Genomic DNA, 72,089 nt, shown 5'->3' on the forward strand with positions numbered 1-72,089 from the left:
CATGGTACCTTATGTATTCATTGTCCACTATCTTGAGGTCCTGTAGGTCTCCGCTATCTGGGGGTCCTATAGGAGTCCACTATCTTGGGGTCCTGTAGGTCTCCGCTATCTGGGGGTCCTATAGGAGTCCACTATCTTGGGGTCCTGTAGGTCTCCGCTATCTGGGGGTCCTATAACTGCTGTTACTAGAAATCTTGGTGCAAATAGAAGAAACTGTGTAATGTATCTTCTTAGAGAATTCTGCTTCTTTCCTCTATGAGCAGCTTCTGCCTCCCCCTGGACTCGTTATTCGCACTGAAAGACTGCTAAAATCCAAGACGGATTTCCAGATCACTGAGGAATCGGATTACAGCTGTCTCTTAAAGGGAACCTTTAATGTCCACAAATGATAGTAACCTGCAGATATAGGGTTAATCTGCAGGTAAACAGCGCTACAATGCTGCCCGCTATCCTTACTGAAAGTACAGCGACAAGGGGAAAATAAACTTAATGAGTAAGCCTTGTAATGTATAGAAAACAATCAACTTTGTAGTTTATCTTATCAGAAAATGTGCTTCTTTCTCTGTTAACATCGATAAGTCAAAATTGTCAATTCTGATGTAAAATGTGTCCTGTACTCAGGGCAGACAGACTTTCCCATTCCTGAGTACTTACAATTGCTTATTTTGCCTTTCTACCCCAGCTATTTCTCCTTTTCTCTGCTCTATGTAGAAACAGGAAGTCTCTTGTCCCTGCAGAAATAATCACCTCCTGACCCAGCTGCTCCTCCTCCCCCAGGGATTTATGCAGTGACTGATGACTCATGCAGGAAAAATTGACCTCCTGTCTCTACATTGAGCTTAGAAGGATTCAGCTAGTCAGTTTATAATCATGTGATGTCATAGACCTAATGGAAAATAAACGAATTATCTAGGTAGAAAGGCAAAATGAGCAATTGTAAGTAAACAGTGCTGTATAAAATGATGGCTGCAATATATTAAGAGGATGGTAACTTTGATGGGAGGGGGAGGAGAGCCTCTTTAGCTAGTTGGCTCTGGTGATGCCTCTAAGATTGAAATTGGCGGCTCCTAGGAGGAACTCAGTACATTTTCTCCTGGTAACTAGAGTCCAATGGGCCCTGGTGCAAAATTCTGACCTGGACATCCAACTGCATCTTAATCAGATGTATGGATTTGTGACATACATGTTCGCCCTCCATGGAATAATGTCCCCTATCCTGGGCCCCTTCCTGGTATAATGTCTCCCATCCTGGGCTCCTTCCAGTAACAATTTCCCCCATCCTGGACCCCTTCCAGTAATAATATCCCTCATCCTGAGCCCCTTCCAGTAACAATGTCCCCCATCCTGGGCCCCTTCCAGTAACAATGTCCCCCATCCTGGACCCCTTCCAGTAATAATGTTCTTCATCCCAGGCCCATTCCAGTAAAAATGTTCCTCATCCCAGGCCCCTTCCAGTAATAACGTCCCCCATCCTGGGCCCCTTCCAGTAATAATGTCCCCTATCCTGGGCCCCTTCCAGTAACAATGTCCCCCATCCTGGACCCCTTCCAGTAATAATGTTCTTCATCCCAGGCCCATTCCAGTAAAAATGTTCCTCATCCCAGGCCCCTTCCAGTAATAACGTCCCCCATCCTGGGCCCCTTCCAGTAATAATTTCCCCTATCCTGGGCCCCTTCCAGTAACAATGTCCCCCATCCTGGACCCCTTCCAGTAATAATGTTCTTCATCCCAGGCCCATTCCAGTAAAAATGTTCCTCATCCCAGGCCCCTTCCAGTAATAACATCCCCCATCCTGGGCCCCTTCCAGTAATAATGTCCCCTATCCTGGGCCCCTTCCAGTAATAATGTTCCTCATCCCAGGCCCCTTCCAGTAATAATGTTCCTCATCCCAGGCCCCTTCCAGTAATAATGTTCCTCATCCCAGGCCCCTTCCAGTAATAATGTTCCTCATCCCAGGCCCCTTCCAGTAATAATGTCCCCCATCCTGGGCCTCTTCCAGTAATAATGTCCCCCATCCTGGGCCTGTTCCAGTAATAATGTTCCTCATCCCAGGCCCCTTCCAGTAATAATGTTCCTCATCCCAGGCCCCTTCCAGTAATAATGTTCCTCATCCCAGGCCCCTTCCAGTAATAATGTTCCTCATCCCAGGCCCCTTCCAGTAATAATGTCCCCCATCCTGGGCCTCTTCCAGTAATAATGTCCCCCATCCTGGGCCTGTTCCAGTAATAATGTTCCTCATCCCAGGCCCTTTCCAGTAATAATGTTCCTCATCCCAGGCCTCTTCCTGTAATAATGTGCCTCATCCCAGGCCCCTTCCAGTAATAAAGTTCCTTATCCCAGACTCCTTCCAGTAATAATATTCCTCATCCCAGGCCCCTTCCAGTATTAATGTTCCTGATCCCCGGCCCCTTCCAGTAACAATATCCCTTATCATGGGCCCCTTCCAGTAATAATGTTCCCCATCCTGGGCCCGTTCCAGTAATAAAGATTCCAATCCTGGTTTTAATGTCCTCCATCCTTGGCCCCTTCCTGTAATGTTCTCCATTCTGCACTCTCCTCCAACCTATTCCTGATACCAGTGATAACTCACTTACTGAGCACCTTGCTGTCATTTTGATGAAATCATAGTTTTAGCTGTTGCAGATCTAGCAGTCCTCTGACTGCTGAGCTCTGTATAACCCCGCCCACACCACTGATTGGCCGCTTTCTTTCCACATACAGTGTACACAGACAGCTGCCAATCAATGGTGGGGGCGGGGTCAAACAGCTCATGAATATACTTAACTACCTGCATGTTTACTAGTCCTCCAGTGATAATCAGATATTTTATTAAAACTACACTTAGCTGTCAGGTAAGTGACACATCGCTGGAATCAGTGTCTCTGTCTCTACATTATGCTGTTTTCAGATTAGGTGTCAAAATCTGGTGATAAATTCCCGTTAAAGGCGATGTTCTGAAGTGTTTGGTGGTCAAACTTTGACCCAATGTACCTTGTGTGGTCTACCATATTCATTCCATACAGGTAACGCCATGGTTCTCTTTATCCCTGTTTCTTACCTGCTTTAGCGGCAGCTGCCTGACACTGGTTACTTACTACGCCGGCGTTTTATCCCCCGATATCCCTTAATCGTTTTCTAGTCTCTTTTGCTCCACCTAATATGCAATAATGTCATCGTTCTCACATGTATAACCTTACATTTATCCAGATTATATTTCATTTGCCGTTCCTCAGCCCAACCTCTTAATTTCCTTAAATCCTTCCGCAGTACGGAATAATCCTCCCTTGTGTCGGGTACTCCGCCATTTCAGCATCAACATGGAAACTTGATTCTCAAAGCGTCACTGGAACATGCCGCCGTTCTAATTTTCCTTTGCGCTGGTTTTAGTAATCATGTATCAGCACCATGTAACAATGTAGCACTAGTATTCTATTCATACACCGGCAGGCTCAGGATGAGCATTGCAGGGCAAAATAGCTGCGTTCCCACGGTGGACATGGCAGGAAAGGGCCCCTGTGCAAGAAACAATATATGGGCCCTTTACAGCCCAAGAGCTCATAGAAATGCAAAACTGCACCTGCTCTGGAGGTAGAAATGGACCCCCTTACTTCTTGGACCCCTGTGGGGCTGCACATGCTGCACCAATGATATCTCTGCCCCTGCCACATATATTCTACATTTTTTTAGATGCGGGGAAAAAAAACACTATATTGCCGTTCTAGAAAAATGGATGAGATTTATCTAAACCTTCTTCCCATTGCGTTTCGGTGCAATTTTGTAATCCGCAGCGTGTCAATTTTATCATTTTATTTATTATAAATATTTTATTTATTTGCAGATTTATTTATTTTTTTTCCCCCAAAGAATTGAATGAGGGGGAAGAAATTTTGCAACTGAAAAAAAAAAACAAAAAAAAAAACTTTTATGGGTTTTTTTATTTTTGCACACTCAGCGAACTGGAAGATTTCAAAACAAACCGGTTTTATTAAAAACTCAATCTGAAAAAAACAAAAAAAAAAACACAAGTCGCCTAAAATGAGGGAAATGGTGGTGGTGGCGGGGGGAAACATTACTGAAAAATCTGCAGCATCAAAAAAAAGCCCCCAAATCTGCACCGTGGGGACGGCGTTAATTTGAATGGTAGAGGGGGTGAGATAATCATCAGTCACCTGTCTATGATATGACGACCGTGCAAAAAAAAAAAAAAAAAAATACTGCAAAAATACAAAAGTGTCGGCTTCTTCCCATCCGGCAGAGTCGTCATCCTGCCGTCGTGTAACGACCAATCCCTTCTTGCAGAGTCACCATCTGGAGGAGGAGGGGCCGGCACGTGAAGGGTTAACATAAATGGTGCAGTCTCGCCTCCGGTTCACTGGGTCGCGGGTTTTTGCAGATCCTCCTTTTACAAGTGAAATCACCGTGCGTCAGCGAATTTGAATGGATTTGTCAGGCTCGGCGTCCTCCTAATTGTGGATCTTGAGTGTTTCATTGTACGCAGCTCCCTGCACCTGAACAATACAGGGCCGCCGCCGCCGTCACGAGCACATCTCCGCCGCCACGCTGTCCCACCCGAGCCGGGATGTGTAGAAGGCTGCTGTCTAGCGCAGCCCACGTCTACGTGTCTGACTGAGCTCCGTGCGCTGCACCCAGGCAATAAAGGGATTACTGCAGCATTCAGCCTCGTAAAGGAAATTAATCAGGGGAATCATTGGAATAAGGTTTGACCTCCATAGTTGCGTTACGAGGGGAGAAGGCCGAGGAGGATGTCGAGGGACGCAGTGATGCAATGTCCTAATAAACCTGACGGGTCTATGGGACAGGACCACGCCGTCGTTCTGCAGCCTCCATTCCTAATGGCTTCAATCTCTGGGAACGTAGCCCCCTCCGGCCAGATTGTCTTTCCTTCCCATCGAAAATCCAGGACCCCACCACCGCCTATGGACCGCGAATAGACACCCCTCCACTTTCCCAGCCAATGGCTGCAAGATTGTAAATATTCACTGACTGCAAGCAGGGACCAGGGGGGCAGCAGCTGGGACCCCCGTCAGTCCCCTGAGCAATAGTCTGTGTATAGAGAGTCAGGGTCACAATCTCCAGTCTAGTTCATTCCATTGGTGGTGGATGGGGCTGAGGTCCGGGGTCTGTGCAGCCCCTCATGTTCTCACCTCCATGTCTGTATGAAGCCTGGGTACTGGGCACAGTCATGGGTGGCACATAAGGGTCTTCCCCAAACTGTTCCCACAAAGCTGAAGCTACAATTGTCCACAATGTCTTGCGCTGAAGTATTAAGATTTCCCACGACTGGTTCTAAGGGGCCGAGGCCGCCCCCCCAATAACAAGTCCATAGCATTATCCTCCACCATCTGTACAGAGAGCACAATGTAGTCAGGGGATAACGTACACCACTCCATCCAACGCTCGCCATTGTGCATGGTGATGTACGGCTGCATGCAGCTGCTCGGCCATGAAGCTCCCAGCAGGGGCGCAGTGTGTGTGCTCCTGCTAATACCAGCCGAGGTCTGGATTCAGCACTCGGCCCCCCGCTTTATAACATTACGGGGTCTCCACTTTGTGACTGAATTGATGCAGTCCCTTCTACTTCTCAATAATATCCCTGACAGCAGATGGAGGAAGATTCAGCGGGAAGAAATGTCATGAACAGACTTGTTACCCCGGTGGTTCCTATTACACGACTGTGCTAGCATCAGTGAGCTCTGCACCGCCGGCCATTCTGTCACATGATAGTAAAGGCGGACGACATGGTGAGGGGGTCAGATGTTATACACCAGGAGGAAACCGAGGGGCTGGAGATTATACACCAGGAGGGCGAAGGGCCATATGTTATAAACTGGAGGGAAAAACAAGCGTTCGGATGTTATACACTGGGGGTGAGGGGCCGGATGTTACACACTCTGGGTGAGGGGCCGGATGTTACACACTGGGGGTCAGGGGCCGGATGTCATACACTGGGGTGAGGGGCCGGATGTTATACACTGGGGGTCAGAGGCCGGATGTTATACACTGGGGGTGAGGGGCCGGATGTTATACACTGGGGGGGAAACGAGCATTCGGATGTTATACACTGGGGGTGAGGGGCCGGATGTTATACACTGGGGGTGAGCGGCCAGAAGTTATTCACTGGGTATGAGGGGCATGATGTTATACACTGGGAGTGAGGGGCAGGATGTTATACACTGGGGGTGAGGGGCCAGAAGTTATACACTGGGGGTGAGGGGCCGGATGTTATACACTGGGGGGGTGAGGGGCTGGATGTTATACACTGGGAGTCAGAGGCCAGATGTTATACTCTGGGGGGTCAGGGGCTGGATGTTATACACTGGGGGGGTGAGGGGCCAGAAGTTATACACTGGGAGTGAGGGGCAGGATGTTATAAAATGGGAGTGAGGGGCAGGATGTTATACACTGGGGGTCAGGGGCCGGATGTTATACACTGGGAGTCAGAGGCCGGATGTTATACACTGGGGGAAAGATGAGCATTCGGATGTTATACACTGGGGGTGAGGGGCCGGATCTTATACACTGCGGGTGAGAGGCCGGATGTTATACACTGGAGGTGAGAGGCCGGATGTTATACACTGGGGGTGAGGGGCCGGATGTTATACACTGGGGGTGAGGGGCCAGAATTTATACACTGGGAGTGAGGGGCAGGATGTTATACACTGGGGGTGAGGGGCAGGATGTTATATGCTGGGGGTGAGGGGCTGGATGTTATACACTGGGAGGGTGAGGGGCCGGATGTTATACACTGGGAGTCCGGGGTCGGATGTTATACACTGGGGGGGTGAGGGGCCGGATGTTATACACTGGGAGGGAGAGGGGTCGGATGTTACACTGGTGGTGAGGGGCTAGATGCTATACACTGGGGGTGAGGGGCCAGAAGTTATACACTGGGAGTGAGGGGCAGGATGTTATACGCTGGGAGTGAGGGGCAGGATGTTATACACTGGGAGTGAGGGGCAGGATGTTATACGCTGGGGGTGAGGGGCCGGATGTTATACACTGGGGGGGGTTAGGGGCAGGATGTTATACACTGGGAGTCAGGGGCCGGATGTTATACACTGGGGGGGTGAGGGGCCGGATGTTATACACTGGGGGGAGAGGGGTCGGATGTTACACTGGTGGTGAGGGGCTAGATGTTATACACTGGGGGTGAGGGGCCAGAAGTTATACACTGGGGGGTGAGGGGCAGGATGTTATACACTGGGGGGTGAGGGGCCGGATGTTATACACTGGGGGTGAGGGGCCGGATGTTATACACTGGGGGTAATGGGACTGAATAAAACATAAAGTGATTAAGAGGTGCGCCCCCCTGCTTTTCTCCATGTAGTGTTGTATATGCGCCTGGTTATTTCGGCTGCGCCATCTGTAAGTATAGCAATAATTCTTGAATACTGGAGCAAACATCAAATACAAACACAATGATGGAAGCATAAAAGGAATCACAGGGATGTTTATCTGCAGACATGATGGGTCTCAGGGATATTCACATTCCTCTATTAACATCACATTCAGCCCCCTATACACATTAGGCCTGTTTCACACTTGCTTTTTTTTGCAGCGCGTTTTTCCCGCAAAAAAACGCATTGAAAAACGCATACAAAAGCATACAACTGCTGCGTTTTTTTCAAGCATTTTTATGAGCATACATGAAAAAAACGCAGCGTTTTTATGCGTTTGTATGCGTTTTTAGTGCGTTTTTACCGCGTTTGCGTTTTTTCCCAACATTAGGTGGCCCCTCACACTAACCCAAACCATGACTTTACTAACCCTAACCCTGACCCTAACCCTAACCCTGACCCTAACCCTAACCCTTAACCAAACCATACTTAACCCTAACCCTGACCCTAACCCTTAACCAAACCATACTTAACCCTAACCCTGACCCTAACCCTGACCCTTAACCAAACCATACTTAACCCTAACCCTGACCCTAACCCTGACCCTTAACCAAACCATACTTAACCCTAACCCTGACCCTAACCCTGACCCTAACCCTGACCCTAACCCTAACCCTGACCTTAACCCTAACCCTTAACCAAACCATACTTAACCCTAACCCTGACCCTAACCCTGACCCTAACCCTGACCCTAACCCTTAACCAAACCATACTTAACCCTAACCCTGACCCTAACCCTAACCCTGACCCTAACCCTTAACCAAACCATACTTAACCCTAACCCTGACCCTAACCCTAACCCTAACCCTAAACCCCCTTAACTAACCCTAACTTTACCCAAACCCCTAAATTCCATTGTCTAAACTAATTGTAAAAAAAAAAACGCATGTGCAAAAAAACGCATACATAAGCATGCCAATGCGCACATATGCTCACCATAGACTTATAATGGGTGTCTTGCTGTAAAAAAACGCATTGCGCGCGCATGCGTTTTTTTGAGGCAAATCGGACGCACAAAAAATGCAACAAGTTGCATTTTGTGCGCCCGAGCGCATACCGCAAAAAAACGCATGCGCGGTAAAACGCGTACAAACGCATGTGTATGCGCACATAAGCGCATCCCATGCAAAGTATAGGAAAAAAAAACGCATGCGCTATTTAGCGCTAAATTACGGCGAAAAAAAACGCAAATGTGAAACCAGCCTTAGACTGATGGTGGCTGAACCCACCGATAAGGACAAAATCAGCCAACACTCTAATTTGTATGGTGGCCACGGAAAATTGACTGTCGCGGAGCTGAGGACCCAAAATATCTGATTTCTGACTGCCAATTCTTTTGTTTTCCCTGAGATAAGCTGCCGCCACACAGGTCTGGCAGAGGCTTTCTCATAGAGAACACAGGAGAGCCCAGCGGAGTGAGTGCTACTGTGTTTGGGAGAGACCGCCAGGATAGCGGCACTATCAGTCATCTGACAACCATCTAATATATATAGGGAGGGTAGTCAGCACGGCGCATCTATGCATTTTCCTTCAACAACTCCAATAAAGGGAATCTTTCACCATCTATTGATGGCTGCATAAAGAGTTAACTGAGAATTCATAAGTGAGCTTGTTTTAACAGGAAAGTTTACAACTTTTATTTTCTTCTCAGGAAACTTATGACCACAGGAAAGTGGAGCTGAACTTTATGGTCATAAATAAGAAAAACTCAGAGGAAGGAAGAAAAGAGTTATATTTGTATCCTGGCTGAAGGAGCACACTGATAGATTTTCTGTTAACTCATTTGCAGCAACCCAAAGATATAAGAACCCAAAAGCCAGAGAAGGCAACATTTTTAATGAAACACAGTTGCAAAAATTATTTTTAGCCCAAAATACATGCAATTAAATAAAAAAAGCTTTTGAATGTGTTGATATCCTTTAAATTACCTTTATGATTCCAATATGGTAGAGAATAAATGGCACAGTCAATATGCGCCCCATATGTCAACCCCAAAACTTCTCTACCAATACCAGACTCCACTTGTTTGACCATAAGGTAAAGCGCTGCGGAATGTGTTGGCGCTATATAAATAAAGTTATTATTGTTTAGCAACCATACAAGCACTAAGGCTGTGTGCACACGTTGCGGATTCTGCTGCGGATCCGCAATGGATTTGGCCCTGCGGATTCGCAGCAGAACCGCAGACATTGTCCAGTACAATGCAAATCAATGGGATTTAAAAACCGCAGTGCTTACGGTGCGGATTTTTCCGTGCGGATTTGCTGCGGTTTTAAATCCGCAGCATGTCAATTCTTTCTATGGATTCCGCAGCGGTTTGATACCTTTTCAATTGTACAGGTGTCAAAACGCAGGGGCAAACCGCAGGCAAATCTGCAGGTAAAACGCAGGTCATTTTACCTGTGGATTTACCTGCAAATCCGCCCGAAAAAATCCGCAGCTGAATCCGCACTGTGTGCACTCACCCTAAGAAGGCAGCAAACACATTGAGAAGCTAAGTTATATGTGCTCCTGCTCCAGATAATGATTAGTACTTCACTAGATACCAGGGATAGTCTAGTTATTGTACTTGACACCAAGGACTACATAAGTAACCCTATATACCCTAGGGACGTTATAAGGATCCCAGTAGACATCAGAGTTGTTATTAGGATTACGCTAGAATTCAGGGATGTTACAAGGATCCTGTGAGCAGGTTGCGGGACGCAGTGACGGACAGGAGGCAGAGCAAGGGTTAACAGATTTATTATCAAGGGAATACTCCACGCAGGGAGGTAAAGGGTTAAACAGTGGATTAAACAGAATAAATGGCAAAAGATATTGTAAGATGAAGGATAAAGAATAAAGTACAGAAGTTCCTGTGTAGCACTGGTGTCAGAAGTTCCTCAACCTGTAACTCCTGCTGAGAACTCAATACGCCGGCAACGGCTGGCGCTGGTGTCTTTTCCAGGAAGGTCCTGTGGGCAACAATGCCCCGTCTTCTGGCAGCAGCGGTCGGTCTCCGGTACCTTCTGCTGAGCCTAGTCCATATACTACAGTGGCTGACAAGGGTACGGGCCATAGTCCTGTACGTGCCCATCGTGGCTCTGCAAATATACACTGGTGAAGTCAGGGCGCAAGTATCTGGGCAAACATTCACTGGAAACGTCAGGGCACAAGTGTCAGTCGCACATGCGGTCCCTCCTATGGGGCACGTGTACTGTACTCACGGACACTGAGCGTACAGCACCTTTTTCTCTGGTAGTCACCGGCACACTGCACCTCTCTCTGGTAGTCACCGGCACACTGCACCTCTCTCTGGTAATCACCGGGCACACTGCACCTATCTCTGTAGTCACCGGGTAAACTGCACCTCTCTCTGGTAGTCACCGGCACACTGCACCTCTCTCTGGTAGTCACCGGCACACTGCACCTCTCTCTGGTAGTCACCGGGCACACTGCACCTCTCTCTGTAGTCACCGGCACACTGCACCTCTCTCTGGTAGTCACCGGCACACTGCACCTCTCTCTGTAGTCACCGGCACACTGCACCTCTCTCTGGTAGTCACCGGGCACACTGCACCTATCTCTGTAGTCACCGGGTAAACTGCACCTCTCTCTGTAGTCACCGGCACAATGCACCTCTCTCTGTATTCACCGGGTAAACTGCACCTCTCTCTGTAGTCATCGGGCACACTGCACCTCTCTCTGTAGTCATCGGGCACACTGCACCTCTCTCTGTAAGTCACCGGGTACACTGCACCTCTCTCTGTAGTCACCGGGCACACTGCACCTATCTCTGTATTCACCAGGTAAACTGCACCTCTCTCTGCAGTCACCGGCACACTGCACCTCTCTCTGTAGTCACCGGCACAATGCACCTCTCTCTGGTAGTCACCGGGCACACTGCACCTTTCTCTGTAGTCACCGGGCACACTGCACCTCTCTCTGTAGTCACCGGGACAATGCACCTCTCTCTGTAGTCACCGGCACAATGCACCTCTCTCTGGTAGTCACCGGGCACACTGCACCTTTCTCTGTAGTCACCGGGCACACTGCACCTCTCTCTGTAGTCACCGGGACAATGCACCTCTCTCTGTAGTCACCGGGTACACTGCACCTCTCTCTGTAAGTCACCGGGTATACTGCACCTCTCTCTGTAGTCACCAAGTACGCTGCACCTCTCTGTAGTCACCGGCACAATGCACCTCTCTCTGTAGTCACCGGGCACACTGCACCTCTGTCTGTAGTCACCGGCACAATGCACCTCTCTCTGTAGTCAACGGGCACACTGCACCTCTCTCTGTAGTCACCGAGCACACTGCACCTCTCTCTGTAGTCACTGGTCACACTGCACCTCTCTCTGGTAGTTACCGGCACACTTCACCTTTCTCTGGTAGTCACCGGCACACTGCACCTCTCTCTGTAGTCACCGGCACACTGCATCTCTCTCTGCAGTCAACAGGCACAATGCACCTCTCTCTGGTAGTCACCGGCACACTGCACCTCTCTCCGGTAGTCACGGGCACACTGCACCTCTCTGTAGTCACCGGGCACACTGCATCTCTCTGTGTAGTCACCGGGCACACTGCACCTCTCTCTGGCAGTCACCGGCACACTGCACCTCTCTGTAGTCACCGGGCACACTCTGCACCTCTCTCTGTAGTCACCGGCACACTGCACCTCTCTCTGTAGTCACCGGCACACTGCACCTCCCTCTGTAGTCAATGGACACAATGCACCTCTCTCTGGTAGTCACCGGCACACTGCACCTCTCTCTGGTAGTCACTAGCACACTGCACCTCTCTCTGTAGTCACCGTCACACTGCGCACCTCTCTCTTTAGTCACTGGCACACTGCACCTCTCTCTGTAGTCACCGGGCACACTCTGCACCTCTCTCTGTAGTCACCGGGCACACTGCACCTCTCTCTGTAGTCACTGGGCACACTGCACCTTTCTCTGGTAGTCAACGGGCACAATGCACCTCTCTCTGGTAGTCACCGGCACACTGCACCTCTCTCTGTAGTCACCGGGCACACTGCACCACTCTCTGTAGTCACCGGCACACTGCACCTCCCTCTGTAGTCACCGGGCACACTGCACCTCTCTCTGTAGTCACCAGGCACACTGCACCTCTCTCTGTAGTCACCGGGCACACTGCATCTCTCTCTGTAGTCAACGGGCACACTGCACCTCTCTCTGTAGTCACCGGGCACACTGCTGCTCTCTCTGTAGTCACCGGGCACACTGCTCCTCTATCTGTAGTCACCGGCACGCTGCACCACTCTTTGCAGTCACCGGGCACACTGCACCTCTCTCTGTAGTCACCGGGCACACTGCACCTTTCTCTGGTAGTTACCGGCACACTGCACCTTTCTCTGGTAGTCATCGGCACACTGCACCTCTTTCTGTAGTCACCGGTACACTGCACCTCTCTCTGTAGTCAACAGGCACAATGCACCTCTCTCTGGTAGTCACCGGCACACTGCACCTCTCTCCGGTAGTCACCGGCACACTGCACCTCTCTCTGTAGTCACCGGGCACACTGCACCTCTCTCTGGTAGTCACCGGCACACTGCACCTCTCTCTGTAGTCACCGGGCACACTGCACCTCTCTCTGTAGTCACCGGGCACACTGCACCTCTCTCTGGTAGTCACCGGCACACTGCACCTCTCTGTAGTCACCGGGCACACTCTGCACCTCTCTCTGTAGTCACCGGCACACTGCACCTCTCTCTGTAGTCACCGGCACACTGCACCTCTCTGTGTAGTCACCGGCACACTGCACCTCTCTGTGTAGTCAACGGACACAATGCACCTCCCTCTGGTAGTCACTAGCACACTGCACCTCTCTCTGTAGTCACCGTCACACTGCGCACCTCTCTCTTTAGTCACCGGCACACTGCACCTCTCTCTGTAGTCACCGGGCACACTCTGCACCTCTCTCTGTAGTCACCGGGCACACTGCACCTCTCTCTGTAGTCACCGGGCACACTGCACCTCTCTCTGGTAGTCACCGGCACACTGCACTTCTCTCTGTAGTCACCGGGCACACTGCACCTCTCTCTGGTAGTCACCAGCACACTGCACCTCTCTGTAGTCACCGGGCACACTCTGCACCTCTCTCTGTAGTCACCGGCACACTGCACCTCTCTGTGTAGTCACCGGCACACTGCACCTCTCTGTGTAGTCAACGGACACAATGCACCTCTCTCTGGTAGTCACTAGCACACTGCACCTCTCTCTGTAGTCACCGTCACACTGCGCACCTCTCTCTTTAGTCACCGGCACACTGCACCTCTCTCTGTAGTCACCGGGCACACTCTGCACCTCTCTCTGTAGTCACCGAGCACACTGCACCTCTCTCTGTAGTCACCGAAACACTGCACCTCTCTCTGTAGTCACCGGGCACACTGCACCTTTTTCTGGTAGTCAACGGGCACACTGCACCTCTCTCTGGTAGTCATCGGCACTCTGCACCTCTCTCTATAGTCACCGCGCACACTGCACCTCTCTCTGGTAGTCACCAGCACACTGCACCTCTCTCTGTAGTCACCGTCACACTGCACCTCTCTCTGTAGTCACCGGGCACACTGCACCTTTTTCTGGTAGTCAACGGGCAGAATGCACCTCTCTCTGTAGTCACCGGGCACACTGCATCTCTCTCTGTAGTCACCGGGCACACTTTGCACCTCTCTGTAGTCACCGGCACACTGCACCTCTCTCTGTAGTCACCGGGCACACTGCACCTCTCTCTGGTTGTCACCGGCACACTGCACCTCTCTGTAGTCACCAGCACACTGTACCTCTCTCTGTAGTCAACGGGCACACTGCACCTCTCTCTGGTAGTCACCGGCACACTGCACCTCTCTCTGTAGTCACCGGGCACACTGCACCTCTCTCTGTAGTCACCGGGCACACTCTGCACCTCTCTCTGTAGTCACCGGCACACTGCACCTCTGTCTGGTATCTGCTGCTGCTGGCGGGAGATGGTGGACGCTGGACTGCACAATGCTGGTGCTGCCCAGAGGAAGCACTCCTCTGACTGCTGCTGCTTCCCTGGCAGCAGTACCTCTCTGGACTGCTGCAGAACGCTGGGCTCCTTTTCTCTGCTGTGGCCCCTCTGCAGGCGGTGGGGCCTGTCGCAGCACCAGTACTCTCTGGAGAGACGGGGCGCAGCGCTCCTCTCACTGCTCCAAAACTCCCCTGCTTCGCGCGCTTTTCCCTTTTATTTCCCCGCTGCTGAATGCGCGTTTCCTCTGTCTCTTCCCGCCTCCCCGGGTCAAGAGGTTGGTCTGGCTCCTTTCTGCTTCCCCCCGGGAATAGGATATGCAGCCCTGACAGTTCCGGCCCCGGCACATAGGTACCTGCAGCGTGGTCCTCCCCCTTACAATCCCACTAGACATCATGGATTTATCAGTACCCCACTAAACACCAGAGATGTTACAAGGACCCCACTGGACACAGGTATGTCATAAGGATCCCATCAGACACCAGGGATAGTGTAAGTACGCCAGTAGACACTGGGGTCCTGGGTTCAAATCCCACCAAGGACAACATCTGCAAGGAGTTTGTATGTTCTCCTGTGTTTGCGTGGGTTTCCTCCGGGTTCTCCGGTTTCCTCCCACATTCCAAAGACATACTGATAAGGAATTTAGATTGCAAGCCCCATCGGGGACAGTGCCAATAATGTCTGTAAAGCGCTGTTAAATTAATTGCGCTATGTAAATGAGTAAAATAAATAAATAAGAAAGTCGCGAAACAGGTGTTGAGGTATTTGTACTAGAGAGATTATATCACACCATTGATTGTTTTTGGCTAGGGATCATACTTTGTTCAGCTCATATTATGTTCCTATACTAATTTATTATACTTGTATTGCTATTAGTCTGTTGCTGGTACCAGATACAACTAAAGTGGCATGGAAAAGTTTGGGCACCCCTGGTCAAAATTACTGTTATTGTGAACAGTTAAGCAAGTGGAAAATTAAATTATCTCTGGCCTTAAGTTAAAGATGACACATTTCCATTGTATTCTAGGCAAGAATATATATGTATATTTTCATGTTTTACATTTTAAAAATTAAAGAAGGAAAATGGGCTGATGCAATTGTTGTGCACCCTGCATGCTTAGTACCTAGTAGTACCCCCAAGTAGAGTCTTTCAATTCTTGTTTGAGGGATTTTCATCCATTTCTCCTTGGAGAATTCCTCCAGTTCTGTGAGATTCCCGGGTCGTCTTGCTTCCTCTGCTATTTTGAGGTCTAGGTACAGATTTTCAATGATGCTCACATCAGGGGACTGTGAGGGCCATTGTAAATCCTTCTGCTTGCGCCTTTTGAGGTCGTCTATTGTGGATTGTGACGTGTCTTCCTCTTCCTCTTTTCACCTTCAGCTTTAATACACATGGTGTTATGTTTGCATCAAGAATTTGTTGAAATTTCATTGAATCCATTCTTCCCTCTACCCGTGAAATGTTTCCCATGCCATTGGCTGCAACACAACCATAAAGCATGATTGATCCACCCCCATGCTTTATGGTTGGCGATATGTTCTTCTCCTGAAATTCTGTGCCCTTTTATCTCCACACATTCCTTTGATCATTGTGACCACAGAGTTCAATTTTAACCTCATTGGTCCACAGGACTTGTTTGCAGAATGCATCAGGCTTGTTTAGATATTCTGCATACTTCTGATGCTGAATTTTATGGTGAGGACGCAGGAGAGGTTTCTTCTGATGACTCTGACATAAAGGCCATATTTGTGCAGGTGTCTCTAAACAGTAGATCAATGTACCACTAATCCACAGTCTGCTAAATCTTTCTGAAGGTCTTTTGCAGTCAAGCAGGGTTTTGATTCGCCTCTCTAGCAATTCTTTGAGTGGCTCTCACTGAAATTTTGCTTGTTCTTCCAGACCTTATCTTGACCACCATTGTTCCTGTTAACTTCCATTTCTTAATTACATTTCGAAAAGAGGAAATGGAAACTGCTGCTTAGAAGAACCCATGGCTGCTCTTTTTGGTACAAAGTTAGAGGGGGCTAGGTTTTTAGAAAGCTGGGAAATTTGCATCACCTGGCTTTTCCTAACGATGATAGTGATGATAGATGGCTTCATATACGCAACAGGCTAATTAAGGTCTGAAACCTTGGTCAAAGTTATCTGAGCACAACAATCTCCAAGGGTGCCATAACTTTTGCATTGGCCCATTTTCCTTTTTTCAATTTTTAAAATGAAACAAATTACAACATATATATATATATATTTTTCCCCAAAATACAAAGGAAATGTGTCATCTTTAACTGTAGGCCTTTTAGAGATCATTTCATCTTCAACTTTCCTAATTGTTCACAATAACAGTAATTTTGCCCAGGGGTGCCTAAACTTTTACTTGCCGCTGTATATATACGATTTACATCTGGCCTTATCTACAGGTTGTGTCATTTTTTTTCATCTCTTTCGTTTTCCTGTGGGGATTTTTTTGGTCTGCATTGGGGCATTAAGGATTTCTTTGTATTTTTAGATTTATTTTGTGATGAACAATCATGTATTCTATTATATTTTTAGTATATTATGTTTGATTTTTTTTTTTTTAAATCATTTTTATTTACCTTTTGCTTTGATTGTTTTTTGTAGGATTAAATATTACAAGGACCCCACTAGACACCAGGGATATTATAAGGACCCCTCTACATGCCTTGATATTATAAGTATTTTGTTAGACACTATGGATATTATAATTACCCTACTAGCCGCCAGCCATTTGTAAGTATCTCACTTGATATCAGGGATCATATAAGTTCTACACAAGGCACCAGGGACATTATAATGATTTTTTAAAATATCTTTTTAGGTATTTATAAGGGAACGTGACATCGATCCTGGGGTGGCATAATGTTTGGTAGCTGGACCCCTAAACTCTTAATGCCAGGTGCAATAACGTGTCAGAACTACATTGATTTGTTGGTGGAACCAGTGGTTCTGTCATTTATCCAAAGTGTTTTACTAGCAATTTTTCCACATGACACCCCCAGACCACTTGTTGCTGGTGAAACAGTGAGAAGCCTGCACAGTCTGGACCTGCTTCCATGGCTGCAGGGTCTCCAGACTTGTCTCCATTGAGCGCATCGGGGACTTCATTGATCTGTGATTGAAGAAGAGCTGCTAGCAGCGGATCTTGATGCATTGCCTAAGTGCATTCTGCGGCAGAACCTTCCTCAGATGACCATTAAAAACCTCACTTATAGCAGACAATGTAAGAAGAGCGAGGATTTCTACACGTGGCTCTAATGCTCCACACTGAAGAAATTAAAGGGAATCTGTCACCATTTTTTTGGCCTATGAGCTGCCGGCATCGACATCAGGGGCTTATCTTCAGCATTCTGTAATGCTGTAAGCCTCCGATGTAACCTGGAAGATAACAAAAAAGAGTTAGATTATACTCACACCGGCGTCCGTTTCGGTCCGATGGGTGTTGCGGTCCGGTCTGGCGCTTCCCATCTTGCAGCAATGAAGGCCTCTTCATTCCTGCCCGTCATGGCTTTGGCGCAGGCGCACTGCTCTGCCCTGTTGAGGGCAGAGCAGAATACTGCAGTGCGCAGGCGCCGGACCTCTGTTTCGCAAAATTTGTTTCCATGTTGTCGTCCTTTGCAGATCAGTAACATGTCTGTGCATCGTGTGATTTACATGCTCCAAGACTTTTCCTTCTTGTTGAGCCACTTTAATGTTGCAGAGTATATAAGCTGATGGTTTGCAGCGGTATTCTCCAGCTGTTGCATAACTACAATTACCAAGCATGCTCTGGCAACCAAATTTACCATTAAAGGGGTCTTTACGCATAGCGATATCGCTAGCAATATCGCTAAAGCGTCACCGATTTTGTGACGCAGCAGTGATATCACTATGTGTGATACTTACCTCTGACCGGCTCCCCCGCTGGCTATCGCTGATAGCACGAGATCGGCCTGGTCCATTTCTCGTCGTCGGCTTCCTGCTGGCGCCAACGAGCAAGCCATGGACGCAGGCAGAAGACGGACACCCTCGCCGCGTCTGAAAGGTAAGTGCAACCGCCGACCGCTGCTGCATCGCTAGTGAGATCTGCCTGTTTGGCAGCTCACTAGCAACCATTTAAAAAAATATTCAGGATTGAGAGTCCTCAGTAGTTGATACCTTTTAATGGCTAACTGAAAAGATGGTAATACGGTACAAAGATATACATCTTTCCTGTAGCAACCATTTAGTGATGCACCAGCGATCCTGACCGGGTCGTATCGTGGTCGGGATCGCTGGTGCATCGCTAAATGTAAAGGGGCCTTAACTGGAGAGCAAAACAATGGCAATCCAGCTACAGCTCATTTTATTTCAGGCAATGAAGCTTTCTCAAAAAGGATACTCAAGCAATTTAGACATGGATATTCAAAGTAAGTACTGCAGCCTCCACAGGTCCACGAGATCTACATCTCTGGCAAAAATTAAGAGACCACTGCAAAATTTTCAGTTTGTCTGATTTTTCTCTTTATATTTTTGAGTAAAATGTAAATTGCTCTTTTATTCTATAAACTTCTGACAGCATGTCTCCAAATTTCCAAGCAATAAATTTTGTATTTATTTTTAGAAAATGAGAAATGGTCAAAATAACCAAAAAATGCAGTGCTTGCAAACATCAAATAATGCTAAGAAAACAAGTTCAGAATCATTTAGAAACAGCAATGGTAATGTTTTAACTCAGGAAGAGTTCAGAAATCAATATTTTGTGGAATAACCATGATTGTTAATCCCAGCTTTTATGTGTCTTGGCTGCTTTCCACCAGTCTCTCACACTGCTTTTGGGTGACCTTATGCCACTCCTGGTACAACAATGTAAGCAGTTCTTCTTTGTCTGATGGCTTGTGACTATCCTTCTTCATCTTGATTACATTCCAGAGGTTTTCAATGGGGTTCAGGTCTGGAGATTGGGCTGCGAATGACAGGGATTTGATGTGGTGGTCCTTCATCCACACATTGATTGACCTAGCTATGTGGCATGGCGCATTGTCCTGCTGGAAAAAACAGTCCTCAGAGTGGGGGAACATTGCCTGAGCAGAAGGAATCAGCTCTTTTTCCAGGATAACTTTGTATGCGGCTTGATTCATACGTCCTTCACAAAGATTAACCTGCCCAATTCCAGCCTTGCTGAAGCATCCCCAGATCATCACCAATCCTCCACCAAATTTCACAGTGGGTGCAGGATATTGTGGCTTGTATGCCTCTCCAGGTCTCCGTCTAACCATTGCCCTGCTTCTAGGAGATTGCTATGAACTGTTCTTGCCGTGCACTTCACCCCAGCTGCCATTTGCCATTCCTTTTGTAGGTCACTTGATGTCATCCTGCGGTTGCTGAGTGACATTCGAATAAGATGGCGGTCATCCTGGTCAGTGGAGAGTCGTTTTTGCCTTCTGCCGGTCTGTAGCTTTGTTGTCCCCAATTTCTACTGCTTGACCTTGTTGTAATGGACTGCCGTCTTAGAAATTTTAAGGATGGAGGCAACATGACGCTCACTGTATCCCTCTGCTAGTATAGCCAGAATTGAGCCCTTCTTTTCCTCACTCAAGATGTTTCTTTTCAACTCCTTTGACATGGTTAAAAGTTATTTTTTCATTCCTATTACTTTTGGGATATTACTAGCACTTGTTTTGCCATCCAGCTTGTCCTATTGCAGGAGGATTGTGAACACCACAGCAGGGTTTCTTATACTTTCCTTCATTAAATAAGATTTGGTTCAGGTGATCACCTAATCAGAAGCACATGAAGTAGAATGAGGTGCACTCTGGTTGGAATTCAACTGACACTGGAATGGAATGGCTGCCAGACATGTAGAGAAGCTGATTTTTATAAAACTGTGCATTGGTCTCTTAAGTTTTGCCAGAGCTGTATATAGTAATGTATGGCATTTGTATTGTAAAATTTGCTGAAATATACACTTTAAGTTTCTCCAGGATCCAGGTAAGTACCCCAGGACAATGAAATGCAGTCACTGTGGTGTAAGGGAGTGAAGTAAGACGTCCCCTTTACTGTCACCTCCCTTTTGAGAAGTGCTAATGTATATATGTAATTATTCTTGGTACTGCTACACTTATAGTGTATTACCACTGTTTGCTTTATTGGTACTGCCACATCATATATGTATTACCATGCTGTAAGATTGTAATACATTGTATTATATAATGTTCCACATATGTATGTAGAGATAAGGGTAAGCTTTCCTTACGGTTCATTAGAGGAGGGCATTATTAGAATAGAGTTCTTAGACATGGGTAAGTGTAGTTCTGTAGTGGGCCACTAGATGGGGGCATACTAGTGGGCCTTGTTAGATATAGCTGGTAGGAAGTTCATAGAGGGTTAACTGTAGGAGGAGCTGCTATGGGTTAAGCTAGTGTAGGAGATAGGAACAGGTTAGAAGGGCTAAGACGCCCGAAGTGTCCACAAGGGCTCTAGGCCCAGGACGACACAGCAGCTACGAAACGTTCTGTTGGAAGAAAAGTGCACGGGCACAGTCAGATGGGTGCTGGATGAGACCCAAGCACCCCGGGAGTTACGGTGTTCCACGACAGCAAGGAAAGGAGAGAATTATGTGGTCCAAGAGTTGTGCAGGGTGCAGAATATTCAGAATGTGGCAGATCTCAAATAGGGCTGAAGCTTGTAAGTCTGGGGTGAAAAGGATGAACGGGATCCCCTATGTCTTGAGGTCCTACAGAAGTGATGCTGTGGTACCGCCATAATGTGAGTGAGAACAAAGAAAGCAGGAAAGGGAAAGTGCAGGAGGAATGCTGTGTTGACTGTAATGTAACTGATGTGCCCGGGACCATTGAAGAGAAAAGTAAAATCGTTTGTATGGCATCTGAACTGGCTTCTGAGTCCGTTCTTTCTACCCTATGCCCCGAATCCGAGTGTACAGGAGCTGAGCAACACCGCTATGGAATCCCTGACAGTGAACCAGGACCCCAAACAGGTACGCCGGTAGAAGCTGACAATTTTCCTGTGAAAGGAGGCCAGGACACCAAGGTCCTCGTGTCCTCGGCCACGACTACCGTCCTGGCTCCCTCTTACAGTGGTACGAGTAAAGAGCATAACGGAACATGTAATACTGTCCTATAGCGAGGTGTGAGCTGACAGCCAATCAGTGTATGCACGTCCATAATGCAGGTTTTGTTTTGCTAGTGAAATGCCCAAAGTGATTGGTTGCTGAGCAGATCTCACGTGCCGCAGAAGCGGACCATGTGTTGCATTATATGGCGAATGTGGTTTTATGTTACAGCGGCCCAGGGAAGACAATCGTACGCTGATAATATTGTAACCTGAGGATACTGTAACTTGACAGGTCACTGGACAACCCTTCTGAGCTTTTCTTACTCTGAGACACAGTTCTTCTTGTCGGTAGAAGAATATTTCATTCAAGATAACATTAAAAATTTGTTGTGACTTTTGGCTGCACACGGTGAAGGTCGCAGGGATCACACTCTATAAATACCTCTATCTTCCTATCTATGCATAAAGAATACAAGTAAAACTGTAAAATTCCATTCATTGTCCCCAATGTCTGGTCCTGAAACATTAAGATTTTCCTTCAGTGGAATTAAAGGTCTGAGGCCGCCCCCTGATAACAGCCCATAGTATTATCCCCCTCCACCATCTATACAGGGGGCACAAAGCAGTCAGGGGTAACGTCCTCCTGGAATCACCAAACCCAGACCCCCCCATCAGATGACAGAGAAGTGTGATCCGTCACTGCACAGAACACGTCTCCTCCAGAGTCCAGTGGTGGCGGCTTTACACCACTCCATCCGACACTCGGCATTGTGCTTGGTGATGTACGGCTGCATGCAGCTGCTCGGCCATGAAGCTCCCGGCAGGGGCGCAGTGTGTGTGCTGATACAAGAGGAGGTCTGGACTCTGCAGTTATGGGGTCAGCAGAGCGGTGGTGACTTTTCTGTCCTCTGCTCCTCAGCACGTGGTAATCCCGCTTTGTAACGCTACGGGGTCTCCTCTTCATGGCTGAGTTGCTGCGGTTCCTTCCACTTCTCAGTAATATCACTCACAAGTGATGGAGGAAGATTCTGGAGGAAAAAATGTCATGGACGGACTTGTTACTACAATGGCTCTTATTACAGGACCGCGCTGGTATCAGGAGCTCTGCACCGTCGGCCGCTGTGTCACATTGTAGTAAAGGCGGATGGCATAGCGGGGGGCGGGAGGTTATACACCAGGAGGGCGAGGGGCCGGATGTTATACACTGGGGGTGAAGGGCCAGATTTTATACACCAGGGGGAAAACGAGGGTCTGGATGTTATAAACCGTAGGGAAAATGAGCGTCGGATGTTATACACTGCAGGTGAGGTGTCGGATGTTATACAATGGGGGGAAAATGAGGTCCTGGATGTTGTACATTGGGGGCAATGGGACTGAATGAAAAATATACTGAAAGAGGTGCGGCCCCTGCTTTTCTCCATGTAGTGTTGTATATGCGCCTGTTAAAGCGAACCTGTCACCTGTTTTGGCCTATAATATATGGCCACTGCCTTTCAGGGCTTATCTACAGCATTCTGTAAGCCCCAGATCCGACCTGAAAGATAAGAAAAATAAGTTTTATTATACTCACTTCTAGGAGTGTAAAGCCCCCCATACACATTAGACTGATGTTGTCCAAACCCACCAAAAGGGCAGAATCAGCCAAGACTCTAATGTGTACCCTGGCCATGGACAATTGACTGTCGCGGAGCTGAGGTCCAGGAATATCTGATTTCTGACTGCTGATCCTTTTGTTCTTCCTGAGATAAGCTGCCGCCACACAGGTCTGGCAGAGGCTTTCTCACAGAGAACACAGGAGAGCCCAGCGGAGCGAGTGTGCCTCAGCACATGGTGACCCCGCTCTGTAATGTAACAGGGTCTCCACTTCATGACTGAGTTGCGGTTCATTCCACTTCTTAATAATATCACTCACAGGTGATGAGGTAAGATTTAGGAGGATGAAATGTCATGGACGGACTTGGTACCCCAGTGGTTCCTATTACAGGAGCTCGGCCCCACAGGTCGTTTTGGTAGTAAAGGCAGACAGCATGTAGAGGCCGGATATTATACACCGGGGGGGGGGGCAAGGGGCTAGATGTTATATACTGAAGGCAATGGCTCGGATGTTATACACCAGAGGGTGAGGGCTCGGATGTTATACACCGGAGGGCAATGGGGCTGGATGTTATACGCCGAGGGGCTGGATGTTATATAACAGGGGCAATGGGACTGGATGTCAAACACTGGGGGGGGTGTAATGGGGATGGCTGTTATACACAAGGGTGTGAGAGCCTGTATGTTATACACCAGGGGAACAATGGGGATGGATATTATACACTGAGGGGCAATGATGCTGGATCTTATACACGGGGGGGGAGGGCAAGGAGCCGGATGTTATACACCGGGGGGGGGGCAAGGGGCTAGATGTTATATACTGAAGGCAATGGCTCGGATGTTATACACCAGAGGGACAATGGGGCTGGATGTTATACGCCGGGGGGCTGGATGTTATATAACAGGGGCAATGGGGCTGGATGTCAAACACTGGGGGGGTAATGGGGCTGGCTGTTATACACAAGGGTGTGAGAGCCTGTATGTTATACACCGGGGGGAACAATGGGGACGGATATTATACACTGATGGGCAATGGTGCTGGATCTTATACACGGGGGGGAGGGCAAGGAGCCGGATGTTAAATACCTGACGGCAATTGTGCTGGATGTAATACATTGGGGGAAAAGGGGCTGGATATTATACACCATTGGGCTGAATCTTATACACCGGGGGTGAGGGGTCGGATGTTATACCACTTGGGATGAAGGGCTGGATATTATACACTGGGGGGGCGAGGGACCAGATATTATACACCATGGGGCTGGATGTTATCCACTGGGGTGCAAGGTGCTAAATATTATACACCGAGGGCAATGGGGCAAGGATATTATACACCAGGGGGCAATGAGACTGGATGTTATACACTGGGGGTAATGGGTCTGGATGTTATATCCTCGGGGGGCGAGGGATCGGACATTATACGCCATGGGGCTGAATGTTATTCATTGTTGGCCAAGGTGCGGGATGTTATACTACGGGGGTCGAGGGGCTGGATGTTATACACTGGGGGCGATGGGGCAGGGATATTATACACCAGGAGGCAATGAGGCTGGATGTTATACACTGGGGGTAATGGGGCTGGATGTTATACACTGGGGGGCGAGGGATCGGACATTATGTGCCATGGGGCTGGATGTTATGCATTGATGGCCAAGGGGCGGGATGTTATTCTACGGGGGTCGAGGGGCTGGATGTTATACACTGGGGGTGATGGGGCAGGGATATTATACACCAGGGGGCAATGAGGCCAGATGTTATACACTGGGGGTAATGGGGCTGGACGTTATACACTGGGGGGTGAGGGATCGGACATTATGTGCCATGGAGCTGGATGTTATGCATTGATGGCCAAGGGGCGGGATGTTATTCTACGGGGGTCGAGGGGCTGGATGTTATACACTGGGGGTGATGGGAAAGGGATATTATACACCAGGGGGCAATGAGGCCGGATGGTATACACTGGGGGTAATGAGGCTGGATGTTATACACTGGGGTGCAAGGTGCTGAATATTATACACCGAGGGCAATGGGGCAAGGATATTATACACCAGGGGGCAATGAGGCTGGATGTTATACACTGGGGGTAATGGGTCTGGATATTATACACCGGGGGGCAATGAGGCCGGATGTTATACACTGGGGGTAATGGGGCTGGACGTTATACACTGGGGGGTGAGGGATCGGACATTATGTGCCATGGGGCTGGATGTTATGCATTGATGGCCAAGGGGCGGGATGTTATTCTACGGGGGTCGAGGGGCTGGATGTTATACACTGGGGGTGATGGGAAAGGGATATTATACACCAGGGGGCAATGAGGCCGGATGGTATACACTGGGGGTAATGAGGCTGGATGTTATACACTGGGGTGCAAGGTGCTGAATATTATACACCGAGGGCAATGGGGCAAGGATATTATACACCAGGGGGCAATGAGGCTGGATGTTATACACTGGGGGTAATGGGTCTGGATATTATACACCGGGGGGCAATGAGGTCGGATGTTATACACTGGGGGTAATGGGGCCGGATGTTATACACTGGGGGTAATGGGGCCGGATGTTATACCCTGGGGGTAATGGGGCTGGATGTTATACACTGGGGGCGAGGGATCGGACATTATATGCCATGGGGCTGGATGTTATTCATTGATGGCCAAGGGGCGGGATGTTAAACGCCGGGAGACAATGGTACTGAATCAAAGAACAGAATGCAATGAGTAAGACATGTGACCAATACTTTTTCCCATTTAGCATATCTGGTAATATTGCACAGGTCTTACTGATGCAGATTTAGAGGAATTTTATCACATTGTGTTCTCCTCTAATCAAACACACGGTTGGCACATAATCGTAATTGGCAATAAGTCGTGGGAGCAGAAGATCTGCCAGACAGCAATTTATGAAGCTCCTGAGGGAGTTTTGTGGTTTTAAAAAAATAAACTTTAATCATTATGTAATCGAATGTTTTGAAACTTTCTAACAAACTATGTTTCAATCTCTCTCCGTTTTCCGCTTGCTGTTAAGAAATGAAAGCATTCTTGTTTACATCCAGAGGCTTCAGACCTATTACTTATCACAGCTGAGAATTTGTCGCACTTATATCCAATGTAGGCGAAACAGATCAGCAGCAGCACAAATCTCCCTGCTGGGTACATTGTATCAGTGGTGGTAAAATGTGTCCTATTCCTTTGGTAGATTTTCACCCAGACACACGTAGCCAGCAGATTGTCAAGATCCATTTACAAGGAGCAATAATTGCCGTGTCATAAAAATAAAAAAGGAACATGTCCAACAGATCCCCCATGATCTCTTGTTGGACTGCCCAAATCCCCAACAAGCTCCTCTCAGCTGATTTGTGACCCACAACCACATGAAAGTTGAAGTGAACCTTCATGTGTTCATAAATCATGAGAGGAGCTGAGAAATAGGAAGATATAAACTTATAAGCTTTGCAATGGACAAAGGCTTTGACAAAAGCATTAAAAACATTTTGTTCTGTGCCTATTCGTGTTATTCCCTTATACAATATTCATTTTCTGACAAGTGTTATAACTTGTCCAAATGAGCTCACTGACAGGTTCTCCTTGAACTCGTTTGTGCAGCAAGCGATCAATGATGCAACAAAGCGACTTTAGAAGGCAAACGGCACAAAATGGTAACCAATGGCAAAAATGATTAGCCAAAAACGCATGTATTTAGGTAAGAAAATGCTCATGAAGGTGTCAATATCCTTTAAGTATATAAGAAAAAAAAAACGTTAGACCATGCTGGGCAATTTTATAAAAAAAAAAAAAGGCTGGACAACCCCTTTAGCAAAAAGAACAAGGAAAACACAATTACTATATGTGCATTAATGGCTGGTAAAATACAGGTGTCCGTCCTTACCATATAGAGTAATAAGTGCACATATATTGATTGGAAGGATACAAAATACAGACCTATCTGGGATAACACAAAAAACAACATTTTCCTCACACCCTAATAACGCGTTTGTACCCGTGAGTTGACCATATTTCCAGTTACATTGTCTTCACTCTTTTGGTGCTGCGCTTTTCTTCGTTTTCCTCTCTCCTATACTGATTTTCACATACGATCATCTATGAATGTCTCAAGTGGGGTACCACAGGGCTCTGTCCTGGGCCCTGTATTGTTCAACATCTTTATCAACGATTTAGATGAAGGAATTGAGGGTAAACTGATTAAATTTGCTGATGACACAAAGCTAGGAGGGATAGCTAATACTAGAGAAGAGAGAGAGAGGATTCAAAAAGATTTAAATAAACTGGAGAAGTGGGCAGCAACTAACAGAATGGTTTTTAACAGGGAAAAATGCAAAGTACTACATCTGGGCAATAAAAATGAAAAAAGCATATACAGAATGGGAGGAATAGGCCTAAGCAACAGCACATGTGAAAAAGACTTGGGTATACTAATAGATCACAGACTGAATATGAGTCAACAGTGTGATGCAGCAGCAAAAAAAGCAAATGCAATTCTAGGATGTATTAACAGAAGCATACAGTCTAGATCACGTGAAGTCATTATTTCCCTCTACTCCTCTTTGGTCAGACCTCATCTGGAATATTGTGTCCAGTTTTGGGCACCACATTTTAAAAAAGACATCAACAAACTGGAGCAAGTTCAGAAAAGAGCAACCAGAATGGTGACCGGTCTGCAAACCCTGTCTTATGAGGAAAGGTTGCAGGATTTGGGATTGTTTAGTTTGCAAAAGAGAAGACTGAGAGGAGACTTAATAGCTGTCTACAAATATCTAAAGGGCTGTCACATTGTAGAAGGATCAACTTTATTCTCATTTGCACAAGGAAAGACTAGAAGCAATGGGATGAAACTGAATGGGAGGAGACACAGATTAGATATTAGAAAAAACTTTTTGACAGTTAGAGTGATCAATGAGTGGAACAAGCTGCCACGAGAAGTGGTGAGTTCTCCTTCAATGGATGTCTTCAAACAGAGGCTGGACAGACATCTGACTGGGATGATTTAGCGAATCCTGCTTTGAGCAGGGGGTTGGACCAGATGGCCCAGGAGGTCCCTTCCAACTCTACGATTCTATGATTCTATGATCACATTATGTGAGCTGACCACGTATCTAGTTACATTGCCCTCACATCAGTCAGTGTACATTGTACCCTATAGTTTATTTTTTATGTACATACAGTTGTGGCCAAAAGTATTGACACCCCTGCAATTCTGTCAGATAATACTCAGTTTCTTCCTGAAAATGATTGCAAACACAAATTCTTTGGTATTATTATCTTCATTTAATTTGTCTTAAATGAAAAAACACAAAAAGAATTGTCCTAAAGCCAAATTTGATATAATTCCACACCAAATATAAAAAAGAGGGTGGACAAAAGTATTAGCACTGTTCGAAAAATCATGTGATGCTTCTCTAATTTGTGTAATTAACAGCACCTGTAACTTACCTGTGGCACCTAACAGGTGTTGGCAATAACTAAATCACACTTGCAGCCAGTTGACATGGATTAAAGTTGACTCAACCTCTGTCCTGTGTCCTTGTGTGTACCACATTGAGCATGGAGAACAGAAAGAAGACCAAAGAACTGTCTGAGGACTTGAGAAACCAAATTGTGAGGAAGCATGAGCAATCTGAAGGCTACAAGTCCATCTCCAAAGACCTGAATGTTCCTGTGTCTACCGTGCGCAGTGTCATCAAGAAGTGTAAAGCCCATGGCACTGTGGCTAACCTCCCTAGATGTGGACGGAAAAGAAAAATTGACAAGAGATTTCAACGCAAGATTGTGCGGATGTTGGATAAAGAACCTCGACTTAAGGGCATGTCACATGTTATAGCGATATGTGACGTTATAGTGATATTGCTAGCGATATCGCTGTGTCTGATACATACCTACGACCCGCTCCCCCGCTGGTTATCGCTGATCGCGCGAGAACGTCCAGGACAGTTTCTCGTCGTCTGCTTCCTGCGGCGCTTCCTGCTGTGACGACGAGCGACGCGTGGAGCCGGGCGGGAGGACGCAGGATCGCCTGGTGTGACAGGTAAGTAGCGACCCCCGTCCCCAGTGATGTCGCTAGTGAGATCTGCCTGTGTGGCAGCTCACTAGCGACCACTTAGCGATGTACCAGCGATCCTGACCGCGTCATATCGCTGGTCGGGATCGCTGGTACATCGCTAAGTGTGACAGTACCCTAACATCCAAACAAGTTCAAGCTGCCCAGCAGTCCGAGGGTACAACAGTGTCAACCCGTACTATCCGACGGCGTCTGAATGAAAAGGGACTGTATGGTAGGAGACCCAGGAAGACCCCACTTCTTACCCTGAGACATAAAAAAGCCAGGCTGGAGTTTGCCAAAACTTACCTGAAAAAGCCTAAAACATTTTGGAAGAATGTTCTCTGGTCAGATGAGACAAAAGTAGAGCTTTTTGGGCAAAGGCATCAACATAGAGTTTACAGGAGAAAAAAAGAGGCATTCACAGAAAAGAACACGGTCCCTACAGTCAAACATGGCGGAGGTTCCCTGATGTTTTGGGGTTGCTTTGCTGCCTCTGTCACTGGACTGCTTGACCGTGTGCATGGCATTATGAAGTCTGAAGACTACCAATAAATTTTGCAGCATAATGTAGGGCCCAGTGTGAGAAAGCTGGGTCTCCCTCAGAGGTCATGGGTCTTCCAGCAGGACAATGACCCAAAACACACTTCAAAAAGCACTAGAAAATGGTTTGAGAGAAAGCACTGGAGACTTGTAAGGTGGCCAGCAATGAGTCCAGACCTGAATCCCATAGAACACCTGTGGAGAGATCTAAAAATGGCAGTTTGGAGAAGGCACCCTTCTAATATCAGGGACCTGGAGCAGTTTGCCAAAGAAGAATGGTCTAAAATTCCAGCAGAGCATTGTAAGAAACTCATTGATGGTTACCGGAAGCGGTTGGTCGCAGTTATTTGGCTAAAGGTTGTGCAACCAAGTATTAGGCTGAGGGTGCCAATACTTTTGTCTGGCCCATTTTTGGAGTTTTGTGTGAAATGATCAATGTTTTGCTTTTTGCTTCATTCTCTTTTGTGTTTTTTCATTTAAGACAAATTAAATGAAGATAATAATAGCAAAGAATTTGTGTTTGCAATCATTGTCAGGAAGAAACTGAATATTATCTGACAGAATTGCAGGGGTGTCAATACTTTTGGCCGCAACTGTATCTATGGTTATCACATTATATTAGCTGGACCAACAATTCACTTTGGGCATGACTATTACAATTGATGCAAATCTTTTTGCGATATCGACCATAGGTCGATCAGGTTTGTGTTTTTGTAAGCATTATATATGCCCATTTACAGTATATGTATACAGTATTTAATTGGCTACTTTGAAGGTTCTCTGCGCATGTTTTTACCATTCTTTTTATGTAATTTTTTAACTTTTTGTGTGTGCCTGTCTCTTTCAGCCACCACATACCCATTTGTATATTTAAATAAAAAATGTTAATATTTGCACCATACTCTGATGCATTGACCCTTTTTTTTTAAGTCTTGTCTGTTGGTTTTCCAATACAATAATATTAGCCCTAAAGCTGACCATACACAAATTGTGATTCTTTATTCACATAAGAAATTTGGAGGACATACACAGTCAGCGAAACAAATTCACATAATAATAATAATAATAATAATAATAATAATACATTTTATTTCTATAGCGCCGACATATTCCGCAGCACTTTACATTTCGGAGGGGATTTGTACAGACAATAGACATTACAGCATAACAATAATCACATACAGTAGATCATAACAGATACCAAGAGGAATGAGGGCCCTGCTCGCAAGCTTACAGTCTATGAGGAAAGAGGGAGACATGAAAGGTGGGTGGTAACAGTTGCCCTGATTGTATGGACCAGCCATAATGTTAGGTGTGTGACAGTACGGACACAGAGGGCTAATGGATGCAAAAAGCATGTGGGAGAATGATGCGGGGAACCTGGTTATGGTAAAACTCTTGACTGTGCCACACAGGGATAGATTAGGTTAATGTGTTGAGGTGGTAGGCCAGTCTGAATAAATGCGTTTTCAGGACACGCTTAAAATTGTGGGGATTGGGGACTAATCGTATTGACCTGGGAAGTGCATTCCAAAGAATTGGCGCGGCACGTGTAAAGTCTTGGAGACGTGAGTGGGAGGTTCTGACTATTGAGGATGCTAACCTCAGATCATCAGCAGAACGGAGGGCGCGGGTAGGGTGGTATACTGAAACAAGGGAGGAGATGTAGGGTGGTGCTGAGCCATGGAGGGCTTTGTGGGTGAGGGTAATAAGTTTATACTGAATTCTGGAGTGGATGGGTAGCCAGTGTAATGACTGGCATAAGGTAGAGGCATCGGTGTAACGATTGGTGAGGAATATGATCCTGGCTGCAGCATTCAAGACAGATTGGAGAGGGGAGAGTTTGGTAAGAGGGAGACCGATTAGAAGAGAGTTACAATAGTCGAGACGAGAATGAATAAGAGCAACAGTAAGAGTTTTTGCAGAGTCAAAAGTAAGAAAAGGTCGAATTCTAGAAATGTTTTTGAGGTGCAGATGACAAGAGCGAGCCAGTGATCGAATGTGGGGGGCAAAGGAAAGCTCGGAATCAAGTATGACCCCATGACACACATCGACGCGTTTCAGGAGTCTGCGCATCCCTAATCTCATGAATTTGTATCCCTGACTGTGTATGTCCTCCGAATTTCTTATGTGAGTAAAGAGTCACAGTTCGTGGAGCTGGAGTCTCATCATTTTTGCATTTTCTACGCCTTGACAAGGCGCTTCCAGGCTCCGATCACCCTCAAGATGCAGTCACGGTGAGCTGGATTTTATTTTACATAATTTAGTTGTTGGCCGAGCAATGTCACCCATGGTGCCCCCATACAAATGAGACTCACAGTGCCCCTGTAACATTGACAGCCACAACGCCCCCATATCAGTGCCTCCATACCATTGTCAGCCACAACACCCCCATACTGTGCCCCCCAAATCATTGTCAGTCACAATGCTTTCATACAGTGAGCCAATACCATTGTCAGCCACTGTGCCACCATACAGTGTCCCCATACCACTGTCAGCCATAACGCCCCTTAGAGTGCTCCGATACTATTGTCAGCCACGGTGCCCCCATACAGTGCCCCCATACTTTTGTCAGCCACAACGCCTCCATACAATGCTCCCATACCACTGTCAGTCACAATGCCCCAATATAGTTCCCCCATACCATTTTTAGCCACAACACCTCAATACAGTGCTCCCATACCACTGTCAGCCACAACGCCCCCATACAGTGCCCCATATCATTGACAGTCACAAATTCCCCATACTGTGCCCCCATAACATTGTCAGCTACAACACCCCCATACAGTGCCCCTAAAACCATTGTAAGCCACACCACCACCATACACTGCCTCCATACCATTGTCAGCCACGGTGCCCCCATACCATCGTCAGCCACAAATCCTCCATGCAGTGCCTCGCATACCATTGTCAGCCACAAATCCCCCATACAGTGCCCCCATAATATTGTCAGCCAAAACACCCCCATACAGTGCCCTCCAAACCATTGTCAGACACAATGCTTCCATGCAGTGACCCCATAGCATTGTCAGTCATGGTGTCACCATACAGTGCCCTCATACCATTGTCAGCCAAAACACCCCCATGTCAGTGCTCCCATATCATTGTCAGCCACAATCCTCCATACAGTGCCAGCTGCTGTGTCTGCATATGAATACCAGCCATACTGCATAACAGTGCCAACCACCGTGTCTCTGTATGAGTGCGGGCAATACTGCACCCATAACAGTGCCAGCCACCGCATCTTGGTATCAGTGCCGGCCATACTGTACAGTGTGCATAATAGTGCCAGAAGTCGTGTCTGCATATCAGTGCCAGTCACCATGTCTCTGTATCAGTGCCAGCCATACTGCACCCATAACAATGCCTGCAGTCGTGTCTGCATATCAGTGTAGGCCATACTGCGCCCATAACAACGCCATCCACCATTTCTCTATATCACTTGCAGTCATACTGCCCCAATTACAATGCCAGCTCCCGTGCCTGCATATCAATACTAGCCATACTCTCTCAATATCTTCCCTCACGTAATCCCAGGTCCTCCCAAGACTTCCTTCTTTCCTCCTCACCCAATCGTCTCCAAGACTTCTCCCGAATATCCCCCATCCTCTGGAATTCCATGCCCCAACACGTTCGGTTATCCACATTTGGATCCTTCAAACGGAACCTGAAAACCCATCTCTTCAGGAAAGCCTACAGCCTGCAATGACCCCGCTGCCACCTCACCACTACTGGAGCTACTGCAACCCCCGACCTTCTGTCTCCTTCCCCATAATCCTGTAGAATGTAAGCCCGCAAGTGCAGGGTCCTCTCCCCTCTGTACCAGTCTGTCATTGTTAGTTTACTGTAAGTGACATTTGTATTTTGATGTAACCCCGTCTATTGTACAGCACCATGGAATCAATGGTGCTATATAAATAATAATAAAATACTGCACCCATAAGAGTTCCAGCCACCATGGTTCTGTATTGGTGCCAGCCATACTGCACCTAAAAATGCCAACCACCGTGTCTTGGATCAGTGCCAGCCATACTGCACCTAAAAATGCCAACCACCGTGTCTTGGATCAGTGTCAGCCATACTGCGCCCACAATAGTGCCAACCACCGTGTCTTGGATCAGTGCCAGCCATACTGCGCCCACAATAGTGCCAACCACCGTGTCTTGGATCAGTGCCAGCCATACTGTGCCCATAATAGTGCCAACCACCGTGTCTTGGATCAGTGCCAGCCATACTGCGCCCACAATATTGCCAACCACCGTGTCTTGGATCAGTGCCAGCCATACTGCGCCCACAATATTGCCAACCACCGTGTCTTGGATCAGTGCCAGCCATACTGCGCCAATAATATTGCCAACCACCGTGTCTTGGATCAGTGCCAGCCATACTGCGCCCACAATAGTGCCAACCACCGTGTCTTGGATCAGTGCCAGCCATACTGTGCCCATAATAGTGCCAACCACTGTGTTTTGGATCAGTGCCAGCCATACTGCACCCATAATATTGCCAACCACCGTGTCTTGGATCAGTGCCAGCCATACTGCGCCCACAATAGTGCCAACCACCGTGTCTTGGATCAGTGCCAGCCATACTGCGCCCACAATAGTGCCAACCACCGTGTCTTGGACCAGTGCCAGCCATACTGTGCCCATAATAGTGCCAACCACCGCGTCTTGGATCAGTGCCAGCCATACTGCGCCCACAATAGTGCCAACCACCGTGTCTTGGACCAGTGCCAGCCATACTGTGCCCATAATAGTGCCAACCACCGCGTCTTGAATCAGTGCCAGCCATACTGCGCCCACAATAGTGCCAACCACCATGTCTTGGATCAGTACCAGCCATACTGTGCCCATAATAGTGCCAACCACTGTGTCTTGGATCAGTGCCAGCCATACTGTGCCCATAATAGTGCCAACCACTGTGTTTTGGATCAGTGCCAGCCATACTGCACCCATAATATTGCCAACCACCGTGTCTTGGATCAGTGCCAGCCATACTGCACCCATAATATTGCCAACCACCGTGTCTTGGATCAGTGCCAGCCATACTGCGCCCACAATAGTGCCAACCACCGTGTCTTGGATCAGTGCCAGCCATACTGCGCCCACAATAGTGCCAACCACCGTGTCTTGGACCAGTGCCAGCCATACTGTGCCCATAATAGTGCCAACCACCGCGTCTTGGATCAGTGCCAGCCATACTGCACCCACAATAGTGCCAACCACCGTGTCTTGGACCAGTGCCAGCCATACTGTGCCCATAATAGTGCCAACCACCGCGTCTTGGATCAGTGCCAGCCATACTGCGCCCACAATAGTGCCAACCACCATGTCTTGGATCAGTACCAGCCATACTGTGCCCATAATAGTGCCAACCACTGTGTCTTGGATCAGTGCCAGCCATACTGCGCCCATAATATTGCCAACCACCGTGTCTTGGATCAGTGCCAGCCATACTGCGCCCACAATACTGCCAACCACCGTGTCTTTGATCAGTGCCAGCCATACTGCGCCCACAATAGTGCCAACCACCGTGTCTTGGACCAGTGCCAGCCATACTGCGCCCATAATATTGCCAACCACCGTGTCTTGGATCAGTGCCAGCCATACTGCGCCCACAATAGTGCCAACCACCATGTCTTGGATCAGTACCAGCCATACTGTGCCCATAATAGTGCCAACCACCGCGTCTTGGATCAGTGCCAGCCATACTGCGCCCACAATAGTGCCAACCACCGTGTCTTGGACCAGTGCCAGCCATACTGTGCCCATAATAGTGCCAACCACCGCGTCTTGGATCAGTGCCAGCCATACTGCGCCCACAATAGTGCCAACCACCATGTCTTGGATCAGTGCCAGCCATACTGTGCCCATAATAGTGCCAACCACTGTGTCTTGGATCAGTGCCAGCCATACTGCGCCCATAATATTGCCAACCACTGTGTCTTGGATCAGTGCCAGCCATACTGCGCCCATAATATTGCCAACCACCGTGTCTTGGATCAGTGCCAGCCATACTGTGCCCATAATAGTGCCAACCACTGTGTCTTGGATCAGTGCCAGCCATACTGCGCCCATAATAGTGCCAACCACCGTGTCTTGGATCAGTGCCAGCCATACTGCACCCGCAATAGTGCCAACCACCGTGTCTTGGACCAGTGCCAGCCATACTGTGCCCATAATAGTGCCAATCACCGTGTCTTCACGAAACCGTGTTTCGTGATGTTGGTCTACTAGGCATTGCGCCCACCTAGCCAGAATCCTACTCCACACTGATGAGGGGCAACACCCTGAAACAGCTGTCTGTGGATGGATACCTGGCCTTGGTATTTCCCTTGTCGTATCTGTAAACTCGTAAAAAGCTGGATAGTGATTTAAAGGGCCACTTAATATGGTGTAATGGTGGCTTCTGAAAGGAGCCACCCCTTGGCTGGGTCCTTCCCTGGAGGAAGATCTGGCTAGTCCCGTGTTTGAGACTAACAGAATGGTTTTTAACAGGGAGAAATGCAAAGTACTACATCTGGGCAATAAAAATGAAAAAAGCATATATAGAATGGGAGGAATAGGGCTAAGTGACAGCACATGTGAAAAAGACTTGGGTATACTAATAGATCACAGACTGAATATGAGTCAACAGTGTGATGCAGCAGCAAAAAAGGCAAATGCAATTCTAGGATGTATTAACAGAAGCATACAGTCTAGATCACGTGAAGTCATTATTTCCCTCTACTCCTCTTTGGTCAGACCTCATCTGGAATATTGTGTCCAGTTTTGGGCACCACATTTTAAAAAAGACATCAACAAACTGGAGCAAGTTCAGAAAAGAGCGACCAGAATGGTGACCGGTCTGCAAACCCTGTCTTATGAGGAAAGGTTGCAGGATTTGGGAATGTTTAGTTTGCAAAAGAGAAGACTGAGAGGAGACTTAATAGCTGTCTACAAATATCTAAAAGGCTGTCACATTGTAGAAGGATCAACTTTATTCTCATTTGCACAAGGAAAGACTAGAAGCAATGGGATGAAACTGAATGGGAAGAGACACAGATTAGATATTAGAAAAAACTTTTTGACAGTTAGAGTGATCAATGAGTGGAACAGGCTGCCAGTGGTGAGTTCTCCTTCAATGGAAGTCTTCAAACAGAGGCTGGACAGACATCTGACTGGGATGATTTAGCGAATCCTGCTTTGAGCAGGGGGTTGGACCTGATGGCCCAGGAGGTCCCTTCCAACTCTACGATTCTATGATTCTATGATTCTTAAATGAGGCTCCACGGACTTTGTTTGCATACTCGTATTTCCCAGGGAGCATTGCACCTAGGATTTCACTGAGCGCCTTTGCCGGCTGCCGCAGTGTTTTCTTTGACTGGTCTCCCTGAGGTCAGTGATTGTTTTGTGATGTTGGTCTACTAGGCATTGCTCCCACCTAGCCAGAATCCTACTCCACACTGATGAGGGGCAACACCCTGAAACAGCTGTCTGTGGATGGATACCTGGCCTTGGTATTTCCCTTGTCGTATCTGTAAACTCGTAAAGAGCTGGATATTGACTTAAAGGGCCACTTAATATGGTGGTAATGGTGGTTTCCGAAAGGAGCCACCCCTTGGCTGGGTCCTTCCCTGGAGGAAGATCTGGCTAGTCCCGTGTTTAAGACTCTTAAATGAGGCTCCATGGACTTTGTTTGCAACCACCGTGTTGGCACTATTGTGGGTGCCATACTGCGCCCACAATAGTGCCAACCACCATGTCTTGGACCAGTGCCAGCCATACTGTGCCCACAATAGTGCCAACCACCATGTCTTGGACCAGTGCCAGTCATACTGTGCCCATAATTGTGCCAACCACCGTGTCTTGGATCAGTGCCAGCCATACTGCGCCCACAATAGTGCCAACCACCGTGTCTTGGATCAGTGCCAGCCATACTGTGCCCACAATAGTGCCAACCACCATGTCTTGGACCAGTTTCAGCCACACTGTGCCCATGACAACGCCAGCCACCTTGTTTCCATATCAGTGGGGGGCCATACTGCGCCCACAATAGTGCCAACCACCATGTCTTGGACCAGTGCCAGCCATACTGTGCCCACAATAGTGCCAACCACCATGTCTTGGACCAGTGCCAGCCATACTGTGCCCATGACAACGCCAGCCACCTTGTTTCCATATCAGTGGGGGGCCATACTGCGCCCATAACAATGTCATCCCCCCAGTGCCCCCATATTCCCTCCTTCAGACGGCTGTTAGTATTTCGGACTGCCCTACACACTGTATTGTAGGCCGTATAGTGTGGTACACAGGAAATGGCGCAGTGTGTACCGCCATTACAGTACGTGACGGCACGCTCGGCCACACCAATATATACACGAGTTCTGTATCCCACGTACGACCATAAAAACGACGCCAGAAAGTCCTCATCGCTGCCGAGCCCGACACGTTGCTCCCACTAAAATCAGAGGCCGTACTAACGTAAAACTGCGATCGAATCACAGTGACCAAAAGTAACATCCGCCCAAGGAAAAAGCATAAAAAATGGCAGGGGTGGATTTGGGCAGTAAAGTCCTGTCAGCATTGATACTGAACCCACAAAGAGGCGCCATTATTCACCTCAGTAGCCACCACTTTCACTGTAATTCCCCCCATCTCACCGCACAGCGGCCATATTGGACGTCCCTCACATTCCCAGCAATGTCTACGCAGAATTTTACCTCACAAACACATTTCTTATTATTACATGACTGGGATTATTATGACTGCCGCAGATTGGCACCGACTGAATGACTCACATGGAGCTCACACTCCCAGCCCTGCTCGGGGCAGGCCCTGATGAAACTCTCACTACAATACTAGGATATTTTTATTTACATTTTCCACACAGAATCCATCATTCCCCCCTAAACCTGTTTTTTTTTTTTTCCCGCCCACCGCGCGGCTTTTATACACGGGGAGGCCCCCCTGCTGACGTCATCAGACCCCCCCAAGAGTGAGGAAGATGTAAAAAGACAGGGAACCGCCTCTCTTTAACGCCTCGTCCAATCAGAACTCGCTATACTGCCGCACCCTCCGTCACTCACTTTCTCGCTCCCCCTCCCACGCGTCCCATCTCTAGTATTCTTTTCTCCTCCTTTCCCGCCAATCTGGTTCCAGCCAATGGGCGGCGTTTAGAGTAGCTTTCCACCAATAGGACGTCGGCGGTTGATGTGTGTGGGTGTGGCCGAGGGTTGCAGCGTGCGCTTACTGTCGCTCAGTCTGTGTGAGTGTGGCGTGGAGTGCGGACGTGTCTGTGCGGAGCTGCGTGTGTTCGGGGGGCTCGTTAGTCATCTCGTCCTAGCTGCTCCGGCGGCGCGGGGTGTCCGCCCGTATCCCAGCCCGCCCAGGGGGAGGCACGTCCTGCCGGCCGGCTCTGTGTCGTGCGCTGTACGTGGCTCCGCCGCTCCTTTGTGTTGCCGCATTGTGCTCATCCCCTCGTCAGACATAACAAAGACGACGTCGTTGGGAAGGCGCCTGTGTGAGTATACGGGGAGGATGGGGGCAGCGGTCACTGTGAGGGTGGCGGCGGTGGGAGGGCGGCGGCACCGGCGGCGGGGATGGAGGATGCGACCGGTCGGCTGCACGCGGCTGTCGTGATGAGATCGGCCGATGTGGAGGGGGGAGATCCGATTGTGTCTGCGGTGCTGGGGGGAGGGGCTGTCAGTATGGTGGTCTCAGCTGATCGATGGAGGGGATTGCGGGATTTTTAGCTCTTTTTTTATTCTTGCCGCGTGTCTGGCCATTTAAAGGGATGTGTGTTTAAAGGGATGGCTGCAGAAAGGCGACGCTGCAGAGCAGATGGTAGAGGTGGGCCCCAAGGCTGACACTGCTGGGGGGCTCAGGACACCGGTGAGGAGGGGTGGGGGATGATGGCAGAGAGGGCTACCTGGGGTGCTGGTGTGACATTAGGGGGATTACACTGGTGATGAGGGTGCAGCGGAAGGGTGCTGGTGTGACATTAGGGGGGGTGACAGGTGCTGGTGTGAAAGAGGGGAAAGGGGATTACAGTGGGTGATGGGGGTGCAGCACTGACATTAGGGGGAGGGGATTACAGGGGTGATGGGTGTTTTTTGTGACATTAGGGAGGGGATTACAGAGGTGACAAGGGTGTTTTTTGTGAAATTAGGGAGGGGATTACAGAGGTGCAGCAGAGGGGTGCTGGTGTGAAGTTAGGGAGGGAGGGGATTACTGGGGTGACAGAGGTGCTGGTGTGAAATTAGGGAGGGGATTACAGGGGTGACAGAGGTGCTGGTGTGAAACTAGGGGGGACAGGATTACAGTGGGTGACAGAGGTTCATCAGAGGGGTGCTGGTGTGAAATTAGGGAGGGAGGGGATTACAGGGGTGACAGGTGTCAAATGCAAGGGAGGGGCCCGAAGGAGTTTACTCCTGTGACATGAGGGGAGTGCCCCTGGGGGTGATGGTTGGTTTCCCTGGTGGATGCCACAGGGGTGAAGGCTCCGGAGCTGGATGGGGGGTGATGTCTTATTGTGATGCTGATGTGGCGGTGTTAGAAGGCTAAGCATCACCGCTTTTTTTTTTTTTTTTTTAAGGAGGGGGGTAGGGGGTGCATTCTAAGGGAAATCTATAAAATCTTAATCGTATGTGAACAGATTTGGTGGAGACGGTGCGACCGGAATTTTATGTAGCGGAAGGACAAGCTAGACTGGCACGACCTCTAGGCTACCATGGATGCTGGCGAGGTGGGTGAGCGTATGGATGGCAGCAGCTGAACACATTTACTAGACAGACGTGGCGTCTGGCGCTGGGGGTGGCAGCGTTATCTGGGAGGGGGGCACGGCTGGTCTGTATATGGATGATGATTGGTATTGGGTGTTGTGCCCATGTTGACGTTGTGTATGGCGTCCAGTGCAGCGTTTTTTGAGGGGCTTTTAGAACCCTGGTTACGTGCCCCCAGGTACAGGCCGTGCTTGATGGCGTTCTTCCATTGGACAGTAGGGAACTTGCAGATGACTGTGATTCACATGTCACCGGACCCCATGGCTTGCAGTGTAAGAGGGTCTCTGGAGTCTTGGTGTTTCCCACCGTGGGCATTCACTTTCCTGAAGAGAATGGGTTAATGACATTTACTGGTAATGCCTCTGTATGGGGCATGATAGTGCCAGCCCAGCTGGCAGGAATGGGTGCACAGACAGGTCACAAGTCATGACCCATAGCGCAGCTTACACCACACTGGCTGTTCGAAAACTACAACTCCCAGCATTCCCTGAAAAACTGTCAGATGTTAAAAAAGCAGCTGGCGATCACTGATCCGGGCAATAGAGTAATGGGTGCTAGTGGGCATCCACCATGAGTGGATCTATTGTTGGTCACTGGGGGGGTGAGTAGGATCCCGCAGACATGCACAGGAAATTGACATGTTTTGTCATAACTTCTGCCTGGAGACTCCATGGCCTTTAAGGTCGGGTCTGCCGTTCATCTACCGTTTTTGCTGCTGCCGATTCACCATTGACTTTGATAAGGGAGGGGCAGGCCAGGGATGTTGCACATAAACCTACACTTGCCATAGAAGTGTAAGATGATTTCCTGAAGCTTCTTCACGATGGAGTACCGTGACCTGAAGGGCACTTTTGTCTCGGCTGCTGCCTCCTTCTTTTCCTCTCATATGATGGGGCCTTATGCATCGTATACCTAGTCAGAGATGCCAAGGGGAAATGTTCTGGAGACCATTCAATGACCAACCTGCAGCGGACGTTCCCACTCCGAGCTGCGGGAAATGAAGGATTGGATAGAGACTGCATAAGCAAAGCAGCGTGGTGACGGTCTGTACCAGGACACCGGTTCAGCTGTGGATTACGGTGATGTTCCAGTTTATCCTGGTGCTTTCCTGGGGGGGGTAGATACAACCGTAGCACCATTGAGAGGCAAGGCCATGGCTATGACGCTTGACAGCTGCATGCCTCCTTTTTAATCTAATAGGCGCACAAGGTCCTTCCCGACGCAGAAGTGACAGCTGCTGCATCACCCCTTTAACTCTGTTCATCCTGATCTGCCTGCTTCATGTGTCAGGAGTCTTGCATCACGGCTATGCGTTATCCGGCCATCCAATCGGCAGCTGCCATTAATCTGTTGGTCATTTTGGAGACCCAAGAATGAGCTGAATCTGTGGCTACATTAGGGACCTCCTTAAGGGGGGAGTGAAGTGTATTCATTAGGATGGAGGCTTCTGTGATAACCAGTTAAGGCATTACCTTTAAGAAGCCTATTGCTATATCATAGCCATGTGAACCTACAATTCCCAGCATGCCCTGTCATCCCAATAAGCTGGCTCTCCGGTGGTCACCAAACCACTAGTCCCCCCCCCCCCCCCCCCCCCCCGCCTGCTCGGAGTTGGAGGATACTGAGTTCCCAGATCTCCCCTCTGAAGGTCACTCGGGATGTTGACTGAACCACGTCTCGTCTGATGTCCGTGAGCATAATCTTGACATTTTGAGGAGACATAACACGCACCCTATGGATCCGGCGCTGGAGCCAACGAGTGTCTGGAGATAAGCGGTGGCAGATAGGAGCTCTGGCAGCCGTCGTGGATCATCATATTTACTGTGGGGTTAATAATGCGTTGTATCTTTTTAGGTTCCTTCATACAAATGTATCCAGTGTCCCAATTAATGGTTACTGTGTAAGGTGCTGATGGTAATGTCCTCTTCTCATTTCCATAGGGGTGACTGGACGATCTACACAGAGATTCTACAAGCGGCCCGTCGACGTCCGCAGCTCATAGTAAGTGTCTTGTACTCGATGGAAACTGGAAATCATTCAAGGGGCAGTTTCATGTGTATGAAGCAGATGACCCCCTATCATCCAGGCGTCTGGGAAAGGGCCCCATGTACTGATGCTTGATGTTGGCTCTCGGCCAGTGAGCAGCGGCACCTCCGGGTCCTGGACTGGTAGTAATAGGAATCTCTTGAATTTGAGGATGTTGGTTTCAAGCTGTCATACTTCAGATGGTCCACTCACTTCAATGACTTGGTACGGTATTGAACACCCAGTGGTAAGCCCTCGTCCCTTTGCCAGGTTATCGGTGAGGGATATCAAGTGCCTATCACTTCCAATCCTGGAGATCAGGCACTACTGATGTGTCGTTAATGGCTGCCTGCCTGGTATTATCAGATGTGCAAGAGATGTGGCAACTGGTAGTTGGAACAGTCAGCAGCGCCTCTCTCTCCTCCCCGTGCAGAACAGGTGCTGGCTAACCCCTTTTATAAGGTTGCTGGCTCCTGACTCTCAGTTTAGAAGTGGTTTGGGATGTCATGGAGTCAGTCGGAAGCAGCGCTTTCCTTGGACGACCTGATCCATCCATGCAGGCAATTCAGAAACTCCTCCATAGTGGCTTGCTGCCCCTTTAAATAACCCCATATGGGGTCAAGGTATTTGGTACGACCTAAGCAGTTACCGGCGTCTCCTTTCCATTACAGATCAGTCTGCCATGTGTATATAGCGAGCGTGCCGCACCAACAGTTTTATATATCTGCAGCGAATCCTCTGCCTGTGTTCTCACTTGTCTGGTTATTTGCTTAGTTACAGTATCCTAAGGCCTCGGTGTAGCCATACGGTGACGTGTTCCTCCCATCCGGCTGTACTGCGTATATTGACGCTCTTTCTTCGAAATACCTTGAGCGGCCCTGCGAGTGACACAAACGCTGCACGCAGGGGTAGTGCAGATGGGGGATCCTCTGTGTGACCTCGAGTCTGACAGCTGCTGCAGATAAGATGTGGCCCGGGGGTTGGGAAGGGAAGCAGTTGTTAGAAAGTTTTACACTGGTTGTATCTGGAAATATTTCACAAAATATACTTGTCGGGGAAAAGCAACGCGGTTTTTTCTAGAAGCTAAATTTACCATCCTCGTTCCAGCCCAAAAATGGAGCGGAGGTGAAGTGACGTGACCCGTGGTTGCTCATGGACAAGGGTCAGCAGCCTTCTGCACTTCATCTGTTGGGAAACTGTAACTCTCAGAGCTCCCCAGTGGCCATATACTTGCTGGGAGTTGTAGTTTCTCAACAGCTGGGGTACTGGAGATTGCAGACTTCCTGTTGTCGATTATCATAGGAACCAGCAGCGTTAGTCAGTCCCTGGTCTCGTACTACTGGGAATGGAGAGGTGGCCGTGCATGCGCAGCTCTATTCATCCACTTCTATGGGAACTGAAAATATAGAGCTTTTCAAAAAGGTTCAAAGCTCCCAGGTTCAGCAGCCCCGGCCTGTTACCCTGCTCCTACTGGCCAGCATCCTCTTGGCGGCTTTCCTGATTATTACACCCAAGGTGCCGTTACAGTTGGCACCGACGCTGAGCCTAATAATGGAATGCCAGGGCGATGTAGGCAGGAGGTTTGTCTCGGTACTGTGGTCTGGCAGCTGTTGGACCCAGGGTCCTGTAAATCTCTTTGCTTGACTCCCATGAAAGTGAATAGATGGAGCCCACCTCTCTAGATACGACTCTCTACTTGAAATTGCATCGTGTTTTTGCATCTGCAATCTGTCAGCTCCTTTATGACTGGCATGCAATAATGGGGGTAGCTGAGGGGCTGGGGGTCTCTCTGCAGCTGTCGGTCAGAGCCTTGTGAAATGGAAGTCATGTGATTGAGCGTGTGTGGTGACAAGTCTGCGTAGTCAGCGCTGGGTGTACTCATGTAGCCTTGTAATTCACGTTCATTGATGTGTATGACGCTTTGTGTAACATTTACCCAACTCTGGCATCCTCTTTGCCTCGGGCTCAGAGGTGCGGCCACAACTTGTATAAACTACTGACATGACAGCCAGCGCCACCGACCTATTATAGATGTGACTTCCTGAGCATCTGCACATGAGCGAGCACTGCAGCACGACTACGTGAGTGGGTAATGGAGGGAAAGCCCCGGCACTATGCAACATGGACTTCACGGGTCATAAATCTGAGGCTAGAACGTTTGTCAGGAGGGAGGATGACCTTTACATATGTTAGTGGTTACCTTGAAGTATAAAAGTTCCACTAACTTTCTGTCCTTCACTTACAACCAGCCCCAGACTTGACCCTCAGGAATATAGTTTAGATGTGGTTTCTGGGGGCTGCTGTTAATCATTCCCTATTGTAGCCCATCAGTCCTCTTTCTTTTTTTATGTAGTTTCCCTTCCCCCCGCAGTCTTCCATGGATTCTCTTCACTGTTCGCTGCTGCAGTGTATGTGCTTTCCTCCCTATGTAGCTGGTGAAATCTACCCTCCCCGAACACTTGGATGCTTTCTTCCCCTGATCTGGCATTTGTATCCTCACCCTTCTATCTGAGAAGGATAGACACAGCACTGCTTAGACTTCAGGGCAGAGCTGGCAGCACACTTGCTACTTGTCTTCTGGGATGAGTCAGTGGAAAGCAAGGTGGATGCTGAAAAGCCTGCATATTTTTTTTTTTTCTTACCAACACCTGTGGGTGGTTGTGGGGTCTTGGATTTCATCATTCGTGTTACCTGTCTTCTAAGAAATCATTACGTAAGCGGTCTTGATATATTTGTGCTGCAGACCCAGTGTCCGGAGAAGCCGGAGGGTGTCGTCTTGGCCGTACGTGGCTCCTGTCCACATGCCGGTGTTGGCGGCTTTTCTGATTTGACTTCTATTTCCTGCTGACTCACATGGTTTTTGGGTTTGGAGCTAAACTTGGGCAGTCGGAGGCCGTCGCTTCATATTCCAGCCAGCGGCCGCCCGTATGTCTTGTTGCTTCTGTTGCTTCGCTCTCGGTAATTTTGTGCCCCCTCTGGAGGCTTCATCCTTAGCGGAGAGCGATGCCAGTGCCGTCCTCTTGCCAACTCAAATTGCATGATAATGGAAAGACATTTTTAGGCATAATGTATAGGTTTCTGTAGTTGTTTTTGAGCAGATGGGTGACCCCATCTCTCCTGTATCAAGCACTGCAGGTTATGACGAGGGTTGTATACAGTGCCACACCTATTCTCAGGTTGTGTGTGGTATCGCAGCTTGCCTCATACACTTCGCTTAAGCCGAGTTGCAGTAACAGACAAAAACCTGTGGACGAGTGGTGTTTCTGGAACGGAGCAGCCATGTGTTTTTTTTTTTTTGTTTTGTTTTTTTTCTTCCCTTCTAATTCTGCTTTAATGTTAGACAAAGCCTTGGTTCCCGGCTGTTTGGTACGGCAGGCCAAGAACGGGAGCAGAGACTGCACATGTGCTATGCTGTCATGCCCATAGACTCGGTGACCCCATGCCCTGTAGAGCCCGTGCCCAGAGGAGAGGGGCTTACAGTCCAATACTCCATTATATGGGCGTTGAGAGCTGAATAGAAACTCCTGCACTCGCAGGGTTAAAAGGCTGAAAGCAGCAGTGATTAGGACTGTATTAAGGTGACTGCGCCCTTAGGCCAGCTCTGAATATAGGGGGGATTAGGAATGATGGGGCAGGTTTGATTTCTGCATGCCCAGTCCTTTGTACCAGTGAGAACTGGATACCGGGGGCTTTCTGCTTTCCTTCTGTCATAATGAATACATGCAGCCAGCGAAGCCCAGCCGTCTGCCTTCAGTGTAATTATCGGAGAGTACACCCAACCTCTGTACATGGGCATTGATGGTGGTGGGAGTCGGGTAATATGATCATGGGGGTCCCAGCAGTAGGGTCCTCTAATCAGGTAGTCACTGACACTAGTCACCATTATCAGATTGCTCTGCTCCATCTTCTGCTTAAGATGTCTGGCAGATTAATTCCCAAACCCATTGGCCCCAATGTGGTCCTTAGTTGTGCCCTCTCCTCTTTTGAGAATGACTGAGGCCTCGGAGGACCTGAGCAGCCCTTATATGCCAGTGGCCTCGTGCAATACTTCATTTCCCCTGTAGTGGCCGCTGCTGCAGGGAATACATGTACGTAGCCTCCCAGTACATTCTGGAGGCTGTACACCCCCAAGGGGGTTTCACGGTTGAGGGGGGGGGGGGCTTCATTCTCCATTAAAGGATGAGATGTGCAGGAGCAGCAAGCCACAGAGGCAATGTCTGCAAATATACGCTCTTTCACCAGCCATGACCCAATAGTCCAGAATTGGTGATGGTTTTTCTGTTTTGTGGCCAATACACTGAAAATTCTGAAATTTACCAATAACAGGGAGCAATAGATGCTGTGCTATTAGAGGCTATACATTGGATGCAGTGATCTCACCTCTCCGGTAATCTGCTGGTACAATTTCCCCCTCTGACCCCTGGGGGGGCGCACATTAGGCCACCTCTCCGTCTTCTGTAGCTGCGTTTCGTGAGGTCATGCAGGCTCATTGTATGCGGTGCCCGGTACGCTGGGAGTCCTATTAGCTGTCCCTCGGTGTCACACCCTGTCTGCACCCCTCCGGCATCCACCCATAACCAGCAGAGCAGATGACGTCTCTCCTATCCGGCATCCTGCATGTGTCATGTAAAAGCTCTTAATTACTTGTAAATGCAGGCACCATCACTGCCGAGAGCCGCGTGTAGCCCTCCGGTCCGCCATCGCGGTGTATAGCCCCTTTCTGTAGGGACGACACACGGCTAGCATATGGCGTACGATGTCTGGCAGGAAAGGGTTAAAGTGACGCATCCGGTCTGCGAGCGACGCGGAGGTGCAGACGGCATGGCAGGTTCCCCCCCCCCCCCCAAATCCTATGATCTGTGAATTGTATCCAGCTGGGTGCACATTAACCCCTCCTGTGCTGCCGCGATTAGTCGTCTTTTCCCTTTAGTGGTGCGGACAGGAAGGGGCCATCTGCACCGCCAAACCGGATAGCGATGCCTCCACGACGGGAATCTGCGCTCAGTACGTGGAGAGGGGGGCGCACACATCTGAGTAATGGTGGACGAGAGCGTGTCTGGTGGCGGGGTGGGGCTTCTCCTTCGAGTATTTGGGCAGAGGGGGCTGGATCCAGCGTTTCTCCCCTGCATCTCTTTTGTGCAGCTCTCTAGGTTGCAGGATGGATGGAGGGGGGAGGGTGGCATGTGGCTGCCGTCTAACATTACACTATTGTCTGCAGCTTGAAGGAAGGGAGCTTGTAGAAGCCGAGCTGCGTCGGCACTGCCAGCCTGTGGTGCCGAGTCGGTGCAAACTTACCCATGCCCATCTCTTTCCGTGAAGAAAGGGACGTCTTTATGCCGCACACCATGACTTGTCCGCCTGTGTGCCGTACAGATAGTTACCGGATGTTTAATGTGTGGCACACGTAATGTACCGTACGTGGGCATCTGCAGCCCTCTGCAAGGCTGGGGGGGATATACGGTCATAGTGCTAACGCAATTACACTACTTCTTCCCATTTGAAGTGAACCACTGTCATATGATGAAAATATTTCCATGAAATTGTAGTACTAAGCCGACCAAAGCGTTAGGAGAAATCCTTCACAGATCGCTCGGTGTCGGAGTCATTACCCATCTGTGTATGGGACTGGTGATCGGGCATGTCGGATTTTGGTAGGTTCCTCCCCTGCTATCGCTTTTCTTCTTCCTGCTGTCCTCTGCTGGTCTTTCTGCTTATAAACGGAGGAGTGTGTCCGCTGCTGCAATCATAGGTCAGTACAGCTAAAAAACAAATACATCTGGACAATCCCTTTAAGGCCAATTTAAAGGGACACCGAAGTATGACAAAAGTGCCGGCAGTGTTATAGGAGCAGCTAATATCAGTCATCTGTGTACCCAATAAAGAAGGCTACAATTGGCCAGATATGGCTGATAACAGGGAGCACTAGATTATACGCAGCTGCACAGTGGTCGACCTCCTGCAGTATATGTATAGGAAGACTCTGGGGGGGATAGCACTCAGCTCATATAGGAATTGTTTGGACCCTATGGCCGTCGCCCGATTAGACGTGTCCAAGACACGACGGGCCACGTTGTACCTTCTCCTGGAGGCAAATATTGGGGGTAGCGGTTCACATTTTGCACATTTTTCACTGTAGTTCTTTGTATTAAAACAAATTCCTCTTCCATTTATTTTTTTCTTTCCTCCTGCAGACCACTCACCTAGGGAGCGCACTCATCTCTATCCAATCCAGGCCTGTGAAAATGTGCAGCTCCAATGGCCGTCTCTGGTTTCTGACAGACCGAAGGATTAAGGACGACTACCCCCAACAGGAGATCCACCGCGCGCTCAAAACCAAATGCTGCGAAGAAGACATTGAGTTCCGGTATCTGCTCATGGACGAGGTGGTCCTGACCATCGAGCAAGGAAACCTAGGTAAGATGGATCGTGTGGGCAGAAACGTTAATTTTTTAAACCCGGAGAAGTGCGATCGGTGCCCCCCACTCCCCACCGGAGCTCAGTATTTCTCTGTAACCCCGGAGTTTGTGTCGTGTATATTAGGCCGGTCGGTAATATGGTGGCTCCGGGATAGTTGTCTGCATTTCCTGCTTTTTCCACTAGAATGGAGGAATAGGTTGATTCATCACGGGGTGACTATTGTGACCGCTCTGTGTGGCCGCGCACACCTCGGGTGTATTGCTGCAGTGTGACTTTATCCGATGTCACTGTTTGTGGTAACTTATTTTGACACGCCTCTCTCCCATCTCTTCTCTACTTATATTAACAATTAAAATCCAGCCACGTATTCTTTCATTTTTTTTTTTTTTTTTTTTCCCCCTTCTGTTTGTGGGATGTTAAGCTTTTTAAATTACTCCTTTTTCATTCCCATATAATGGACAAAAAATGGGGAAAAAAAACTCTTAAATGTCTAACCTGCTAGTAAAAACAAACTGAGCTGTACTTGCCTTCCACAGGTCCACCGATGAGTCTCAGCAGGAGCTAATGCCAGACACCGGCAGCAACGGCGGAGACTCGCTGGTGGACCTGGGGAAGAGGAGTACATTGTAGCTCGTGTATAACTGCAGCTGGGGTAGAACATTGTCTGAAAGGGGATAAGCCCCTTACGGCACACAAACCTGTAATTACTGTATTATTAATAATAATATTATTATTATTATTATTATTATTATTATTATTATTATTATTATTATTATTATTATTATTATTTATTATTATTATTTTATTTAGTATAATTGCTCATCGCCTCTGGCTGAGGACAGGGCTAAGATGGCAGCCATGGGGGCCTATATTGGTTTCTTGTAACTGTAGGAGAACACTGTCGGTGACTGACAGCAGCAGTGCAGTGGTTAATAGCAGCGATTGTAGCTCAGCCTTTACTGCTGCTGTGCAAGAAAGCTGATATCTGCTATAGGCTCCGGGGTCCAGGCTGCCGTTAAATTCACTGGTCACCCACGCCTAAAGCACTGACCCAGAGCAGAAAAGCACGGTTCCCTGTGCAGCATGGTAGACAGCCTGTATTCTGCTGGGTATATAGTCACCTGTCTGCTGTCGGCAAGCTGCACCAAACTGATTCGTCGTCTTATTGCATTATTTTAAGGGTCAAGGCTCATAAAATTTAGAAAAATGATCATCACACGTCCTAGAGCCACCGACTTCACAGTCAGGGCCAGGCACACTACTTTGACACTGGTTTCTGGCATCCCGGTGTTTTTCCCACTTGGCAGCGTTTTGCGGTTTATGAAATGCAGCCATTAGTCCGACGGAGTGGAAAATGCGTGGGGAGGTGTAGGGGATAAGCATCACAAGACCAGAGCGTGGAGTGGCCCCTCCTCGTCATGTAAACTTCCTACCAGCTGATGCTGCAGGAGGGGTCAGTGCGAAGCTGGAGAGTCTCCATGAGGCCGCGCTGCTATAATAAGGGGCATGTGTTTAGTGTTCGGCCCGGTTTATGGATGCGCAGCGTCTGGTGTGAGGTTCAGTGTTTGTAGTTCATACATTGGATTCACTTACAGATTAACTGAGGCTGCGGGGGAGGCGGGTTACATGGGGGCAAAGTAGAGTCTTCTGACACTTTTGTTTAGCACCCCCACTAGATTTTATCCCTCCCGGTCCTGTCTGCTAGAAGTGCATTTCCCCTTTAAGACGAAGTGCTCGCGGTGCTGAGCGGTTCTGGTTTTAGCAGTGTCAGCTCTTCATCTTCTCTCCTGTCTATAGCACTTTTTTTTTTTTTTTTTTTTTTTCTTTTTTTCTGTCCACTCAAGAATTTCCTCGGCTTCTAGAAACCCGACTCTCAATCAGCATTCCTAGCACCTTCCGGCATCTGCTTCCCTCGGCTCCCGTCTGTCCAGCGCCTGCAATGCGGCAGCTGTAAATGGTTGAAACGCGCTGTAACCAGACGCACTCCTATTATCTAGGGGGTAGCACGGTTATGTTGCACTCTAACAAAAAAAAAAATATCCCCCCCCCCGCTTGCATTGACTGACCATGGTCGTGGCGTGAGAGGCGTAGTGTGGGCAGAGTAGTAAAGGTCACGGTGACAATGAGCGGCTTAGCCCCCGGCAGGGCCCGAGGTGATGGAGGTGCTTTGTGGTGGCGGAGCTTGTTTGCATGGTCGTGTGTGAAGCGGCTTATGGGCCGGTGTCCTTTCTATTATGAGAGGTCGACGCTGTTTTCCTGTTCCATCGCTGACCAAGCAGTCGCTTTCTCACTGGATTTCCTATGGATGAGATAATATATCATGAGACTCGTGGCATCCGACCGTAAACACGCACATATGAGGCCGGCTGTCATCCTCAGTGCCATGAAGAAATGCGCTCTTAATGGAGAGCATGGAGTCGCAGTGTGATACCTAAGCCGCCATGCTGGATTTTGACATGCCGGGAAGTAGAGCTGAGCAGAACAGTTCACAGGACTTTTGTCAGTATTTTGGCAGGCACACCAGAGCCCTGCTGACTCTTCCTGCTGGCATCCTGGCGCATCTTCTAGTTGGTAGCCCCCCCCCCCCCACTCGAGGTGTGCCAACTAGGAGCGCTATGCGTCTGTCATTGGAATCAGGCAGCCCCTTTACCGTGCCAATCTCTATCAATTAGATAAAACTGAGAGTGCCTCTCTGGAGGACCCAGCCTTTTTTTAAAGGGAATGTCCACTTCCCTGGGGACTTTTGCAATTTTTGCCAAATTTTTTTTTTTTTTTTTTTTTTTTTTTTTTTTTTTATATACCGTATTTTGCTTTTTACAATCTGTTTCCTGCGCATTCAACTTTGTTGTGGTCTGTGATCATAAATCTGCTGAGAAGCTCAAAAAACAAATTGCACTTCCATTGGATCATTAAAATGAGCTCGCTAACAGATTCTTAGTTAACCCGTTCTGCAACCAGCCATACACAGAAGATATAGGAGGCTAACTGCAAAATATTTAAGTAGACCCAATTACAAAAATGATCTGTATGCATTTAAAGAGTGAACATATTGGACAACTCTTCACCCCCCCCGCACGTGATGACCAGGGAGGTTGATAATCGAATGTTTGCTGTCAGGTTTCCCCACTACTCAGCTTTCCCCATGAGCGTGTGTAAGTTTACAACTTTACTATTGTCACTTCCCACCGTGGGAAATATCTATTTGTGTCCTTTCCGTCCAGCAATTCCAACAACAACAAAAAATCCGGACACGTCTGAGTCGACCCCAGAAGGTGAACTCGTAACTCGTGCTTATTTTCATGTGCCTCGTGGTTTCCTGTCCTCGTTTTCTTCCTGTTAAGCAAAGGTTAACCTCATCTTAGACAAATCTTCTTGACTCCTTTTTATAAGCGGGAACAATTTCTGATAATCTGTTTCATCTATCATCACGGGTGTGCAGCAGCAGTAGGTTTCTGTGCAGCTTCCGGTCGCCGTATGTGCTTTGTGCCTTCCCGATCAGCCATAACAGCAAGATGTTGAGATTTTTATGAACGTCGGCGAATGTCCCTCATGCCTAAACGATCCACGATTTGTTTACCCCTGATGTTTGACATCTATCTGTTGTATCATTTCAGGTCTCCGTGTGAATGGAGAGTTCATCACTTCGTATCCCCAGGTGGTGGTGGTCCGTGTGCCCACTCCTTGGGTACAAAGTGACAGTGATATCACCGTCCTCAGGCACTTGGAGAAAATGGGTTGTCGACTGATGAATCGACCACAAGCCATTCTCAACTGTGTTAACAAGTTCTGGACGTTTCAGGAACTCGCCGGTCACGGCGTGCCACTGCCGGATACCTTTTCTTATGGTGAGGGTCTTGATTGGTGATTTTTGCTGGTACGGAAAGAAGTGTACTCCAACCTTACTTGTCATATTTTTTGCTTACTGGTGCAACTGTTTCAATCCACAGGTGGTCATGAAAATTTCTCAAAAATGATCGATGAGGCAGAAGTCCTGGAATTTCCCATGGTGGTGAAGAACACCCGGGGACATCGAGGTGAGTCGCTGCCAGCATTGTTGCCGCCTGTGTATATTGCACCATGCATATTACTGCACCGCAGGCTTGGTGTATAGAAGTGTCACCTACTGTATATTCTCCTTATAGGTAAGGCTGTGTTTTTAGCCCGGGACAAGCACCACCTGTCCGACCTGACTCATCTCATCCGACATGAAGCCCCCTACCTGTTCCAGAAATACGTGGAGGAGTCGCATGGACGGGACGTGAGAGTCATCGTAGTCGGCGGCCGCGTGATAGGCACCATGCTAAGATGCTCAACGGATGGAAGGATGCAAAGCAACTGCTCGCTAGGTATACAGACGAGCAGCCGTGTCCCATATATCCTTTATTTTTTTTGCCCTCAATCAGTAATATTTGTGTACAGAACCCTTCACGTGACTTTCAGAATAAAATGTAATGTGTATACATGAGGAATAACACCATTTCTGGCCTTATACAACTTATAGCCAGCATATTTCACCAGATTTCCCCTCTACAGACGAATTATCAGTTGTCCCTGAACTGGTAGGTGTGATTAGCTCCCATCATCTCTGCCATAGCAGACATGAGGGCTTCCTGCTATCCTGTGTCTATGTTGCACATGTATGCAGCAGCATGAAGAACATTATACAGATGTACTGAACAGTATAGTGGTGACTCCAGCACGGGGTGAGAAAACACTTGATAGATAGCGGCATTTAAAGCTTTAAACTGCGGTGATGAGAGCCTGCTCTAGTCGCTGCAGTTACTCTTTTTAGTGCATGTTTGGTTCTTGAGCCCGCTCCCTATAGGGTGACCCGACTTTTTGGATGTATTATGTCCTACATCCGGAAGGGTTTTGGAAACCAGTCAGGCCCCAAATATAGCAGCTGTAGCAATAATGTATAGCGGAGAGGGAAGCGCAGGATGTTCTCTGTATTTTTAGTCTTGTGGTGCAATTGATTACATTTGCCGGTTATGTTTCTGCATTTCTAACCTCATGTCCTCTCTCTCCTTTTTTTTACGCAGGAGGCATTGGGATGATGTGCACGCTGAGCGAGCAGGGCAAGCAACTCGCCATTCAAGTCTCCAACATCTTGGGCATGGATGTGTGCGGCATCGATTTGCTCACCAAAGAAGACGGCTCTTTTTGCGTCTGCGAGGCGAATGCCAACGTGGGCTTCATCGCATTTGACAAAGCATGCAACATGGACGTAGCCTCCATGGTGGCCGACTACGCCATTTCACTTCTGCCAAGTCGATTGACCAGACGAATGTCCCTCCTTTCCGTCGTGTCCAGTGCAAGTGAGACGAGCGAGCCTGAGCTGCCTGGTGTCACCTCCAGCTCCGGCGTAGACGTGCCTGCTCCTCTCCTCCATCACCACGAACCTGGCGATAGCATGAGTGCCAGCTCCAGCTCTGTGGACAGTGATCCTGACACTGCCACCGAGAGGGAGCTCCTCACCAAGAGCGCCATCTTTAACATGAACCAGCTTCTTGCCAGCGAAATCAATCTTTTGGTGGAATAGAAGATTGGGATGGGGGGGGGGAAGAGGGAGGGAAGGATTGTGAAAAAGTGGGTGGGAAGGGTGGGGGATACGGGGATGGGGGGTCTAGCACGTGTAAATATTGTAGGGGCCATTACTGCTGGTGTTTGGGGGGTGGGTGGGATTGGGGAGGGTCAGGGGTAGGAGAAATGCAGAATCCCTGTTGTAAATGAGGCTGCACCACTGAGCTAAAAGTTGGGGGAGTGGGGAAGGCAGTAGCTAGGAGACTTCTTCCATATTACAATGGACGCCACATTTAAAGGGGACATATAAGAGGCAATCACATGGTCTACATTGGCGCCACCTTCCTATGGCCAATTAACTTTTCTTTTTTTTATACATATAACCTCTCCCACCACTGATGTAATTAATTCTTCTCATTAGTCTTAATTACAATACATCTATTGCAGTCAGTAGGCTGCTTTTGTGCTCAGTGGCACGAGGAGGTTTATGGATGGTACTGTACTTCACCTCTTAGAGCGTGGTCTTTTCGGACCCGGCTTTTACTCTGCCGTGCTTTGTAATATGGAACCGTGAAGGGGACGGCATGGGGGGGCCGCCTTCTGTTTTTAAAGGGAATCTGCAGCATATAGGCGTGGTGTCCCATGCTGGCCCCAGTCATGCAGTATAGGGACTTGTTTGGAGGATATTGTTATTCTTCCCGCTGACCTGGGGAGGGGACGTATATATATCTCTATCCCATATCTCCCACAGGTTGCATGTGCATGAACAGGAATTCCCTCCATTTTTACTTTTCCAGCAATGTTTACAGGGGGGGCACTCAGGACGAAACCCGTCTTAAGTGCTTTTCCATTGGAGGTGGCTAGGCCTTGGGTGGCAATTACTAAAGTCTTACCGGTGCTGATTTAGTCTTTTTTTTTCTTTTTTTTTTTTTCTTTTAGAAGGTCTTAAATTAAAAGTCATCAACCCCCCCCCCCCCCCCCCCCAAAAAAAAAAAGACACCAAATATCACTACAACAACCAGTTTTGCTCATCCATTGTGCCTCATAACCAGCCCTGGCCCACCTCCTTATATCTACATGCCGTCTCTCCCCAACCAATGCCATCAAGAGGTTTTGGCCTTAGTCAATGGCTGTTACTGCAATGGGTGCAAACACCACCCGCCTGCACCAGAAGTTACCATATACCCCCTAAGTTTTCCCCATACTGTTCAGTTTGGCACATTGATCGGACACCCCTTGTAAGATCTCCTATATATATGTATGTGTATGTATATATGTATGCACAAGACTATGGTTTACTGTTATACACAAACCCCTTTACTACTGGAATATCCTTACGACGCATTGCAAATGGTTGATCATGTGGCGCGATGCCTCCGGAAGTGAAGAGGTTTCTGCTCCTTCCCCCCCCACCTTCATTCGTGAACCCTGTCACTGCTGTGCCCCAGCAGCCACCGGGTCGGTAACAGTGTTATGATGCTGTTTTTTATTGCATTTGAACAGTTCCCCCCCCCCCCCCCCCCCCCTTTCAACCAAGGTTGCTGCTTTTCATTTTCCTATATATTGCACTGGATGAGGTGATGTCAGTGGGATAAGGGAGCTTTATATATATATATATTTTCCCGTTATTCTGGCTGCAGAGTTTTAGCATTTATTACCTCAACTCCCTTCCTTTTTTGGCTTTTATTTATTTTTGGCGCTTTTAATGGGCCATGTTATCGCTGCCCTTCGGGTACTAATGCCTAGTTTGACGCATTCTTTGCCAGGTTGAACGCAGGTGTTTCTGGACGTGGCTTCACGTCCATTTTTCGGATGATTTGTTTTTTTTTTAGTCTTTTTTTTTTTTTTTTTTCCCTCCATTGTTTTTAGTTTTCATCCCTTTTTCCCTTTCCGGAAACCTGTAAAGACCATCGTCATCATCTTGCCTCCTTTTTTTTTTTTTTTTTTTTTTTTGTTTCAGCATATGGCTGACGATGGATCCCCCATTAGCATGCAGGTTTGCTTCGGCTCGACGTGCATATTAATGTCTTTTTCACATGGGAGGGGATGAGCGGCTGCCAGACACTTTCGTCGCAAGGGCGAGGGGACAATGGAAGAAAATCATCCGATCTTCCTTCTATAGGGAGCTTTTACTTCTATACCATCAGGCTTAAGCAGGGGGCTCGTTTTGGCGGAAGGGGGGACCTGCAGCCAGTTTCTTACATTCCTACCTCGTTTCTGTCCCCTTTTTATTGGTCAGTAATTTTGTCAGCCCTTAGATAAAAACACCCAAACACTACAGAGGGCAACAGGGGGCCGCTCCCTCATCCCACTCCTTCATTTCAGTGCCATATATACTTTTTTTTTTTTTTTTTTTTTTTTTATATATATATGGAATTTTTTTTTTAATTATTTAAGCCAACAGCCAAAAACACATTAAAAATATTAAATAAAAAGCTGGAATGTAATAAATTGTCAACTATGAAACTGCATTTTCGCCTTTTGATGATTTCATGTGCGGATAGGCTGCCAAGACGAATGGGTTAAATTGGGTTCAGTTATGAGAAGCAAACGGCGTGATGGAAATCCACCTCCTCCCATTTTCGAAGGTCCGTGTGATAAATCGGCTTCATTTTACCTTTTGGGCGAATTATAATTGTATTCGGGCCCCATCCACTTGATTAGATCTGTCCTTCATGGTCGAAGATGCAAAGAAAATGTCGTGACAAGCGGAGAATGTGGTCTTTGGTTCTTCTCAAGGAAAAGGCAATTTCTCATTGATCGTGGTCCGGAGTAAATCCTAATTTTTCCAGTGTGAGCTTCCTAAAAACAGTTTGCTTTATGCCTTACTATAAAATATAACCATATAGCGGAGTAGTTATTTAGGGCTTGGCTAATGAAAACCTGTCCTCGGAGTAGGTAAAAATTTGGACCATTTCTGGTCTTCAGAACGGGACACTTTTATTTCCAGAGAGGGTGAGAGTGCTCATGCTCAACCTATGGCGTCCACATAGATAACAAGTGTCGGGCATGCGCATTGCTCATCCTTTTATCGCCCTGATCGGTGGGGATCCAACCGCTGGGACCCTCACTGATCTAAAAGCTTTTGTTTATGCTGCAGAGAGAGGTGATGACTTCTGTTCAGCAGACATCCCCTTTAAGGTTGGATTAATACATCTGTGTATAGACTGGTAATGCACGGACAGGTATTCCTGACCCAAACTAATATCCGCATTGACCTGTTCAAGTCTGGAGACTCGTGGGCAATGCTGGTTTCCGACTCAGTTAATTAGTTTTTTTCAGTTGTCGGCTTGATGTGCAGCCTTTGACTAACCGCAAAGCAAATAGTTAAGAAATTAAAACTGGGGTTACGAGGTCAACGACTTGTACAGCTTCCTTAATGAATTTAACTTGGAGGTGAAAAAATTTGTTCAAGTGATGTTTTCACTAAAATTTAAAGCCACCGAGATCATCCGTGTCCTTGAGAAATCAAAGACCACCTTCAAGGCTTTGCCGATCTATCTATGTTGAGAGCTTGCAGATTTTCTTATTCTCCTTTTTGGTTGTTAATGGGTTGCATGGATGTTTCATTGTAAGTTTGCAGTGTTCTCTCATTTCCAGGGGGTAACCATACTTTTGAAGTTGTGATTCTTGTTTATTATGACCAAACAGTATGGGGTTAAGTCTGTACAGGAGACCCTTGTGTATTTTCTTTTTGTCCACTTCTAAATTTTAGCTTCTTTCTTGTGACTTTGTAGTTCCCTCGCACTCATGGAAGATGGCGTTGCTGGTTCCTGGCCGAAATGCTCATCCGATGGAAAGACTGCACAATTTGGAGACGTAGCATTGTCACAGCCAATGGGTTGCGTTCTGGTTCTTTTTTTTCCCCACATGGAAGAGCCGCAGAGGCTGAAATGTTGACGGATGAGCAACCAGAAAACTAAATGTGAGCTGATAGGCGCTAGAGAGGGTCTGGACACATGCAAGATCACTGGAAAAAGCGGGAGCCGAAGGGAGAAATATGTGCGTAGACCTCGCTGGATGGGAAGCGAGTGACCTGCTGTTATCACTGGATGAGGCACCAGAGTCTCAAGGTTTTTTGGCAAAAAATCACTGCATTCAGTTCACAGCTCCAGTGCTGAGCGCTGGGTAATTATGTCATGAATCTGAACTATATGCAGTTGTGTTTTAGAGAGCTGTGCTATAATCTAATGATGGACCCAGTTATACGTCTGGTCTCTCGCTCAGTGATAATGCTTTAAGGTCTTCCCCTTTTTTGCATGCATGTACGCTATATCTGTAGACCTCTACCTACCCTAAGTATGTGCACCTTTGTGTACTTTCCTCCATCCTTATGTATAATGGAAAGTGTCAGAAAATGGTATCAGTGGTGGTAGGATGCTGAGATTCACACCAGTGCAAATTGTAGCCCCCCCCCCCTTCCAATTTCTTAGCGGTTTCTGTTAACACAACGGCTGCCCAAACCAAACACAGGCACCCGTTGCACCCTTGTCGTGGCCGGTTAGATCAGGGCACTTTCCAACCCTTTTTCCTTCTCTCCACTCCCCTTTTTCTTGATTGGCAGCTTTGGCTTTACCGGAGGCACAGATTAAAAAATATAGGTGGGAAGGTGCGCTCAGCTGTTCGCAACGCTGAGTGGGCCCACTGTTTTCCTGTGCTTGGTTTTAACAGTCGTTTTGTGCTGAAGGACTCTGTTTAAGACATATTAAGGGTGGTTTTACCTTACCGCATTTTTAGTGGTTTACCGCAATAATGGGCTGCAAAAAATGTTTTCAGATCGCCATTTTTTTTTCCCCCAATAATATGGAAATAGTATTGGAGAAAAAAAAACTGGCGTTCTGCAAAAAACAAACTTCCGGATCGTTTTTGCGGCCCCATTGATTGATTTAAATGGGTGCCGTGTCCCGTGAAAAATATCGAGCAAGCTCAATATTTTTTCATGGCCGTATATACCGCCATACGGCGCACCATTACATTTTTCCGGGCCGATTTTGCGGCCCCATAGAAAGCTATTGGGGTCGCAAAATCGGCCCGCAATAATACGGTAAGTGTAAAATCACCCCAAGTCATTTTGGAGATAAGTTGGGAAGGGTTTTCTTTGCACAAACCTCCACTGATGGGGTCTTCTGACCAATTGAGAGGTCTGCACAAAGGTACACTGTCTATAGGGATGTACAATGCATTGTCAAATAAAATATTAATGAATGCGGTTGGACGCTCTAAAAAGATCCTGTAATTGATTTAATACTGGCACAAAATGCTAAATTGCACAATGACTTCTTTCTGGGTAGACTGTGGCCAAAGACTCCCGGGATTAGCTGCTGGTGGACGTCATTGTGCAGCCCTGACCATAGCTCGAGTGGAGGTGCTATCACACTCGTTATAGTGTAAGGGGTTGTCCCATAAACTATACATGTTCGCCTATCCCCAGAGAAAGTGGTAAATGTCTGCTCGCTGGCCGTCTTATCCCTGTGTAAGTTGTGCGGTACTGAGCATGTGCGACCACTTTATAAGAGTGGCGGTCGCACATGCGCAGTGCAACACCGTTCACACAGGACTTCACGCCCCTATTTCTCCTGAATAACCACATCGAGACCACCCAGTGATCATACATTTATATTTCCTGTGGATGGGTAATGTTTGTAAGAAAATCTGAGAATTTTGTGTCCGAATTAAATGATTTTTCTTTTCACTCCCGTGTGATGAGAGAAAAAACAGGGGATCGACCATTAATGAATATCATCCAGTTTACTTCTGGTGTTTTATATGCTGTGCTTAGTTTTGTTTTTTGGATACTTTAGTCCTATGCGATAGGGTAACGGTCCTGCAACTCTGAGGGGTTATACATAGCACAGGAGACGAGTCCCTGATCGCTGGTGTCCCCACTGATCTTAACAAGGCTCTGTAGAGCCCCGAGATCTGGAGATAAGGCTGAGCATGCGACCTTGATTCTGGTCATGGTCTACATGCTCAACCTTTTCTCCATTCAGATGGGACTCTGCACAGCCCCGATCATAGGGTCCTGGCGGTCAGACCCTTACTAATCGTTATTGCCTATTCATAGGCTATATGATAACATAAAAGCCGCACTTTGCAGGTAAAGTAATGTTTTAGACGTGATGGCCATCCCAGAAAGGGGGACCTTACCTTTGATGATCATAGGCCTACAATTGGTGGTTTATAAAGTATATTAGTGTATGTGATTAAAGATGAGGGATTTGATTTGCACGGCCTCTGTCCAGTCCCTCCATGGCACGCAGTCTTCACGTCTGCTCTCGGCATCCTCAGTTTCTGACGTGTGTGACATCGCTGGGCTTGGTAAGAGCCAGAGGAGCTGAAGACGCAAAGACTGGCTGCCATGGAGGACTGGACCAGGGCTTCGAAAATCAACTTATGTCTACAGGTGAAATGGATGGCCTTACCTGACACATGGCTCTTCAAACATGTCCTGCCGGTGAACCCCCCAAAAGTAACAGGTGGCCGTAATGGCTGAGATTAGTCCATTTGAGATCCTCGGTAGCCATCTATTTCTGACTGAAGAAAGTGTCAGACGTGAGTGTGCACCAGCCCTCACTATCCAGCCTTTTATTGCTGCCATTAACCATCTCCTGCTCAGAGATGTGATGTTGTGGTTCAGCTGTTAGTCAGTCCATAAGGGCTTTTACATTTCCCCCAAGGTTTTACTTTTACCTAAATGCCACCATTCCACAGATTACCCTCCGCCACCTTCTTCTCCATCGCTGAAGCCGGTGTTCACCAGGACAGCCGGTCGGCTTATACCAGTGCTGCTCGGCTGTCGTGGTCAGCACGGTCTGCAGCTGTGGCCTTGTGGGTACGATGCTTTTGGAAATGTTTTGCCATTTTTTTACAAATAAAGCTTTTTGGGAAATGTTGCGTGACATGAGGATTGACTAAAGCTCTATATAAGGCTCTTGGCAGGAGCTGCCTATAAGAACTGTGTAATCTGCAGAGATGACTCCTGTAGATCCTTTCTGCTTCTATTAACCCTTTATTGTGCCAATTACCTGATTGCTTTTTTGCTGTTTTGCATTAGTCGCATAAGGCCTTGTGGGCATTTGACTACCAGAGATCTTACTTTAGGGCTGCAAAGGCCGCACTAGAGCGAGAATATATAAAGCTATATTTCTAAAAATATAGGTCGTTCGACATTGAATATAACCTCTTGTATTGATCCGTCTGGTGCAGTATTAATATCGTTAAAAGGGGGTTTTCTATGTATTCTCTCCTGCTGGAGTCGTCATTGGGCATTGAGAGGCGCAACTGCAGGATTTGCCAAGATGGCCAGCTGCAATCCAGCCAGGGTCTGGGTAACTGGGTTGAACCAGTGACCCGTGGGCAACGCTACTTTTTAGAACTTGGTACGTCTGCAGATGTAGCGCCCTGCATACAGTTGCAGTTCTCAATGCCTAGCGGGGAGTATGCCTGGACAACCCCCTTTTATAACCACAGGCTCTGGTTTTGCCATGGCCAGAAATAAGCCCACTATGCTAGTCCTGCAGTGTGTGGTCTCTTCTCTGTGATCGTAGGTCACAGGGCAAGGCTCACGGGCAAGTAGATGGCAGGGACGCCACGAGCTGTATCGCTTTGCTCCATTCTCTTGGCCCCGGTCTTAGTTTGAAGATCAGAGCATAGTATCAGAAATAAGTCCCAGCAGGAAGGGGCCTCGGATGGGAAGTTTTTCTATCAGTATGGTGACTTCTCATACTTGTTTTTTCTTTCCCCTTCTATATGTAGTAGTACAAGTTTGTGGGTAGGAGCATCATCAAATATTTCCTCCAATATGAAGACATTTTCCCAAGGAACTTCTTGTTAGGGAAAGTTTTGAGCCTTTGCATTACATCTCATACAGTTATTGTAGATGCTACGGTCAGAGATCTTAGAAATAGGAAAAGAAAAGGCAAGTGAATCTCTCCAGCATTCATTTTTAACGGTTTATTCTGGTGATACAATGGCAAATCCAGAGCTGAAAGACAGATTCAGTACTTTTTCTTCTCTCTTCCTTTTTATTAGTTTCTTGGTAATGCTCTGTATTTTGGTTCCCCAAGTAACTGAGAAAATGGAATAAAAGGAACCAAAAACTTTTTTTTTTTTTTAGTGCGAGCCATGAAATCTACGGTAGCGATAATGCATCCTTTTTTGTAAATCTGAATACTGATGGCTTCTTTCAAATTGTTCCTATGAATGGAAAAAAAAATATTTGTCATCTTTTAAGGTTTGTTTTTGTGGGGGTTGGTTTAAAACTTTAATTTTATTATTACAACATATTCTGTGTTAAATGCAATGTGCCCACAAATAAAGTAAAAAGAAAAAAGTAAAGTTTTTGGCCTTTATTTTGTTTTGCATGTATATATTCAGCCTGCACGTAACCATTTCTATTGTAGAGGAAGACTTGATGCTTTATTTAACCTTTGTCGTTGGCAAATAACAAGAGGTTTGAGGAAGATGACTCGTGGATGAGACCCCCCTCTTCCTGCCCTCAACCACTTTCGATGTGATCTGGACTTAATTTTCAAGCCGAAAATACAAACGAAAGGAAAGTCTTTATCAGTATCACAGTGAAACGATTAAAATGTGAAGCTAACATAAGTTATGCCATCGGGAGCTGTAGATGACTCCGTCTTATGAAGATGTAAGTTGGCCATACATGTAGGATTTTCAATGGCTTGATGTTCACACTTTGGGATAGCGGTTGTTTTGGAGCAGAAAGCCCATAAGTAGAAATGACAAATTTTGCAATCGAACACTGCTGTGTAGCGTGGTCTGTATCCTGACGTTTGGTATGAACGTCTCTACATCTGTTGAAGTGGGTTCTGACGATGGCGATTGCTTGGGCTCCATCTTGGTCCACCTGTGGAATCGGGAAGACTAAAGTCCAGTGCACCGTCAATAATGACTTTCCGGCTACAGTGCCCATCAATGACCGAATTAATCTCGTGCTCAGGTTATCTACCTTACTGTTGGGATCTGTCACATTTGCTTTGTAAAAAAAAAGGTTGCCAGAAGGAAATGGTTTAAATTTAGTCAAATATTAAACCTCAAGTGCATAAAGGCACAGGTTGAGAAATAAATGCAAGATGCGTCAAAGATGTCCGCAGGAGCCGTTAGTCTTTGATGTAAAAAAAAATTACAGCCTTTTTTTTTTTTTTTTTTTGATTTGTAAACTTGATGGCAAAGGATGTGACACTGGCTTTTGTGACTTGGCTTAAAAACAAACTGCACTGCTTAACAAGTGAAACCAAAAAGAAGACCCCCGCTTGTTTGAATTGAGGACCACTTGCAACGAAGTGGACTGAGATGGCACCCCACTAGTGATGTTGAACAATCTTGGATTTGATGTTATCTGAGCATGCTCGGGTGATAACCGAGTGTCTTCGGCGAGCTTGAAAAATATGTTTTGAGTCTCCGCGGCTGCATGTTCCTCGGCTATTCGACAGCCTCTTTGTTAGGCAATCCCTGCAAGTGTTGCGGCTGTAGAACACCCGCGAGACATGCAGGCTCTGGAACTCGGAACATATTATTCCAGCGTGCCGAAGACACTCGGTTAACACCCGAACATGCTCGCTCATCACTACACCAAAAAGCCTAAAGACTTGAACTACAACTGCAGAATGTTCTGGCTTCTTCATTCAATAGAAGAGCTTTTTTTTTTTTTTTTTTTTAAACTAACAATATAGACAAATTATCAGTGTCTGGGTCTTTTACTTTTTATGTTGTTTTTACAACCCTGGACATCCAGCTGGCTAAAGAGAAGGGTAATGGAAAATTCTTCTTACAGAAGCACTAATCTGAAAACATTAGTATTTTTTTGATGGTACTCTCTATTAATGAGTAATTCTACCATCTCCAAAAAACTATTTTTACCCTTATTACTAGTTGAATTATTATGCCCAGTGTCCTAATTACTAAGTCGTAACACTAAGGCAGCGCAGACATACCTGTAGGTCTATAGTAAACCCTCTTGCCACACAGGAAATCACTCTTGCAAACTTAAAGTACAGGGCAGAAAATGGTGAGGCGCAGTGACTAATTTAACTTCTCCGACCGGTGTTTGAAATGGTTTTATTAGGTGTTGTCATTTCACAACACCTGTAAAGCCGCAGGTAATAAACCACTGCCTTTAATAAGTCTCACTGGGTTCAAGATTTTACTGGAGTTTTTTCAAAGCTAAATTGGAAACCTACAGACTATACAGAGTACTCAACAAAAGTGTTCAATATGTAGTTCAGCTTTCAGAAGCAACAGCTAGTGATGGGCGAACGTGCTCTGATAAGGTGTTAATGCTCGGGTGCTAACCGAGTGACCTCGACGCGCTCGAAAAATATGTTCGGTTCCCCGCGGCTGTTTGCATGTGTTGCTGCTGTGGAACAGCCATGGTATGAGATCAAACCATGCCTCCATGACCCTGTCATTGGTTTACCGGGTTTCCCTCAATGGACCGCTTTTAGTAGACTGCATATTGGAAACGCCCCACGGGACCCAACATTTTGGAGACTCTCTAGCCATCACAATCTGGCCCCTTGTAAAGATACTTAGATCCTTTATACTTGGGTATACTAATAGATCACAGACTGAATGAGTCAACAGTGTGATGCAGCAGCAAAAAAGGCAAATGCAATTCTAGGATGTATTAACAGAAGCATACAGTCTAGATCACGTGAAGTCATTATTTCCCTCTACTCTTTGGTCAGACCTCATCTGGAATATTGTGTCCAGTTTTGGGCACCACATTTTAAAAAAGACATCAACAAACTGGAGCAAGTTCAGAAAAGAGCGACCAGAATGGTGACTGGTCTGCAAACCCTGTCTTATGAGGAAAGGTTGCAGGATTTGGGAATGTTTAGTTTGCAAAAGAGAAGACTGAGAGGAGACTTAATAGCTGTCTACAAATATCTAAAGGGCTGTCACATTGTAGAAGGATCAACTTTATTCTCATTTGCACAAGGAAAGACTAGAAGCAATGGGATGAAACTGAATGGGAGGAGACACAGATTAGATATTAGAAAAAACTTTTTGACAGTTAGAGTGATCAATGAGTGGAACAGGCTGCCACGAGAAGTGGTGAGTTCTCCTTCAATGGAAGTCTTCAAACAGAGGCTGGACAGACATCTGACTGGGATGATTTAGCGAATCCTGCTTTGAGCAGGGGGTTGGACCAGATGGCCCAGGAGGTCCCTTCCAACTCTACCATTCCATGATTCCTTTTTCTATCTGAACGGTTTACATGCTGACGTTAACAGAAGCAAATAATCGTTTAAAAGAGGAATCCTACAATTTGATCCCATGACGTCGTGCGAACCGTCGGCCAAATATTTATTACGGGACTAGAATCGGGAATGAAATGGTTACATAGGAGCATCTTCACATGGACAGATGCCTATTTAGGACTTGTATTTCCACTTTTTCCTTTTTATCGGGTCAAATTGAAGAACAAGCAAATCTCCATTTATATTACAAAATTTTCAAATGTTTAACACAGCAAAAAAGGGCAGCAGTATCTACCAGCCCAGGTCTCAGAACTAATGCGGGATGCAGCAAACCCAAATAATAAAGACGGCGGCGACACAAGTACAAAATACAGAAGAGACAACTACTCACAACCTACCAACTCAAGGAGGGGGTGACTGCTTAGTATTGCACACAAAAAAGATTTGTATAGAGTGCTGGTCCCACAAAGGCTGTAGATCAGGCACTGTGCACTATTAGTGACGTCCATTATCTAAGTGCACCCCATGAGGTCAGATACCCTAGTTTACAAAGCCAACACTGATGGGCTTGGCTGCACCCTGACTATAAATAACATGCAAAAACTGTCATACAGTATGTGAGGTATTGGTTGATATTTTGGACTAGGGTTTCTATCCTCATGCAGCCCGCTTAATAGTATGGGTGTCACTAATAGTTTGTAAGTCAGACACTGCATTACCCGTGTCTGACTTGCGCCCTATACAACGCTTTTTGTGTGCAATTTTAATACTAAGCAATCGCCCCCTCCATGAGTTGGCCAGTTGTGAGTCTCATCTGTATTTTGCACTTGTGTTGCCACCATCTTTATTATTTGGGTTTGCATCCTTGCATTAGTTCTGAGACCTGGGCAGGTAAATACTGTTGACTTTTTTTTTTTTTTTTTTGATGTGTCAATTCTTTAATTTTGGGGGGAATTTTAATTCCTCTTTTGCTTTGTAATTTTCAAAGGTTGAATGATTTTTTTTTTTTTTTTCCCCTTGCCTAAACTATTTAATTTGTGATGAACAAATATTTTGGGACACCGTTTATCGTTTAGAGCACCATTTGATTCCCTGGTGCTGTGCGTGGGGGTTACATACAAAATACAAGTTATGGTGAATATCCAAGAAGTATCGTTTCTCCTTGTGAAGACTGACATGCTAAGCGTGCCGAGATGAGACTAAAAGCCGCAATGCTTCTCTGGGAAATATGCAAATTCTCTCTTCAGAGAGGAAGAGGACTAGAACTCCTAGTTCCACCTGTTGGAAGTAGCAATCCTAAAAGTCAATGTGGAATGCTACTTCCAATAGGTGGCACTAGAGTTCTAGTCCTCTTCCTTTCTGAAGAGAAAATGATCATATTTCCCAGAGGAGCATTGCTACTTTAAGTCTCCTCATCTCGGCATGCTTAGCATGTCAATCTCCGCAAGGAGAAACTATACTTCTTGGACTTCGGTCAGATGCCTCTCACACTTTGCACTGATGAGGGGCAGTACCCCGAAAAAGTGTCTGCAAATTGAGATTCTGGCTTTGGCTGTTATCCTAAGTCATGTGAGGAGGCTCGTTAAAGGGTTGACATTGACTTTTAGGAATGCTACTTCCAATAGGTGGCACTAGAGTTCTAGTCCTCTTCCTCTCCGAATAGACAATTTGCACGTTATGGTGAAGAAACTAACAATGACAGACCGATACAGAAAGGACATGGCTCTGCCCTTGTGGGCTTACATTCAACCGGATAATGGGTAAGAAGACAGTAGGTTGGATGTTGTGAAGTAGGTACCAGGGTCACTTCAGGCTGTAGCTTTGTTGAAGAGATGGGCTTTCAAGTTCTGTTAGAAAGTTCCGAGTGTGGTGGATAATTGGATGTGTTGACACAGAATGTCAGAGGATGGAGGATATCCGGGAGAAGTCTTGGAGGTGATCGAGTGAGGAATTTGAGTGTGGAGGAGAGAAGGCGGTCCTGGGAGGACTGGAAACTGCATGTTGGAAGATGTCGTTCGGACATGTACGGAGGAGAAATTATGGACGGCTTTGTAGGTCAGCGTTCTGCAATTGGGAGTCAATGAATGGCTTTGCAAACTAATAGCATGGAAAGAGGTGGATCAGTTGGGCAGCAGAGTTCATGATGGACTGGAAAGGTGCGAGAATGTTAGCAGGGCGGCCACAGAGGAGGATATTGCAATAGTTGAGGTGGGAGATGATGAGGGCATGCACTAACATTTTAGTAGATTCAGGAATGAGGAAAGGACAGATTCTGGAAATATTTTTTTGAGTTGGAGGCAACAGGAGGTTGCGAGCGCTTGAAATGTGCATTTTGAAGGACATGGCAAAGTCAACGGTTAGTCCAAGACAGCGGACTTCTGGTACTGCTGAGAGCGTGACATTGTGATCGATCTGGTAGAGGAGTTAGGAGAGTTGGAGGAAAAGTGATGAATTCAGTTTTGTCCACATTGAGTTTTGGGAAGCTAGAGGAGAAGGATGTGGCTGATAGACACTCTGGGATTCTGTACAGAAAAGAGATGTCGTCTGGGCCAGAGATGTAGATCACATTAGATCTACACATTACTGTCGACCAAACCAGTCTATATCTGCGGTTTTGGCTGGCTTTAGCTGAAAGGGTATATCCAGGACTTAACAAAAAATGTATCTAAGCACTAACAGGCAGGTAAATGCGACTTACCTGCCTGTTGTACACGGCGCTGTTCAACGCCGGTCACAGATTGCTCCTGCCAGTTATTCAGTTCCCTCTGCTGACGCGACGGGGCTGGACTTCTGAGGTTTATCTGATTGATAGCCGCTGGTTACCCCAGGTAGGCAGCGGAGATCCAGGTGTCAATCAGAATGACCTGGGAAGTCCAGCCCCGTCTAGGAGCGGACTGGAAAACAAGCCTCCGCTCTGTCGACGTGATGTCAGAAGGGGCTTTTGAATCCCCGATAGAAGTGTTTGAGACCGCTCTGTGCTGGGGCACAGCAAGCAGGTAAATTGCAACTCCCCTGCGTGGTTAGTGCTTAGATACATTTTTTGTTTTTTTAGTAAAGTTCCGGATATCTACTTTAATGGCTATGGGGGTTTAACAGTGAGAGGAAAATGTAAAAAAAAAACTCAACCACCAGTGAGAAAAAAGATAAGTGCTACATATCGAAATAGGAATTAAGCCTCCGTAAAGATAGACCCCAAAGTTCAGCGTTAAGCTTTATTTATATGTGAGAGGACTGATTGTTTATGAAAGGAAACTGTATAATATCCGTAACAAAAAAAGGGACGTATGTTAGTCACAGGGTCACATACGCACAGCGTGTTTTGCTGTGCTGGCTTTTCAGATGTGACAAACGTTGCTTTGAATTCCCCATCGTGCAAAATGGGCTGTACTGAAAAAGGGAAAAAAAAAGTGCGTCCTTCCTGCCTCCAGAATTTGTTGATGTTTATCTGTGGATGTGAGAACTAGGCAACGGGTTGCATATGTTTTTCTTTTGACTCGAGGTCAGTGTTTTGGTATTAAAAAAAAAAAAAAAAAAAAATAGTAACATAAGGAAGCTGCAACCAAGGTCAATGTGAACCTGCAGCAGAATGCAGTGAGCCCCATGTACATATCACTTGGAGGCTAGCTTTGTAAAGGGGTGTAACTGGGTCCTCCGGTATCACACAATCAACAGCGAGGGAAGTTTGAACAATCCCAAGACCATTATTATAGGCAAAACTAAAAGGTCCATAAACAATCCACCACACTGAGGATACAATAGTCCAGAACACGAATGCAGTTCAGTAACATCATGAATGTCCAAGGAGATGAGTCCAAAAATCCAGCAGCCAGAAGATAAAAGGTCTATATGCTTCCCCTCCTCTCTGATGTGCTGTGCTGTTTCACATGATGCTCTCCACACAGGAACTGATCACAGAAGAGTCAGCAACCACAACGGAAGTCAATAAGATTGCTATGAGTAAATCGACAATGGAGTCACTGGACAAGGTCTTCACTTCCGGGATCGTTTCGGTGGCGAAGACCTGACTTGTACATAGTCTTTTTTTTTTTTTTTTTTCTTTTTTTTTTCTGTGGTAACATACAGATGCGAAACCTGGATGATAAAGAAACAAGATAGAAGAATCGACACCTACCATGTAATGCTGTAGAAGGATCAATACCATGGATGTTAAGAAAAGCAAGCAAATCGATTTTGGAATAAATCAAACAAGACCTGTCTCTCGGAGCAAGGATCATGAAGCTACGACTTGCCTACTTTGGACACATCACACGAAGGAAGTAATCTCTGGAGAAAGCCATCATGGTCAGAAGAATAGAAGGAACAAGAGAGAAGTATGACGGTATGACAAAAACGACGGAAAAGATCCTGGTGGACTTATGATCGATCTTCCTACAGATCATTCATCCACCAAGTCGCCATGACTCCTCGGGACCTCGTCGCACTCGGAATTGACCTAAAAATGAGTTATAACTTACTGATTCCAAAGGGAAAATTTTTATTCCTGTTTTAGAGTCCCTAACAGTCTTGATGTAAATATGAATTTAAAGTGACTGTCTACCCGGAGCCTAAAAAAAATTGTCAAATGGCAGTCCATTCCTATATCCTAGATGGCTACAGCAGCTGTTGAATTGACCTGCAGAAAACCCAGGGGCAGAGTTGTAAAAACTAGCCACTGTTCTCCTCAAGGCAATTTTATCAACCATTTTGGGAGCAGCAGGACTGGAAAGTCTGCCTGAGAAAAGGAGGCCGCAGGATGCAAAAAGATAAGTGGACAAATAACTAGAAATGACTACTCGGGGGGGAAAAAAACAAATGTAGCTCAGGGTTGGAGATTCAGAGGTGACACCCAATCTCTTGTGCCTAAGGCAGGGGTAGTTGACATCACATTTCACTCAAACAATCAAGACTCCATCAGGGATTTCATCTGAAAATTAGGACTTGGACATGCCCTCAACAGAGTCATGGACGAAATTAACAAACTGAGTACAAAACATGCAACTTTGGACTCGGTTTAGGATTTTTTTTCGACCATATCCGTGTTTCAAGGTGGAAGAATCAATGTCTATTCTGCCATTGTTTCCAACTTCAAAGACTGATACGGGTGAAAACAAAATTCCCAAGTGCAAAAGTCTGTAAAGAGGCACATGTGGATCCCGATTTATAGGGTTCAGATAAAATAAATCCTTGACGGAGTCACAAACTTGTGGTCAAATGTGATAAACAAGGAGGTCCACATGGAAATTCTACTGGCTTCAGGATCAGTTTACTCTAAGTTTCTCATGAAGAGATCACATTTGCTCAGAACGAGACTTGTTCGATATCATCTTAACTAATCAGAAATCACTCTCTTTAGACACACACGCAAGGATCACGCTACAAAGATTTAGACACAAAATCCATAGGAAGTGATACACAGCTGCCGTCCGGTTCTCTCCGCAAAGTAATCTCTTGATCTAATCGGATCACGGTTAATCTTCTTTCAGGCAAACGCCTTCTTGACTAGCACCAAACATGAAGAATCATCGGTCTCTCACGGACTCGCAAAGTAGTAACCTTAATGTTTGCCCTGCTTCTTGAGATCACCTTATAGGAAAGGTCTTGGTGCAGGGGTTTGTTGGTCATCAGGTCATTATGGGATTTCAAGTTTGATGGCCTCTAGAAAGCACAAGTGTTGTGAACTATTTGTGCACCTGCTGCCTCAGCATTATTCCCAAGAAACTAGGATGAGTAGACGCGAGTCTGAGTACACAAGATCTGTATTATCTACCTGCAGCTGCAAGATATTTGGACCAGTTTTGTGCACAGAATGTTTGGGTGTAGGATGGATATTAGAATTTGAAGAACAATTTTACATAATCCTATTGCCCCAATGTGCATAAGGCTGTAACTACTATACAGTCATATGTTAAAGTTTGGGCACCCCTATTAATGTTAACCTTTTTTCTTTATAACAATTTTGGTTTTTGCAACAGCTATTTCAGTTTCATATTAACTGATGGACTCAGTTATATTTCTGGATTCAAATGAGGTTTATTGTATTAACAGAAAATGTGCAACCTGCATTTAAACAAAATTTGACCGGTGCAAAAGTATGGGCACCTCAACATAAAAGTGACATTAATATTTCGTAGATCCTCCTTTTGCAAAAATAACAGCCTCTAGTCGCTTCTTGTAGCTATTATTGAGTTCCTGGATCCTGGATGAAGGTATTTGTGACCATTCCTGTTTACAAAACAAAACAATTCCAGTTCAGTTAAGTTTGATGGTCGCCGAGCATGAACAGCCCGCTTCAAATCATCCCACAGATGTTCAATGATATTCAGGTCTGGGGACTGGGATGGCCATTCCAGAACATTGTAATTGTTCCTCTGCATGAATGCCTGAGTAGATTTGGAGCGGTGTTTTGGATCATTGTCTTGCTGAAATATCCATCCCCTGCATAACTTCAACTTCGTCACTGATTCTTGTACATTATTGTCAAGAATCT

At 47.1% G+C, this 72,089-nt stretch overlaps 1 protein-coding gene across 2 annotated transcripts; it reads left to right on the forward strand.

Annotated features, from left to right (window-relative positions):
* The first annotated feature begins 38,801 nt into the window (after positions 1 to 38,801).
* Positions 38,802 to 55,354, forward strand: RIMKLB (ribosomal modification protein rimK like family member B). Of its 2 annotated transcripts, none has more exons than XM_073553006.1 (7): positions 38,802 to 39,151; positions 42,353 to 42,413; positions 48,629 to 48,851; positions 52,469 to 52,699; positions 52,802 to 52,888; positions 52,997 to 53,200; positions 53,897 to 55,354. In XM_073553006.1, exons 3-7 carry the CDS (start codon positions 48,680 to 48,682, stop codon positions 54,394 to 54,396), a joined length of 1,194 nt encoding a protein of 397 aa, XP_073409107.1. In that variant the 5' UTR covers positions 38,802 to 39,151; positions 42,353 to 42,413; positions 48,629 to 48,679; the 3' UTR covers positions 54,397 to 55,354. The 2 variants fall into 2 exon arrangements, with proteins under 2 accessions (XP_073409107.1, XP_073409106.1); XM_073553005.1 differs by lacking the exon at positions 38,802 to 39,151 and adding an exon at positions 40,292 to 40,375.
* Positions 55,355 to 72,089: the final 16,735 nt, after the last annotated feature.

Source organism: Dendrobates tinctorius, unplaced genomic scaffold (assembly GCF_039654945.1).
Source record: "Dendrobates tinctorius isolate UK_male_01 unplaced genomic scaffold, ASM3965494v1 ptg000196l, whole genome shotgun sequence".
NCBI lineage: Eukaryota > Metazoa > Chordata > Amphibia > Anura > Dendrobatidae > Dendrobates > Dendrobates tinctorius.

Coding starts and splice junctions, on each gene's coding strand:
- RIMKLB (XM_073553005.1), top strand. Junction 42,414..48,628: donor GTCGACGTCCGCAGCTCATA/GTAAGTGTCTTG, acceptor TTCCTCCTGCAG/ACCACTCACCTAGGGAGCGC. Junction 53,201..53,896: donor GCAAAGCAACTGCTCGCTAG/GTATACAGACGA, acceptor TTTTTTACGCAG/GAGGCATTGGGATGATGTGC.